This window comes from Leptodactylus fuscus, chromosome 1 (genome assembly GCF_031893055.1).
Source record: "Leptodactylus fuscus isolate aLepFus1 chromosome 1, aLepFus1.hap2, whole genome shotgun sequence".
Lineage (NCBI taxonomy): Eukaryota > Metazoa > Chordata > Amphibia > Anura > Leptodactylidae > Leptodactylus > Leptodactylus fuscus.
Genome location: NC_134265.1, coordinates 191,066,605 through 191,138,693, shown reverse-complemented (window position 1 = coordinate 191,138,693; position 72,089 = coordinate 191,066,605). Strand labels below are relative to the sequence as shown.

General features: G+C 41.5%; 2 protein-coding genes across 2 annotated transcripts in view; both read left to right on the top strand.

The window, feature by feature from the left end:
- Window positions 1-20,549, top strand: part of LOC142212506 (uncharacterized) — a 34,075-nt gene extending 13,526 nt beyond the window's left edge. The window contains exons 4-5 of the mRNA XM_075280469.1: window positions 17,567-17,615; window positions 20,068-20,549. Coding sequence (XP_075136570.1) covers window positions 17,567-17,608 — 42 coding nt within the window. The 3' untranslated portion in view covers window positions 17,609-17,615; window positions 20,068-20,549. The remainder of the gene's footprint in view (window positions 1-17,566; window positions 17,616-20,067) is intronic.
- A 12,524-nt stretch (window positions 20,550-33,073) lies between these two features.
- On the top strand, window positions 33,074-62,123 carry LOC142212492 (uncharacterized). The gene is made up of 5 exons (XM_075280461.1): window positions 33,074-33,525; window positions 42,932-42,998; window positions 45,354-45,937; window positions 61,082-61,129; window positions 61,670-62,123. Exons 1-4 carry the CDS (start codon window positions 33,139-33,141, stop codon window positions 61,121-61,123), a joined length of 1,080 nt encoding a protein of 359 aa, XP_075136562.1. The 5' UTR covers window positions 33,074-33,138; the 3' UTR covers window positions 61,124-61,129; window positions 61,670-62,123.
- Window positions 62,124-72,089: the final 9,966 nt, after the last annotated feature.

Genomic DNA, 72,089 nt, shown 5'->3' with positions numbered 1-72,089 from the left:
AAATTTTCAAATTTGATTTTATTTTGCTAATATTTTCGTTTAGCCCTAGAATTTGCACATTCTCAAGGGGTTAAAGGAGAAAATGCATCCCACGATTTGTTATGCAAGTTCTCCTGACCACCATAGTACCCCACTTGTGGGGTTAAACTAATATATGGACGCACAGTGAGACGCAGAAGGGAAGGCGCGCCAAGGAGCTTTTAGAGGGCAGATCTGGCTCTGATCAGTTTCAGGAACCATGTCGCATTTACAAAGCCCTTGAGGTGTCAAAACAGTGGAAACCTATAGAAAGTGACCCCATTTTGAAAACCGCACCCCTCAAAGAATTTATCAAGTGATGTAGTGAGCATTAGTAACCCAGAAGTGAATATGTAAGCTGTGCGGAGTAAATTGGGCACACCAAATCCCATTCTATTTTCCCACTAGCTCCTATGACACGGACGGGGAAGAGGGGCATTCTGGGGGATCAGCGCTGGTGTATTATCTCTCATAAGCTCTAAATATGGGGTGTCCCGTGAAAACACTCGCACAGCTTATACATTTCCTTTTAGTCGCAACCACTTATGTCCTAATGATTTGGCGACTTTTGGGGTTTTTGTCTTCACATTGTACAAGCTAAATTTTTATTTTTATTTTCTGGCAATGTGGCCATATGAGGGCTTGGTGTTTGCGGTATTAGATGTGCTTTTCAATGTCACCATTTTGGGGCCTGTAACTTATTGACTACATTTTATTAACTCTTTCTGGGTGGGATGTAAAAGGAAACATCAATTCTGGCATTGCTTTTTAGCATTTATTATTTTTCCCAAAAACATAAGTTTTGAGATTGTTTTCTCATAACACATTATACTTCAAGTTAGTGGTAAACACTAATCAATATTTTTGTATTTATTTATAAAAAGAATATGACATTTGATGGAAATTTGGAAAAAATTGCAATTTTCAAAATGTGAAATTCTCTGCTTTTCAGACAGATAGTCATACCACTCAAATACATGAATACATATTATCTACCGTATCTTTGTTTTATATTGGCCTCATCTTTTGATTGTCTTGTAATTTATTTTGAATGTTACAAAGCTTACAAGTGTAACAGTGATTTTCCAGAAAATTCCTCCAAATAATTTTTTAGGAACCACTACAGTTCTAAAAGGAATTATAAAGGCCTATATAATAGAAACCCACAAAAATCAAACCATTTTCAAAATTGCATCCCTCAAATAATTCAAAACAGCATTTGGGATTTTTGTTAACCCTTTAAGCATTTCATAAGAAAAAAAAATAATATGGAGGTGAAATTTAGACATTTTATTTCTTTAACTAATACATTCATTTAGACCTAAAATTAACACATTCACAAAGGGTTAAAGGAGAAAATTAATCTGGCAGTTTATCGTGCAATTTCTCCCAGGCACAGAAATACCCCACATGTGGGTGTAAACTGATGTCTGGGAACACAGCAGCGCATGGAAGGGAAGGAGCGACACTGGGCGTTTGAACAGCAGATTTTTCTGAAATAGTTTTCAGGTACCATGTCTCATTTGCAGAGACCCTAGCAGGGCCGCACCTCTAATGAGGCGAGGTGAAGCGACGGCTTCAGGTGGCACTTTGGAGGGGGCAGCAGCCAGGGCAATTTGATTTTTTTTTTCTAAACTAGAGCAGGAGAGGGCTGCCCCGAAAACAAACCGAGCAGCCCTCTGCGTGCTAGTTTAAACCTCTGCGGCTCTCCTGACCGGTCTCTGCAGTCACAGCCGTCTTCTCTGCCTTCTGATGAGAGGCTCCAGTTCTGTTACCTCTCTGCTTCTCCTGTTCCATACTCAGGACTAGCTCAACAGCAGATAAATCATTGGTACATGCAGGGGCTGCAGATCGCTGCTTGTTGCTTGTAAAAGTTTCCTGCTCTGAGCAGCTTCCTGTGCCGCCCCTCCCCCTCAGCATCGGAGTGTGAGGGGAGACATCCTCTGCGATTAGCTGCTTTACCACTGCCAGACAGAGCTGCAGATGAGCCTTCTTCCATGTCCTGGGCACCCAGCAAGTCACCCAAATGTGAGTATATATTCTTGTGTAAAATATGTATAGATGTTTATATTTGTGTACATTATGTGTTTTATATACTCTGTGTGTGTGTGTGTGTGTGTGTGTATGTGTGTGTGTATATGTTGTATATGAATGTATTTATGTGTGTGAATGGATGTGTATATGTGTAAGTATATACAGCATATCAATGTCTGTCTATCTATCTACCTATCGCCTATCTATCTATCTATCTCCTATCTATCTATCTATCTATCTATCTATCTATCTCATCTATCATCTATCTATCTATCTATCTATTATCTATCTATCTATCTATCTATCTATCTATCTATCTATCTATCTCCTATCTATCTGTCTATCTATCTATCTATCTATCTATCTATCTATCCATCCATCTATCTATCTATCTCCTATCTATCTATCTATCTATCTATCTATCTATCTATCTCCTATCTATCTATCTATCTATCTATCTATCCATCCATCTATCTATCTATCTCCTATCTATCTATCTCCTATCTATCTATCTATCTATCTATCTATCTCCTATCTATCTATCTATCTCCTATCTATCTATCTATCTATCTATCTATCCATCTATCTATCTATCTATCTATCTATCTCCTATCTATCTATCTCCTATCTATCTATCTATCTATCTATCCATCTATCCATCTCCTATCTATCTATCTATCTATCTATCTATCTCATATCTATCTATCTATCTATCTCCTATCTATCTATCTATCTATCTATCTATCTATCCATCTATCTATCTATCTATCTATCTATCTCCTATCTATCTATCTATCTATCTATCCATCTATCTCCTATCTATCTATCTATCTATCTATCTATCTATCTATCTCTATCTGTGTTTGCTTCCATACATGTCTACCATTATACGTACTATTATATAATGTGATGCTTAGGCCTGATTCCCATCTGCGTTTAGGTTTCCGTTCGTGGAGTCTGCTTGGGGACCCCCCAAACAGAAACCTATACGCATTAAAAAGCAGCAACCTTCAGGAAACCCACAGGCCCCATAGTTAATACTGGGGTCCATGTGGTTTCCACACAAATGTGGAGAGAAAAGTGCTGTTTACAGGAGCCACAAAGGGAAGTGACGGGAAATGTGGGAAGACGTCCTCCTGTAAGTATTACTGCACAACATACTACTGCATTGTATTCACGGTATAGTGAGCATTTTGATACTGCAGCTGTTTCACAGATTTTACTAACATTGGGATGTGTAAATGAAAAATGACTAAGATGTCACTTTACCCCAAAGTTTTCATTTTCACAAGGGGTTAAAGGAGAAAAAAAAAACACAGTTTGTTGAACAATTTTTCCTAAAACTAAACTATACCCTATATGTGGTCATAATCTGCTGTATGGGTACATGGTGGGGCTCAGAATGCAAAGAGCGCTATTTGGCTTTTGGAGGGTGTATTTTGCTGGAAATTTTTCAGGTCCCATGTCGCATCTGCTGAGCCCCTAGAATACCAATACAGTGGAAACTCCTTAAAAGTGACCCCATTTTGGAAACTACACCTCTCATAAAATTTATCTAGGGGTAGAGTGAGCATTTTGACCTCACAGCTGTTTCACAGATTTAATTAAAATTGGGACGTAAAAATGAAAAATAACTTTTTTTACAATAAATCGTCCATTTAGCGCCATATTTTAAATTTTTGCTAGTAGTTAAAGAATTAAAAGCCCACCACAGTTTGTTACACAATTTCTCCTGAACAGGGCAATACCCCATTTGTGGTCATAATCTTCTAATTGGGAACATGGCAGGGCTCAGAATGGGAAGAGCGCTATTTGGCTTTTGGAGAGCAGATGTTGCTGGAATAGTTTTTAGGTGCCATGTCTCATTTGCTGAGCCCTTAAAGTATCAATACAATGGAAACCCCTCAAAAGTGACCCCATTTTAGAAACTACACCCATCAAGGAATGTATCAAGGGGTATTATCATTTTAAGACTAAAAATGCTTCCCAAAAATTAATGTACAAAATGAAAATTTTAATTTTTAAAGAAATATGTCATTTCGGTGCCCAATATGTTGCACCCACTTTGTGTTGTCAGAGACCTGCACTCCTAAAACTATTAAGTGGGCCATCCCAAGGGGCAAGAAATTATTTATGTATGTGTAAACTAATGCTTGGGCACACAGCAAGGCTCAGAAGGGAAAGAGCACTGCACCTTTTAGCTTTTGGGGTACAGATTTAGAGGGACTTTCTGGGCGCCATGTTGTTTGTGCAGAGCCCTGGAGGTGCAGTAAACTGGAATTCCCCAAGAAGTGACCCCATTTTGTAGGGGGCAAAGTGTCAAGGCATCCAAAAACCAAACTGTTAAGTCTGTGTTCCAAAAACCAAATATCCCTTCTTCCCTTCTGTGTCTGGCTGTGCCCTAATATCAGTTTATACCCACATATGACATTACATACGTTATCCTGGGTACACCAGTGTCATACATGTGCCCTAATATCAGTTTCTAGCCACATATGACATTACATACGTTATCCCGGGCACACCAGTGTCATACATGTGGCATAAACTGCAGTTTGGGCACACAGCAGGGCGCTGAAAGGAAGGAGCGCTATGCAGCTTTTGGAGCACAGATTCAGATGTTTAGTATGTGGACGCCATGTCATGTTTGTAGAGCCTGTAAGGTACCAGAAAAGTGGATTCCCCAAAGGAGGGACCTCATTTTGAAAACTGCACCCCTCAAAGAATTTCTCAGGGGGTGTACTGAGTATTAGTATCCCAGACGTGAATGCACAGCAGATTGTGAAGAGGGAATATGGAAGCTGTGCGGAGGACATTGCAAACACCAAATTCCCTACTATGTCCCAGTAGCTCCTATAATTGGGAGAGTCACTTTGGGGGTCACTTTAGGTGTCTTTTCCCTCAGAAGCTCTAACACTGGGGTGTCCATTGATATACGCTCACACAGCTTATATATTAAACAGCCAGTTGTGTTCTAATAATTTGGCGATTTTGGGGTTTTGTCTTCACATTGCTAGATGCTATACAGTCCTATGAAAAAGTTTGGGCACCCCTATTAATCTTAATCATTTTTAGTTCTAAATATTTTGGTGTTTGCAACAGCCATTTCAGTTTGATATATCTAATAACTGATGGACACAGTAATATTTCAGGATTGAAATGAGGTTTATTGTACTAACAGAAAATGTGCAATATGCATTAAACCAAAATTTGACCGGTGCAAAAATATGGGCACCTCAACAGAAAAGTGACATTAATATTTAGTACATCCTCCTTTTGCAAAGATAACAGCCTCTAGTCGCTTCCTGTAGCTTTTAATCAGTTCCTGGATCCTGGATGAAGGTATTTTGGACCATTTCTTTCTACAAAACAATTCAAGTTCAGTTAAGTTTGATGGTCGCCGAACATGGACAGCCCGCTCTCAAATGATCTGAAAACAAAGATTGTTCAACATAGTTGTTCAGGGGAAGGATACAAAACGTTGTCTCAGAGATTTAACCTGTCAGTTTCCACTGTGAGGAACATAGTAAGGAAATGGAAGACCACAGGGACAGTTCTTGTTAAGCCCAGAAGTGGCAGGCCAAGAAAAATATCAGAAAGGCAGAGAAGAAGAATGGTGAGAACAGTCAAGGACAATCCACAGACCACCTCCAAAGAGCTGCAGCATCATCTTGCTGCAGATGGTGTCACTGTGCAGCGCACTTTGCACAAATAGAAGCTGTATGGGAGAGTGATGAGAAAGAAGCCGTTTCTGCACGTACGCCACAAATAGAGTTGCCTGAGGTATGAAAAAGCACATTTGGACAAGGCAGCTTCATTTTGGAAACAAAAATTGAGTTGTTTGGTTATAAAAAAAAGGCGTTATGCATGGCGTCCAAAAAGAAACAGCATTCCAAGAAAAACACATGCTACCCACTGTAAAATTTGGTGGAGGTTCCATCATGCTTTGGGGCTGTGTGGCCAATGCCGGCATCGGGAATCTTGTTAAAGTTGAGAGTCGCATGGATTCCACTCAGTATCAGCAGATTCTTGAGAATAATGTTCAAGAATCAGTGACGAAGTTGAAGTTACGCCGGGGATGGATATTTCAGCAAGACAATGATCCAAAACACCGCTCCAAATCCTCAGGCATTCATGCAGAGGAACAATTACAATGTTCTGGAATGGCCATCCCAGTCCCCAGACCTGAATATCATTGAACATCTGTGGGATGATTTGAAGCGGGCTGTCCATGCTCGGCGACCATCTAACTTGACTGAACTTGAATTGTTTGTCCAAAATACCTTTATCCAGGATCCAGGAACTGATTAAAAGCTACAGGAAGCGACTAGAGGCTGTTATCTTTGCAAAAGGAGGATCTACTAAATATTAATGTCACTTTTCTGTTGAGGTGCCCATACTTTTGCACCGGTCAAATTTTGGTTTAATGCATATTGCACATTTTCTGTTAGTACAATAAACCTCATTTCAATCCTGAAATATTACTGTGTCCATCAGTTATTAGATATATCAAACTGAAATGGCTGTTGCAAATACCAAAATATTTAGAACTAAAAATGATTAAGATTAATAGGGGTGCCCAAACTTTTTCATAGGACTGTATTTTCTTTATTTTCTGGTGATGTGGCTATATACGGGCTTATTGTTTGCGGGATGAGATGCATTTTGTAATGACACCATTTTTGGGTGCCTACATTTTATTAACTCTTTTTTGCTGGATTGAAAAAAGAAAAATCAATTCTGGTATTGCGTTTTAACTTTTAAATTTTTCACCATTCAGCATACAATATAAGTAACATGTGACCTTTATTCTACGGGTCAGTACGATTATGGCGATACCTCATTTATATTATTTTTTTATGCAATGCTATTTCTGCAGAACAAAAACACATTTGAGGACATAAATTGGTGTTTTTTGCATCACCACCTTCTGAGAGGCATAACATTTTTATTTTTAGTTGACAGTGTTGGTTGAGGGCTTATTTTTTATGGGACAATCTGTGCTATTTATTGGTATTGTTGTGGGGTAAATATGACTTTTTGATAATTTTTATAGCATATTTTTTAAGGTGAGATGGCAAAAAATCACTACTTCCAGCGGGTTTTTTTCCATACTTTTTTTTCCGACGTTCACCATGTACATTAAATATTATTTCAGGTTTTTTTTACAGGTTGTTACGGACACGGCGATACCAAATATGCATTGTTTTTATTACTTTTTAGTGTTTTTTTATATAATTCATTTTCTATAGAAAAAAAAGGGATTTTTAGGGCTTTATAACTTTTTTTTTTTTTTCATACACTTTTTTTTTCACTTCTTTTTAAATTTGTCATGTGTCCCTTTAGGACACTTGAATCAGGTGATGCTTTGATGAAAGCATCAACTTATTCTCTATTATAGATTACAAGACACGAGACTGCTTGTGTCAAACAGATACTGGGGGCACCAGTAAGCTTGGGTCACTGGCCAGACCCCAGGCTGCATCTTACTGATACTGGCACCCCCCAATGTCGCCGCAAGGGGTGCCAAGGGGCAGCATCCAAGGGGTTAAAACGTCCGGTGGGAGCTCAGCACCGATTGGTTGTTATCGAGGTGGTTGTTTGCTGTTAGTAACAGCTAACACCCTCTCCCATTCCCCGTCAAGGGGGTCTCTGAAGATCGGCCGTATTTTTACAATTGGCCATTCTTCAGAGACCAGGGCTGCTGGTTGTAATTTTACAGCCGGCAGTCCTCAATCAGTTAAGGTCTGGAGACTGGCTAGGCCACTCAATGATCTTAATGTGCTTCTTTTTGTGCTTTCTTTTTGGCTTTATGTTTTGGGTCATTGTCCTGCTGGAAGACCCAGCCACGACCCATTTTTAATGAATTAAGGAGGTTGTCACTCAGGATTACATGGAGTACATGGCTCCATCCATTCTCCCATTGATGCGGTGAAGTAGTCCTGTGCCCTTAGAAGAGAAACACCCCCAAAACATAATGATTCCACCTCCATGCTTGATAGTGGGGACAATGTTCTATGGGTCATAGGCAGCATTTCTCTTCTCCTCCTCCAACACAATTGCTCAATATATGGTCTTTAATGGAGAAACACCTTTAGGGGTTCCACATATACAGTATATCATATATATAAATTTTTGAGTTGAGTTAATGCCAAAGAGTTAAATTTTTGTCTCATCTGACCAATCTGGATGACTCTGATAGTGATTGGGAGAAGGCGCTGTGGTCAAATGAGACAGAAATTGAGCTCTTTAGCATTAACTCAATTCAACAATTTACTGTATATTAGTATATATATAAAAAAAATGTGAAGCCACTAAAGGTGTTTCTCCATCAAAGACCATATATTGAGCAATCCCCCAGGTACTCCCCACTGGTCAGCGTAGTTAGGATTCAATTCATACCTATTGTCTCGACCCCCCCCCCCCCCACACACTCAGGAGTACAATAGAGATGAGCGAACAGTGTTCTATCGAACTCATGTTCGATCGGATATTAGGCTGTTCGGCATGTTCGAATCGAATCGAACACCGCGTGGTAAAGTGCGCCATTACTCGATTCCCCTCCCACCTTCCCTGGCGCCTTTTTTGCTCCAATAACAGCGCAGGGTAGGTGGGACAGGAACTACGACACCGGTGACGTTGAAAAAAGTAGGCAAAACCCATTGGCTGCCGAAAACATGTGACCTCTAATTTAAAAGAACAGCGCCGCCCAGGTTCGCGTCATTCTGAGCTTGCAATTCACCGAGGACGGAGGTTTCCGTCCATTTAGCTAGGGCTTAGATTCTGGGTAGGCAGGGACAGGCTAGGATAGGAAGGAGAAGACAACCAACAGCTCTTATAAGAGCTAAATTCCAGGGAGAAGCTTGTCAGTGTAACGTGGCACTGACGGGCTCAATCGCCGCAACCCAGCTTTCCCAGGATCCTGAATGGAATACACTGTCAGTGTATTCCCGTATACCCGATATATACCCCGATACCCGTTCCAACGGTGTGCCCCCCCACCTTCACCCCAGAAATACCCTGCAAGTCCCCTAGCAATAGAATTGGGGCTATATACACCCACAATTTTTACTACTGGTATACAGTGCCATTGTCTGACTGGGAATTCAAAGAATATATTGGGAATACAAATACCCTCATTTCTTGCTACTGCCATATAGTGCCAGTGTCTGACTGGGAATTCAAAGAATATATTGGGGTTACGTGCACCCACAATTTTTACTACTGGTATACAGTGCCATTGTCTGACTGGGAATTCAAAGAATATATTGGGAATACAAATACCCTCATTTCTTGCTACTGCCATATAGTGCCAGTGTCTGACTGGGAATTCAAAGAATATATTGGGGTTACGTGCACCCACAATTTTTACTACTGGTATACAGTGCCATTGTCTGACTGGGAATTCAAAGAATATATTGGGAATACAAATACCCTCATTTCTTGCTACTGCCATATAGTGCCAGTGTCTGACTGGGAATTCAAAGAATATATTGGGGTTACGTGCACCCACAATTTTTACTACTGGTATACAGTGCCATTGTCTGACTGGGAATTCAAAGAATATATTGGGAATACAAATACCCTCATTTCTTGCTACTGCCATATAGTGCCAGTGTCTGACTGGGAATTCAAAGAATATATTGGGGTTACGTGCACCCACAATTTTTACTACTGGTATACAGTGCCATTGTCTGACTGGGAATTCAAAGAATATATTGGGAATACAAATACCCTCATTTCTTGCTACTGCCATATAGTGCCAGTGTCTGACTGGGAATTCAAAGAATATATTGGGGTTACGTGCACCCACAATTTTTACTACTGGTATACAGTGCCATTGTCTGACTGGGAATTCAAAGAATATATTGGGAATACAAATACCCTCATTTCTTGCTACTGCCATATAGTGCCAGTGTCTGACTGGGAATTCAAAGAATATATTGGGGTTACGTGCACCCACAATTTTTACTACTGGTATACAGTGCCATTGTCTGACTGGGAATTCAAAGAATATATTGGGAATACAAATACCCTCATTTCTTGCTACTGCCATATAGTGCCAGTGTCTGACTGGGAATTCAAAGAATATATTGGGGTTACGTGCACCCACAATTTTTACTACTGGTATACAGTGCCATTGTCTGACTGGGAATTCAAAGAATATATTGGGAATACAAATACCCTCATTTCTTGCTACTGCCATATAGTGCCAGTGTCTGACTGGGAATTCAAAGAATATATTGGGAATACAAATACCCTCATTTCTTGCTACTGCCATATAGTGCCAGTGTCTGACTGGGAATTCAAAGAATATATTGGGGTTACGTGCACCCACAATTTTTACTACTGGTATACAGTGCCATTGTCTGACTGGGAATTCAAAGAATATATTGGGAATACAAATACCCTCATTTCTTGCTACTGCCATATAGTGCCAGTGTCTGACTGGGAATTCAAAGAATATATTGGGGTTACGTGCACCCACAATTTTTACTACTGGTATACAGTGCCATTGTCTGACTGGGAATTCAAAGAATATATTGGGGTTACGTGCACCCACAATTTTTACTACTGGTATACAGTGCCAATTTCTAACTAGGAATTCAAAATGCGCAAGGCTCCCGGAAAGGGACGTGGACGAGGCCGTGGGCGAGGTCGGGGGAATGGTTCTGGGGAGCAAGGTAGCAGTGAAGCCACAGGGCGTCCCGTGCCTACTCCTGTGGGGCAGCAAGCATTGCGCCACTCCACAGTGCCAGGGTTGCTTGCCACATTAACTAAACTGCAGGGTACAAACCTTAGTAGGCCCGAGAACCAGGAACAGGTCTTGCAATGGCTGTCAGAGAACGCTTACAGCACATTGTCCAGCAGCCAGTCAGACTCTGCCTCCTCTCCTCCTATTACCCAACAGTCTTGTCTTCCTTCCTCCCAAAATTCCGAAGCTTTACAGAACAATAACCCAAACTGTCCCTGCTCCCCAGAGCTGTTCTCCGCTCCTTTCATTGTCCCTCAACCTGCCTCTCCACGTCACGATTCCACGAACCTAACAGAGGAGCATCTGTGTCCAGATGCTCAAACACTAGAGTCTCCTCCATCTCCGTTCGATTTGGTGGTGGATGACCAGCAACCCACCCTCATCGACGATGATGTGACGCAGTTGCCGTCAGGGCATCCAGTTGACCGGCGCATTGTGCGGGAGGAGGAGATGAGACAGGAGTTGGAAGAGGAAGTGGTGGATGATGAGGACACTGACCCGACCTGGACAGGGGGGATGTCAAGCGGGGAAAGTAGTGTGGATGTTGAGGCAGGTGCAGCACCAAAAAGGGTAGCTAGAGGCAGAGGCAGAGGTCAGCAGCTTAGGCGAAGCCAGGCCACACCCGGAATCTCCCAAGATGTTCCAGTTCGTACCCAGCCCCGAAAAACTCCCACCTCGAGGGCACGTTTCTCGAAGGTGTGGAGTTTTTTCAAGGAATGCGCCGAGGACAGATATAGTGTTGTCTGCACAATTTGCCTCTCGAAATTGATTAGGGGCTCTGAGAAGAGCAACCTGTCCACCACTTCAATGCGCCGTCATTTGGAATCCAAGCACTGGAATCAGTGGCAGGCAGCAACGGCAGGACAAAGGCCGCCTGCCGTTCACGCCACTGCCACTGCCTCTGCCACTGCCTCTGCCACTGCCACTGCTGACTGTGCTGGCGATGCACTCCAGAGGACGAGCCAGGACACCACTTCATCTGCCTCCGCCACTTTGTTGACTTCTACCTCATCCTCCCCTGGTCCTGTCTTATCTCCTTCTCCTGCACCATCAAAGGCACCATCAGGCGTTTCTTTACAACAACCCACCATCTCTCAGACATTGGAGCGGCGGCAGAAATACACTGCTAACCACCCACACGCGCAAGCCTTGAACGCCAACATCGCTAAACTGCTGGCCCAGGAGATGTTGGCGTTCCGGCTTGTTGAAACTCCCGCCTTCCTGGACCTGATGGCAACTGCGGCACCTCGCTATGCCGTCCCTAGCCGTCACTACTTCTCCCCGTGTGCCGTCCCCGCCTTGCACCAGCACGTGTCACTCAACATCAGGCGGGCCCTTAGTTCCGCGCTTTGCACAAAGGTCCACTTGACCACCGACGCGTGGACAAGTGCATGCGGACAGGGACGCTACATTTCACTGACGGCACACTGGGTGAATGTAGTTGAGGCTGGGACTGCTTCCCAAACTGGCCCGGTGTACCTCGTCTCCCCGCCTAACATTCCTGGCAGGGACACGAGAAGAACACCCCCCTCCTCCTCCTCCTCTACCGCCTCCTCCTCCGCCACCGCCTCCTCCTCCGCCACCGCCTCCTCCTCCGCTGTTAGATTGACCCCAGCTACGAGTTGGAAACGTTGCAGCACTGGCGTTGGTAGACGTCAGCAGGCTGTGCTGAAGCTGATCAGCTTGGGGGACAGACAGCACACTGCCTCCGAGGTGAGGGATGCCCTCCTCGATGAGACGGCAATATGGTTTGAGCCGCTGCACCTGGGCCCAGGCATGGTCGTTTGTGATAACGGCCGGAACCTGGTAGCAGCTCTGGAGCTTGCCGGACTCCAACATGTTCCATGCCTGGCCCACGTCTTCAACCTAGTGGTGCAACGTTTCCTAAAGAGCTACCCCAATGTTCCAGAGCTACTGGTGAAAGTGCGGCGCATGTGCGCCCACTTTCGCAAGTCGACAGTAGCCGCTGCTAGCTTAAAATCTCTCCAGCAACGCCTGCATGTGCCACAACACCGGCTTTTGTGCGACGTCCCCACACGCTGGAACTCAACGTTTCAGATGTTGAATAGAGTGGTTGAGCAGCAGAGACCTTTGATGGAATACCAGCTACAAAACCCTAGGGTGCCACAAAGTCAGCTGCCTCAGTTTCACATCCATGAGTGGCCATGGATGAGAGACCTTTGTGACATCCTACGGGTCTTTGAGGAGTCCACAAGGAGGGTGAGCTCTGAGGATGCGATGGTGAGCCTTACAATCCCGCTCTTGTGTGTTCTGAGAGAATCCCTGATTGACATCAGGGATAACTCAGATCACACAGAGGAGTTAGGGATAGCATCCGATCCGTCACAGCTGGAGAGTAGGTCCACACATCTGTCCGCTTCACTGTGTTTAATGGAGGAGGAGGAGGAGGAGGAGGAGGAAGAAGAGTTGTCCGATGATGTGATGGTGATACAGGAGGCTTCCGGGCAACTTCGAATCGTCCCATTGTTGCAGCGCGGATGGGTAGACATGGAGGATGAGGAGGAAATGGAGATTGAACTTTCCGGTGGGGCCAGAGGAGTCATGCCAACTAACACTGTGGCAGACATGGCTGAGTTCATGTTGGGGTGCTTTACAACCGACAAGCGTATTGTCAAAATCATGGAGGACAACCAGTACTGGATCTTTGCTATCCTTGACCCCCGGTATAAAAACAACATCTCGTCTTTTATTCCGGTAGAGGGGAGGGCCAATCGCATCAATGCTTGCCACAGGCAATTGGTGCAGAATATGATGGAGATGTTTCCAGCATGTGACGTTGGCGGCAGGGAGGGCAGTTCCTCCAGTAGGCAACCAAGTTCTCACCGGTCCACACAAACGAGGGGCACACTGTCTAAGGTCTGGGACACCTTGATGGCACCCCCTCGCCAAAGTGCCGCCACGGAGGGTCCTAGTGTCACCAGGCGTGAGAAGTATAGGCGCATGTTGCGGGAATACCTTTCCGACCACAGCCCTGTCCTCTCCGACCCCTCTGCGCCCTACACGTATTGGGTGTCGAAGTTGGACCTGTGGCTTGAACTTGCCCTATATGCCTTGGAGGTGCTGTCCTGTCCTGCCGCCAGCGTCCTATCTGAGAGGGTGTTCAGTGCAGCCGGTGGCATCATCACTGACAAGCGCACCCGTCTGTCAGCTGAGAGTGCCGACCGGCTCACTTTGATAAAAATGAACCACCACTGGATAGAGCCTTCATTTTTGTGCCCACCTGTGTAAAGCACCCCAACATGAAACTCCATGTCTGTACTCAACCTCTCCAATTCCTCCGCATCCTCATACTCATCCACCATAAGCGTTGCACAATTCTGCTAATACTAGGCTCCCTCCAACATGATTTCCCCCAACTCTGCTGGTTAGAGGCTCCCTCCACCCTGATTTCCACCAACTCTGCTGGTTAGAGGCTCCCTCCACCCTGCTTTCCCACAACTCTGCTGGTTAGAGGCTCCCTCCACCATGAATTTGCCCAAACTGGGCTGTTTAGAGGCTCCCTCCACCATGAATTGGTCCAAACTGGGGTTTTTAGAGGCTCCCTCCACCATGAATTGGTCCAAACTTGGCTGTTTAGAGGCTCCCTCCACCATGAATTGGTCCAAACTGGGGTGGTTAGAGGCTCCCTCCACCATTAATTGGTCCAAACTGGGCTGGTTAGAGGCTCCCTCCACCATTAATTGGTCCAAACTGGGCTGGTTAGAGGCTCCCTCCACCATGAATTGGTCCAAACTGGGGTTTTTAGAGGCTCCCTCCACCATGAATTGGTCCAAACTTGGCTGTTTAGAGGCTCCCTCCACCATTAATTGGTCCAAACTGGGCTGGTTAGAGGCTCCCTGCACCATGAATTGGTCCAAACTGGGTTTTTTAGAGGCTCCCTCCACCATGAATTGGTCCAAACTGGGGTTTTTAGAGGCTCCCTCCACCATGAATTGGTCCAAACTGGGCTGTTTAGCGGCTCCCTCCACCATTAATTGGTCCAAACTGGGCTGGTTAGAGGCTCCCTCCACCATGAATTTGCCCAAACTGGGCTGTTTAGAGGCTCCCTCCACCATGAATTTGCCCAAACTGGGCTGGTTAGAGGCTCCCTCCACCATGAATTGGTCCAAACTGGGGTTTTTAGAGGCTCCCTCCACCATGAATTGGTCCAAACTTGGCTGTTTAGAGGCTCCCTCCACCATTAATTGGTCCAAACTGGGCTGGTTAGAGGCTCCCTCCACCATGAATTGGTCCAAACTGGGTTTTTTAGAGGCTCCCTCCACCATGAATTTGCCCAAACTGGGCTGTTTAGAGGCTCCCTCCACCATGAATTGGTCCAAACTGGGCTGGTTAGAGGCTCCCTCCACCATGAATTTCCCAAAACTTGGCTGTTTAGAGGCTCCCTCCACCATGAATTGGTCCAAACTGGGGTGGTTAGAGGCTCCCTCCACCATTAATTGGTCCAAACTGGGCTGGTTAGAGGCTCCCTCCACCATTAATTGGTCCAAACTGGGCTGGTTAGAGGCTCCCTCCACCATTAATTGGTCCAAACTGGGCTGGTTAGAGGCTCCCTCCACCATTAATTGGTCCAAACTGGGCTGGTTAGAGGCTCCCTCCACCATGAATTGGTCCAAACTGGGCTGTTTAGAGGCTCCCTCCACCATGAATTTGCCCAAACTGGGCTGGTTAGAGGCTCCCTCCACCATGAATTGGTCCAAACTGGGGTTTTTAGAGGCTCCCTCCACCATGAATTGGTCCAAATTTGGCTGTTTAGAGGCTCCCTCCACCATGAATTGGTCCAAACTGGGGTGGTTAGAGGCTCCCTCCACCATTAATTGGTCCAAACTGGGCTGGTTAGAGGCTCCCTCCACCATTAATTGGTCCAAACTGGGCTGGTTAGAGGCTCCCTCCACCATGAATTTGCCCAAACTGGGCTGGTTAGAGGCTCCCTCCACCATGAATTGGTCCAAACTGGGTTTTTTAGAGGCTCCCTCCACCATGAATTTGCCCAAACTGGGCTGGTTAGAGGCTCCCTCCACCATGAATTGGTCCAAACTGGGGTTTTTAGAGGCTCCCTCCACCATGAATTTGCCCAAACTGGGGTGTTTAGAGGCTCCCTCCACCATGAATTTGCCCAAACTCTGCTGGTTAGAGGCTCAATCCACCCTGATTTTCAAAACAAATGTTGGTGCCAACCTCAACTTACTACAAGGGCCAAATTCACTGCTGGTGACAAGCTCTCCTCACTGCAAGTGCCAAATACACATGTTTCAAGGTGTTTTCCTACTGTCAGAGAGGTGGTATTGAGTGTGTAAAGTGTGTAGTTGTTAGGCTGTGATGTTGGGGTAATAGAGGGTCTTTGGTGTGTTAGATGCCCCCAGACATGCTTCCCCTGCTGTCCCAGTGTCATTCCAGAGGTGTTGGCATCATTTCCTGGGTTGTCTTAGTGGACTTGGTGACCCTCCAGACACGGATTTGGGTTTCCCCCTTAACGAGTATCTGTTCCCCATAGACTATAATGGGGTTCGAAACCCGTTCGAACACACGAACATTGAGCGGCTGTTCGAATCGAATTTCGAACCTCGAACATTTTAGTGTTCGCTCATCTCTAGAGTACAACTAGTTTATTCCCTGGTGAGATCACTTATAAAAACCATTCTGTCAATGCCGGCTACCTGCGTATCCACCTAGCCTATCATAAGATAAGTCGTTGCTCATATAGGAATAAGGCAGCAAAAAACACCACCCATTTACGGAATAGGAAATCACTGTACCATAATTACCAGCCCTATCCCCCGACACTCCAGCCCCACAAACACACTTCACCGGGGCAGACAAAAGCTACAAGGAGAAGCAGGCTAATGACTTAAACAGTGCTAATATTTTAGCGGAAACCATTCATTCTGTACTGTTGCTACAACTTACGGATAAACTGACCAACAACCCCTCACATTGCCTAGGGATGTCTATCACTATTGCAGCGTTGCTGCATATGCAGAGCTGTCCTATCTCTTACTATTCCTACGCATTTCAACTTAGGTCTTAGAGCTTCATCAAGCTAAGGGCCCGTTCACACAAAGTAAACGCGCGTCTATTTTGGCAAAATACACGTTTAAAAAAGACGTGTAAAAATAAGACTCCTATTGACTTAAATGACATTTTACGGGTCCATTCACATGGAGTAACGTGCCGCATGATGTGGCACGTATACGGCGTGTTAGACTTTGCGCGCTATAAAAGCTACCATTGATTTCAATGGGAGCCTGGATCGTATACGCCGCATTATTTTGCGGCTGTGATTAGGCTAATACCGTGCTAGAGCGGTCTCCATCTAGTGCACCTAATCCATTCCACCCTGCAGCTCGGCACTGAGTGTTGTTTTTTTTTTTCAGTTTATATGGGGCAAGAACAAACATTCTTGCAATGAGAAACAATCCTCATTCCACAAGTGATCGGTTATTTGAAAAGTGTTATTTTTTGTGACAATTGATATTTTTGTTCTTTTTTGAGATACAGCAGTGTGAATGCTTTTGGCTTAAATGTACATTATGACATGTATAATATTTACCTAAGAGCCATGTTGATGTTTTTTTGTACATTGTAATTCAAAATCTATTCCACATTTTTTAATATTTTTCCACTGAATAAGCCTATATGAAATTTCTTAAAACCTTAAGTTCATATAACTCATTGTAAATATCAATGTGGAATAATAATGTTTACTACTGTTTTTTTTTTTTTTCATTTTTCTTTCCTTAGAACTTAGGGCGAATGCCTGTTGGCCCATTTTCACGGAATTAAAAAATAGGTAAGAAAATGTGAAGATGGCAGAATGATCAAACCATAACCAGTTATGTTAGAATAATGTTAGAATGTTTATTCTGTGGGTTTACACAAGAGTATGTGTTGGACAAATGGTTCACTCAGAGGTTTAGTTTGGACTGCACAGGTCTGAAATTTCTATTATACTCCCGTCGGGCCGTAATATTAGGGCGACTCGCTGCTACTTGTACAGAAAGGCGCTCGGTCTCGCTGGACCAAATATGTTCAGCCGTGACCCGGAGCTCACATTTAACATTTATCAGACATTATAGGCTAGATTGGCGCTCCACGGAAGCTGTAGCTTTCGAGCACTCTGTATTATCGTCAGTATGCCAGGAGGTCCCTCCCTGGGGGGGGGGGATTACTTGCTACCTCCCCATACGTTGTGCTGCTGTTTGGTGCGGGGGAATGGAAGATTATGTAGATAATCTGTTTTCCCATAGTCCAAACAACAGCACAAGGCTCCCTGCCTTTTCTCTCTGCAAGGTCCTGCGGAGTAGATACTTTAGGACTAACACAATGAGGGGAGGTCCTCTGTCCTTCTTATAGGGGGAAGGCTGATGTAATTAAAATTTCCACCTGTCCTAAATTGCTCACAGGGGGCAGGAATACCCCATACATTGTGTTACTGTTTGGACTATGGGAAAACAGATTATCTACATAATCTTCCATTATGTTTAATCACCTCCTTTGGGCCTCTGCTCATTATACTCGGGGGTCATTGTGAGACATTGTACTGTGTGCACTATGGTACATTATTCTTAAAGAGGTGTAACATTAACCCTTTCCTGACATCTGCTATACTAGTACGGCGGATGCCAGATGTTTATAGATAGCAGCCTATTGGGAGTCATTTTATACAGCAGACACCGGGCGCTAATGCCCATGATCAGTGCTCTTACTGATCATGGGCATTAACCCTTGGGGCACCTTGGTCAAAGCTGACTGAAGTGCCATTTTACCAGCGGCGCTGGGCGCTGGCAGCAAGAGCAAGCACCAGGGCCGCGCATTCCATGGCAGCTGGGAACCTTGAGAAGACTCCTAGGCCTGTAATTCAATACTTTCTATTTCAAGATGCATAATGTAGCCTGCAATAGAAAGTATTGCAGGCTACTCTATGTAGAAATGCTGGATTTTTTTCCAAGGTCACTTTCAGGTCCCAATCTGACCCTGCATAATTAACATGCATGTATGTATGTAGGACATGAATGATATGTGCTGTATGTATCTAATATGACTTGAGGAATATGTGTGATGTATTCATCTAATATGAGAGTGGTATGTGTGATGCATGCAACTTCATATATTAAACACACAGGGGGGGGGGGGAATTTAATAAAACTGGTGTTATCTGAAATGTTCTTGCTTGTGATGCACCCTAAATATTAATAACTCATCTTGGAGTTCCAGAATTGAAGTCGACAACAGTCAACATTTCAGCTATAGACCACACCAGTTTTCTGACATTAGTATGAAATCTGAAGCATCCCTTTCTTTGGTCCACATGTTTGTACAGCCTATATATGAGATGTTACACATGTTTGTGAATAGAGTTGGCTTGCAACTCAAGAATGCCATGATACCACAAAAAAAGTCTATCAATGTTTGACTTTTCTTGCTACTACAAGTTGTGGCACCCTCAAGGTTGCAATTGATTCAAAGAATCAGAAGGCAACATGGCAATCTTCGATCACGGCAAAAGTCACAATGTAATTCTAGCTTTATTATGCTGTAGTGATGACACGTAAGACTACTCACATGGACTATGTAATGGGCTCTAATAATCTTATGCAATTTTCTCTATTGTGTTCAATTTTTGATTATCTCAGGAAAGTCTTTTAATACAAATTGGAAAAAAAAAATGTTCTGTGCTTTTCAATTATGATTAAGTTGCAGGACCCCAAAACATCCAGGCCAAGTGTACAGGCCAAGTGTATACCAAAAGGACCTTTTAGGCCAGGGCCCCATGTTACAAAATGTGGAAAATACTGCTGAAATAACACAGCAAAAAACGCTGCGTTTTACATTAGCTGCAAACAGGATGGGATTTTGGGTTAATCCTATCCACACTTTGCAGAAAAAAAAAATCCACAGCGGAAGTGGTTCAAAAAGGCTCATTTACACTTACAGAAATGCTGGCGTTTTCCATATAGCTATAATAGAGGCAGTTTTAATACATGGCATGTGCTATCTATTTATCCATTTATTATTAATTCTTAACATTATTATTTTTCAATACATTATTATTATTATTATTATTACTTTTTCTTAATGTTACTACTTTGAATGTACGTTTTTAATAGAATTTTCAGTTGTTATCTTTTATATCTGGACTTTTATATATGATTTTTTTAAATACGATCTTGTTGTTTATTCAATTATTTTTTATTGTACATTCACTATATGTATTCTATGTGTTTATTGTGTATTTTATGCAGTTGGCCTGATGAAGACACCAGTGTGGGTATCGAAACGTGTTGCCATTTAATCTAATAAAGGATTTCAAGCTTTCAGCAGCACAATATTCTTCTCTGCATTATTGCATTTTCTGTGCTCATATTACTACCAACAACTACTTGTTGTATCTTCCCCGGATTGTGCAGCAGCTGATTTTAGCCATACTATGGCCACCATATTGTATATCTGAGGCGCTATTTTTTACTTCATTATTTATATAAGTAAAGTTGGTTTCTTATAAAGTTACTGTATGTATATCTGACTTATAGAAATGATAGCATACACTGACAGCAGGGATCTAGAAAACTACAATTTGTGTACAGTGCCACAGATTATGATGCTGTTATACATGCAATGACAAATAACTAGTGGACTATAGTGTTCAGCAAGACCACATAAATCTACTAATATAATTAATTGCTAATATTAAAAATATCCTATCATTGCATTAGTTTGTTTTTTTTCCACAGAAGCTTGAAAGATGTGAAGAAATATGTAATGTTACTTAAAAGTAAAACTAGAGAACATTCTAAATACATATAAACCAATTATACTTTACTAATGCATCACTGAAAAGGAACGTATCCTGTATAGTATGTTGTATATAACATTAACATAGTCAGATGACTTGCCTGTATTAGAGGATGACCTCCAAACATTATCTCATGTCTTTCTGTATTCTTATAAAATATTCCAATATAGACTGAAAGAACTTACTGAAATATGCCTAGAGTTTATTAAATAGCAGTTTTGTCTAAAATAAACAATTTTAAAAAAAAAATAAAAAATCAGATTTGTCCTTTTTTGTCTTAAAATTACACTCTCTATTCACATGTGCATTGAAGGCTTGTTGTAGATCTTGTAATATTTATTGGTAATAAAACAGCACTCCATGTAGAGTCAAATCACCTGAATGAACCCAAAATAAAATATCTTAACAACACAAAGGTTGGTAAAACTATATAAAAAAGTATTACTCACCTATCCATTCCTGCACCCCCAGTTTGTTTACCAGGTCAATGGCAAGTGACCGCTAGACTAGAGTAGATCGGTGCCATTCGCATGACTGAGAGTCGGAGCAGCACTTAGGGACTGCTCATATATTAGCAATAAAGTTTATCCAGTGCAGGGAATACACCGATAAGATTTTTTTTTTCCTGGATAAAACCTTTACGCTTCCACAATGCACTGCTCTGATTCTTTGTACAGATTGTATGGGCAATCAACTACTGTTATTGGGCGTTATTGCTGGGAACCCCCTTTCTTTGCACTCCAAAAAGTGGATTATCTCCTCTTGGACTGTCTTGTACATACAATAAAGATGTGATGCAGAGTGAAACTGCAACCATTGGGAATTAAAAACATCTAATATTTCTCCATTTTTTTCTTTTAAAACCTGCATCAAAAGTTCATTATGTGAGAAAGGCCTTATCTACAAGTTACACATATAATGACCTTCTCTTCAAAATATACACAGCATACCATGTTAGAGATAAGATAATCCTTTAACCCCTTAGAGACACAGCCCAAAAGTGACTTAAGGACCAGGCCTCTTTTTTCAAAACTGACATGTGTCACTTTAAATGGCAATAGCTTTGAGACGCTTTAACTTACACAAGTGATTCTGAGATTGTTTTTTTGTGACATATAGTACTTCATGTCAGTAGAAAATTTTTGTCAATATTTTTTGCCTTTGATTATGAAAAAATAGGAAATTTGATGAAAATTTGGAAAAAAGTGCAGTTTTCAAACTTTGAAATTGCAAGCCTTTCAAATGGAAAGCCATACTACCCAAATTTTTTGATAAATATAATTAACCATGTCTCTGATTTATGTAGAAGTCAAATTTTAATCACCCTTTCATTTTTTCAGATATTATAAGGCTTACAAGTCAAGCAGTGATTTTCCAAATTTTCAAGAAAATTTCCAAAACACATTTTTCAAGGGACCAGTTCAGTTTTGAAGGGAACTTGAGAGGCCTCTCTTGTAAAACCCCCCATAAGTCACCCCATTCTAAAAACTGCACTCCTGAAAGAATCCAAAACAGCAGTTAGAAAGTTTCTTAACCCTTTCAGCATTTCACAGCAATTAAAACAAAATGGAGGTCAAATTTACATTTTTCAATTTCTATCACTAATATATTCATTTAGCCCTAGAATTTACACATTTACTAAGGGTTAAAGGAGAAATTGCACCTCACATTTTGTTACGCAATTTCTCCCGAACACGGCAATACCCCATATGTGCTGGTACCCTAATGTACGGGCACACGGTCGCTCTCAGAACGGATGGAGCGCTAATTGGATTTTGTAGGCCAGATTTTGCTAAAATAGATTGCAGGCACCATGTTCCTTTTGCAGAGCCCCCAAGGTGCCAAAACAGTGGAAACCCCCAAAATGTGACCCCATTTTGGAAACTAGACCCCTCAAGGAATTTATCAAGGGGTATAGTGAGCACTTTGACCCTACAGGAGTGTAACAGAATTGGCCCAACAAAAGGAAAAGTGACATTTTTTGCTATAAAATGTAGCTTTAACCCCAAATTATGCATTTCCACAAGGGGTTAAAAGAGAAAATGCACCCCACAAGTTGTCAAGCATTTTCTCCCAAAAACAGGAATGCCCCACATGTGGATGTAAAGTGATCTATGGGCACGCTGTAAGGTCCAGAGCGGAAGGAGCGCTATTGGGATTTTGGAGGGCAAATTTAGCTTGAGTTTGTACAAGGCACCATGTTGCATTTGGAGAGCCCCTGAAGTGCCAGAACAGTAGAAACCCCCCCAAAATGACCCCATTTTGGAAACTAGACCCCTCAAGGAATTTATCAAGGGGTATAGTGAGCACTTGGACCCTACAGGTGCTTCACAGATTTTTTTACCATTGAGAAGTGAAAATGAAAAATTACTTTTTTTATAATAAAATGTCACTGTAGCCCCAGATTTTTCATCTTCACGAGGGGTTAAAGGAGAAATTGCACCCCACATTTTGTTACGCAATTTCTCCCGAACACGGCAATACCCCATATGTGCTGGTACCCTAATGTACGGGCACACGGTCGCTCTCAGAACGGATGGAGCGCTAATTGGATTTTGTAGGCCAGATTTTGCTAAAATAGATTGCAGGCACCATGTTCCTTTTGCAGAGCCCCCAAGGTGCCAAAACAGTGGAAACCCCCAAAATGTCACCCCATTTTGGAAACTAGACCCCTCAAGGAATTTATCAAGGGGTATAGTGAGCACTTTGACCCTACAGGAGTGTAACAGAATTGGCCCAACAAAAGGAAAAGTGACATTTTTTGCTATAAAATGTAGCTTTAACCCCAAATTATGCATTTCCACAAGGGGTTAAAAGAGAACATGCACCCCACAAATTGTCAAGCATTTTCTCCCAACTACAGAAATGCCCCACATGTGGACGTAAAGTGATGTATGGTCACACAGTGGGATAGAACAATAGTTGGAGGGTAGATTTGGCTGAAATTGGTTTTAGTTACCATGTCACATTTGTAGAGGCCTTGAAGTGCCAAAACAGTGGAAACCCCCAAAATGTGACCCCATTTTGGAAACTAGACCCCTTGACTTCAGTGACGTTAGTGTTAAATTACACCTCTTAAAAAATTTACCAAGAAGTATAGCAAACATTTGGATGCAGCTTGTATGGCAATAATTTATTATCCAGAAATTACTGCATAACCGGATGAAAGTAATTGTGTGCAGAGTACGTGATGGTATAAGGAGGCGATATTCCATGGAAAATAAATTCTAAAATTAATATTCCATGGAAGTGTGGTACAATCTAAAGCACTCCTTCATGCACAGGCCAGGTTTATCAGGGCAGGTGTCACACTGATAAATGGTGTCTCTCCTTATTCCTCTTTTGTAACACACTCTGCATCTTTTTTGGCTTTTCCCTTTCTTTGCAGTTTGGGGGATTTCACCGGGAAAATGTTGCCCTGGTACAATACGGTAACCATGAGTTTCAGAAGTACTGGGGCCTGGCACTTCTAGGTCCCCAAATATCAGGGACTTGATAATTGCCTCCTGAAACTCAAGGAAAGTTCCTGTGTGGCCTGCACATCGTGATAGCACGTAAGAGTTATACAATGCCATCTGAACCATGTGCACGGCCAGCTTTTTGTACCACACTCTTGTTTTTCGCATGGCACTGTAGGGCTTTAGGACTTGATCAGATAGATCAACCCCTCCCATGTACTTATTGTATGCCAGGATGCAGTCTGGCTTGGAGACAGTGGTACTGGTGCCACGCAGAGGGACAGAGGTGCTGCCGCTGCCATTAGCTGTGGTCAGTACAAGGACATCCCTCTTGTTCCTATACTTGACCAGCAGCATATTCTCATTGCAGACGGCACTACTCTCACCCTTTCTGAGGCGCTGCTCAATATGTGCCCTAGGGAGGCCTCTTTGATTTCTGCGCACAGTCCCACAAGCTGCAGTTCCTCTAGAACTCAGGGACCTAAAGAGTGGGATGCTGGTGTAAAAGTTATCCACATAGAGGTGATAACCCTTGTCCAGCAGTGGGTGCATCAAATCCCACACAATTTTCCCACTAACTCCTAGGATTGGGGGGCAGTCTGGGGGCTCAATCCTTGTGTCCCTTCCTTCATACACCCTAAATTTATAAGTGTATCCTGAACTGCTCTCACATAGCTTATACATTTTAATGCCATACCGTGCCCGCTTACTGGGCAAGTATTGGCGGAATTTTAGCCTCCCTTTGAAACTGATCAGAGACTCATCAATTGCAATGTTCTGATCAGGGATGTAGGATTCTGCAAATTTGGAACTAAAGTGGTCAATGACTGGCCTAACTTTGTATAAGCGGTCAAAATTTGGGGCATCTTGGGGCGGGCACTGGGAATTATCATTATAATGAATGAACTTTAGGATACTTTCAAACCGCTTCCTGGACATAGCCATTCGATAGATTGGAGTGTTGTGCAAGACGTCTGTACTCCAATACTGACGAATTTTAGGTTTTTTCACTATGCCCATATGCAGAATAAGACCCCAGAAAATCTTCATTTCTGCTGCATTTACTGGGGTCCAGTTCTGTGGCCTGGCATAGGAAGAGGTGGCATTTTGTTCCAAAAATTGTTCAGCGTACAAATTCGTTTGGGCCACCATAAGATCTACAAACTTATCAGAGAAAAAGATTTTGAAAAAGTAATTTTCTCTGAAGCCCTCAGTCTCAATTTGTATTCCTGACCGGGCAACAAAGTCAGGAAGCTGAGGCTCATAATTTTCTGGGGGTGGGGTCCACATGGGCTCTACAGGTGGGGCAACTAACTCAGCAATTGTTCTGGGGCGCCTCCTTTGGGGTTGCTCATCACTGGATGAGGAGGAGGAGGAGGAAGAAGAGGAAAAATAAAGGAATGGGGCATTTTCCTCTTCTCCCTCGCTGGCGGTATCAGTGTCAGAGGCCAGTATGGCGTACGCCTCTTCTACTGAAAACCTTCTTTGGGATGATTGGGACATTTTTGTGTGTGTGTGTGGTGTTTTACTTGAGTATATAAAACTTTATTTCTTGAAACTTTATTTCTTGAAACTTTATTTCTTTGAAACTTTATTTCTTTGAAACTTTTTCAGTGTGGGGTGTGTGTTGTGCTTTAACACGTGTATTTTATGTAAAAAAAAAAAAAAAACCTTCCCTTCTATCAAAAATGGAGCTATATATAGATTGAAAAAAAACTGAGCCAAAAATCACAAATGTGACCAATAACGTATATTTTATTACTGGTCAATTTGCGGTGGCGAGTTTTACAAAAAAAAAAGCTTGTGCACAAACAAAATTCTCTTTTCTACCTACTAGAAAAAAAAACTGAGCCAAAAATCACAAATGTGACCAATAACGTATATTTTATTACTGGTCAATTTGCGGTGGCGAGTTTTACAAAAAAAAAAAAGCTTGTGCACAAACAAAATTCTCTTTTCTACCTACTAGAAAAAAAACTGCCCCCAAAATCACAAATGTGACCAGTAACGTATATTTTATTACTGGTCAATTTGCGGTGGCGAGTTTTACAAAAAAAAAAGCTTGTGCACAAACAAAATTCTCTTTTCTACCTACTAGAAAAAAAAACTGAGCCAAAAATCACAAATGTGACCAATAACGTATATTTTATTACTGGTCAATTTGCGGTGGCGAGTTTTACAAAAAAAAAAGCTTGTGCACAAACAAAATTCTCTTTTCTACCTACTAGAAAAAAAACTGAGCCAAAAATCACAAATGTGACCAATAACGTATATTTTATTACTGGTCAATTTGCGGTGGCGAGTTTTACAAAAAAAAAAGCTTGTGCACAAACAAAATTCTCTTTTCTACCTACTAGAAAAAAAAACTGAGCCAAAAATCACAAATGTGACCAATAACGTATATTTTATTACTGGTCAATTTGCGGTGGCGAGTTTTACAAAAAAAAAAGCTTGTGCACAAACAAAATTCTCTTTTCTACCTACTAGAAAAAAAAACTGCCCCCAAAATCACAAATGTGACCAGTAACGTATATTTTATTACTGGTCAATTTGCGGTGGCGAGTTTTACAAAAAAAAAAGCTTGTGCACAAACAAAATTCTCTTTTCTACCTACTAGAAAAAAAAACTGAGCCAAAAATCACAAATGTGACCAATAACGTATATTTTATTACTGGTCAATTTGCGGTGGCGAGTTTTACAAAAAAAAAAGCTTGTGCACAAACAAAATTCTCTTTTCTACCTACTAGAAAAAAAAACTGAGCCAAAAATCACAAATGTGACCAATAACGTATATTTTATTACTGGTCAATTTGCGGTGGCGAGTTTTACAAAAAAAAAAGCTTGTGCACAAACAAAATTCTCTTTTCTACCTACTAGAAATAAAAACTGAGCCAAAAATCACAAATGTGACCAATAACGTATATTTTATTACTGGTCAATTTGCGGTGGCGAGTTTTACAAAAAAAAAAAAGCTTGTGCACAAACAAACAAAAAGAAAAGGAAAAAAAAAATGCAAAAATGCAAAAAAAACCTAACAAAAAAAATAAATAAAATTTGGAGAAATGCCAAAAAGGGCTTTCTCAAAAAGGGGAGGGAGGTGAGTCTCTTTTCTGCACAGAATGCAGAGTTTAGGACCCAGAAGCTGGAGGAGCCAGACAGTCTCAGATGCCTCGGTCAGGAAAGGGTGGAGAGGAGATGGGAGGGGGGACGGGAGACGGCAGAGGGGAGAGATGGGCAGTAGAGGGCTGGCTGGGAGAGGACCTAGGACGTCTGGCAGAATCTGATCGAGGTATGACGCAGCGGTAACGCAGCAATCTCACGCACAGGGCTCACAGGGCAGCACGGGTTCTGCTCTGCTCGCAATTCCCAGAGGGAGTGATGTAAGCAGAGCAGTGCCCGAAGTTTACACTGCCCTGCACGCCATTGATTGGTCAATCTGCCATGATGCTGGCAGATTGACCAATTAAAACATCTGGAGGGGGTCGCACCACTGTACGCCCCCCAAACACTCGACAGGGATTGGTGCAAGGTGTAGCTCCAATCACTGTCACTTTTGTACCGATCTGTCGGCACAGATCATTGGATCTGTGCCGGCAAGCTGCAATTGGACATTGCGAAGCAATCGTCCAATTGCAGCGATCCACGTGGCAGGGAGGGGGTTAAATCTTCCGATTCCTGTAAAGAAAGTTGTCTGCTGTCATGGACAGCAGCAACCTTCTTACAGTTTCCGTGTCTTGAGACACGGAGGCTGTTTATAACCATGACGTATTATTACTTCATGGTGCGCGAAGTACCTCGCGTCCATGACGTAATAGTACGTCAAAGGTCGCTAAGGGGTTAATAGACCCACCATGGGGAAATTCAGTGTGCTACAGCATAATTCAAGAAAGAACACATACAAACTCATAGCAGATAGAAAATATACTAGTCATAGCAACTAGGAAGAAAAGAAGAAAGGCTTAGGATCATTTAGTTCTCTGTGCAAAGTGATCTCCAGTTAGCCTGATGTTGATTATACAGCCTGAGCGCGGTTGGGAGGAAGGACCTCCAATAAAGCTTTTTCTCACAGTTTCGGTGAAGCAGTCGGTCACTGTCAGTACTGCGCAGTGCTATCATGGACTCATACATAGGATGGGAGTTATTTTCCAGCATGGAGCACACCATGGACAGTGTCCTCCTGTCACTCACCACCTGTACTGGGTCCAGGGGGCTCCCCAGGACAGAGCTGGCCCTTCTAATCAGCCTGTTAAGTCTATTTCTATCCCTGGCTGGTATGCTACTCCCCCAACAGGCTACTCCGAAGAAAATGACTGATGCTACCACAGAATTGAAAAAGGCCCTAAAAAGTGCCCCCTGGCTTCAAAAGGCCCTCAGCCTCCTAAGCAGATAGAGCCTGCTGTGGCCCTTTCTGTGCAGTGCATCCAGGTGATCAACCCAGTCCAGCTTATTATTGTGGAGTATCTCCAGATACTTATAGGTCTTAACTATTTTAATGCCCATCCCTCGGCTGTCCACTGGTTTTGGTGCATATCTAAGCTTACTAAAGTCCACCACCATCTCCTTGGTCTTCCCAGCATTAATCCTAAGGTGGTTCCGCTGACACCATTCCACAAAGTCCCGGTTTAAGTTCCCTGTCGTCTCCACCTGTGATGAGGCCTACAATTGCAGAGTCATCAGAGTACTTTCGCATGTAACAGCTAGATGAGTTGCACCTAAAGTTAGCAGTGTACAGTGTGAAGAGAAATGGGGTAAGAACTGTATCTTGTGATGCCCCCATACTACACAGTGTCAGACACAGCCCCGGGCTCTCACATACGGTTTATGAGGTAGTCTAGGATCCAATTGGAGAGGTGATGGTCAATTCCATCAAGGTCCAGTTTGTCTTTCAGTAGCCCTGGCTGAATGGTGTTAAAAGCACTGGAGAAATCAAAAAACATTATTTTCACAATGTTCCCTGGTTTCTCCAAATGAGAAAGAGCTCTGTGATGAAGGTGGATGATGGCATTATCCACCCCAATGCCTGGCCAATAGGCGAACTGGAGGGGGTCTATGGCAGGGCTCAACAGAGACCGGAGATATGCCAGGACCAGTCTCTCTAGGACCTTCATCAAGTGGGATTTCAGTGGTACAGGTCTGTAGCTGTTGAGGTCCTTCGAATTAGGTTTCTTTGGAACTGGTACAACACAAGATGTTTTCCACAGTTGTGGTACCACTCCCAGCTTCAGGCTCATATTGTACATGTGTGTAATAGTGCCACATAGCTGGTCACTGCATGTTTTAAGGACTTATCCCATCCGGTCCTCCAGCTTTATCTGCTTTTATTTTCCTGATTTCCTTACACACTTGAGACTCTGTGAAGATCAGATTGTAGCCAAATGGAAGCTGGGTGCAAAGGGTACTGGTTTGGTTTGAGCAAGCAGGTGAGGCTGCCTTCCGCTATTTCGTGCTCCATTTTACTCCTCTAATTGGCTTTTCCCTCCCTAATTTGCCACCTCAGACCTATTACAACTTCACAGTGATTACAATCATTGACAAAATAAAATAATAAACCAACAAGTTGTTGGAATTCAATAAAACTTTATATGTGTGAATGCAATTACGATATATGTAAGTGATAATTAGAATTAGAACAATATTGAAGCAAAATGATACATTTATTGAGGAAAACTGTACAATTGAAAGGAAGGTCTAGAGTGTGGAGGCCTTGAGTGTGGAGACAAGATGCAACTGGGCATGAAGTCATACAGGCTTTGTATAGTATCTAGCAGCACATTTGCCACAGATGTTGCAGATTAGCTTGTAGATCCTGTACACTTGTAGGTTGCTGAAGCTGGTGTCACAAATGATCCAAAAAAATGTTGCTATTTTGCAGAATAATTTCTGGGAAAACCATGCTGTGTTTGGGCTAGCATTATAATGCTGACAAATACCAGTTGGAAACCCTGCCATGAGAAGCAACACCGAAGATCCCTCATATCTCTATTAGTGGTGACTTACGTTTGTATGCAATGACTCTCCATATCATCATATGAATAGCAAAGAGAAGTTCAACACAAGGCCTCAGCATTCAAACCAAACTGTCACTACAAGAACCAGGATCACTAAAAACAATACGGCTCCATTCTGTAGTAGTACAGGTACCTTATTCCAGACCCCACTACAAACAGAGATGATGGTGGCTGGCTGTTGACACTAAATGGCTGCCGTGACATTGAATTTCTTTTTGTTAAGTGCCTAGAAATGATCCAGGCAGTGACAGGGGTGTGTAATGAAGGTGTCATCTGTATCAGAAAACCACAATAATTCTTCACATCAAATATAACATTATTACAAAATACTATTAAAGCAAAAATAAAAATACAATGTGTCAGCATATAATACAGAGAATAATATGTGAATAAGGACAGTAGGCTTTCGTCAGTGGCAGATCCAGGGTTTGCAGGGCCCTGGGCAATTGACTTTGGCGGGGCCCTACTTACTGGGGGGTCTCGCACTTCTAACCTGTACCTCCCAACTGTTGAAGATTAGAAAGAGGGAATAAAACGTGCGACACGTCCACTTTTATGTTGACTCCGCCCATTCTCATTCATTTTTCATGTGATTCCACACAGTATAATCCTCCTACAGTCACCCGTAAATTATGTCCCCCCTCCATCTCTCCCCCATTTTCATATACACCATTCATCTACCCCTAGTTTCATGTCCCCCCCTCTATCTCTGTCCCCAGTTTCATGCCATTCTCCCCCTTTATCTGCCCACAGTTTCATGTCCCCCCCGTCTCTGCCCCAGTGTCATGCCGATCTCCCCCCTTTATCTGTCCTAGTGTCATGCCGTTTTCCCCCCCTTCATCTATCCCAATGTCATGCCATTCCCCCCCCCCCTTCATCTGCCCCAGTGTCATGCCATTCTCCCCCCTTCATCTGCCCCAGTATCATGCCATTCTCCCCCCTTCATCTGCCCCAGTATCATGCCGTTCTCCCCCCTTCATCTGCCCCAGTATCATGCCGTTCTCCCCCCTTCATCTGCCTCAGTGTAATGCCGTTCTTCCCCCCTTCATTTGCTCCAGTGTCATGCTGTTCTCTCCCCCTTCATCTGCCCCAGTGTCATGCTGTTCTCCTCCCCTTCATCTGCCCCAGTGTCATGCTGTTCTCCCCCCTCCATCTGCCCCAGTGTCATGCCGTTCTCCCTCCGTTCATCTGCCCCAGCGTCATATTGTTCTCTCCCCCTTCATCTGCCCCAGTGTCATGCCGTTCTCCCCCCCCCCCCTCTTCCCCCAGTTTCATGGGCCCCCTACATTATTTTCCACCTAAATGTTTAACACAAAAAAAAAAAAAAAAACACACTCACCTTCCCTCGCTCCCCCGCAGCTCCGCCCCTGGCTTTCGTTCTACCTTGTCAGAAAGTTCCCTTTGTATAATACTCTTTATGTATGCTCCAAGTTCCGCTCACGTGACTGATCATTCACGTGACTCCAAGTCACATGATACAACATAAATGACAGATTGAAATCTAGCTCACTCCAGAACCCAGTCAGGTGATAAGGAACTCGGTGTTTAACCCTCAATAAATAGAAATCATAATCCATATAAATTGGAAAAACACCATATCCGACTCTCAAGCTCCCAGAGCTGAGATGTGATAAATACTAGCAGTTTAGTGAAGTTTTTGGATTTTATGAAAGACATGATCTATGTAAGTGGCATTTGTTGCGTGTCTAATAATTTGCAGTGTCAAATTTGTGTGCTTTGCTTGTATGATCTGCGATGACTGTGATGCAGTTTTCTGATGTGTATGTCAAATTTAGGCTGTTATATCTGCTTCATTCATTTGGATACATCAGTGGCGTATGCACCGTAGCGGCTGCCATGGAGCCAGCAACCTTAGGGGGCCCGGTGTTTTGTTTTTTTTTTAATAAGCCATTACCTGCTGAGTAATCCCAGCAGATAATGGGTCCTATTTATTTACTGATCCCTGGTCCTGCTCACAAGCATCTCTGCTCCCCCTTCTGCCCCCAGGGCGCCCTGTGCATCCTTCCTGGGGCCCCCTGGAGGGAAGAAGGGGAGGTGGCCGTGAGCAGGAGTGGAGGTCTGTAAGAAAGGCCATGGGCCTGCGGCAAGAGTAGGTATAATTGGTATGCTGCAATTTACAAAAAGGCAATGTTTTTTGAAATCGGAGCATTTCTGCTGCAGATATTTTTTTGCAATGTGTGAATAGAATTAGCCAGAATCCCATCCACTTTGCAGCAACTGTAGAGTGCCACAGTTTATGCTACGTGAAGCCCCAACCTAAAAGTTGATTTTTCTTACTACCAAAACTGCACTGGCTTAGAATGGATCTTTTCCTTTCTCTGAAATCACCTTCCCTCTGCTGCCAAGAACTTTCCTGGATATTTCTTAGAATCCTCGCTTAATGCTCTCATTATTACAGGAAATCACTTCTTCTGGCCTTCGTGAGCTGATGCTGCTGTTGTTTTAACAGGCAATATAAACACATATACATTGTTCTTTTTGTAAATATGTCTTGGCTTTTGTATTTATATAGCATTTTGTACTATAATAAATAGTATTTAGTATTAATATTTAGTAAAAGATGGCTAGACCATTGTACCAAATAAGCCCCTTTAAGCTCTTGTGAGCCTTCATTCCTATTGTTTGATATGTTCATTCCTTTGTCTGCAGAATATGTTGGCACTAAATAAAGTTATTTTCAATATTATTAAGGGTTGAGCTATGATTGATGCCACATTGCTTACTTGCTAGTCTGCGTGCTGTCCTTCACACCAGTTATAATAAGTCAAGTCTGTTAACAGGTCTGACTGTTATGACAAATCTGAGGAAGCTGGATGCATCCTGAGGAGCAGGATGGAGCCAGGCTTGGGAATTAAAAAAACAAACAAACATTAAGTCCAAAAACGTAACGCGGCTGACCCCGCCCTGTCCTACAACCTTCCTCTAGATAAAGTGCAAAGACTGCTTAATGCATAAAGTCTCCTGTGAAAAAGGGTCATAGTTTACAGATTGCTATCCGTGGTCTGAGAGTGAGGGATTAATTGAGAACCAGCCATGGACCCAAACTATGCTATGGCGAAGTTTGGATTGGAGTCCAAGAATATGCTCAAATCTAAGCACAGAGGCTGTTGGTATTATACCAAATATTTCTTCTTTTTTTTATCTATAATTCAGTTCCTCATCATCCTTGGTCTGGTCCTGTTCATGTTGTATGGAAATGCCCACTATGGCACAGAACAAAGACTGTTAAGTGTGGAAAATCGCTTAAAAAACCAATCGATCGATTACCTCGCTCTGACCTCCAATTACTCTAATCTGAGAAGTAAGTGCACCATCACAGAGAAGCAAAACGCAAACTGCACAGCAATGTTAGGTACAACAATGAGACAACTGCAAATAATGCAAAACAGAACCTTGCCTGGAAGAAATATCATGCCCCTGGTGAGTACCAGAGTGTTATGTCTATTCAAGTAGTATTAGTTCTCATAGTTACTTTTCTGTCATGATTAGCTGAATCACTTTCAGACATTCCTAGACTAAAAGAAAACATAAAGGCTCTAAAGTGCATATAGAATATCTAACATACAGTATGAGTGCACCCCTTGTGAAGATTGTTACATAGATGCCTATGCCTGTTTGTTTGCGGTACTGTAAGTTCTATTTTGTTGACACAATATTTGAAGTTAGTACTAGGTCTGGTTCTGTTTTATGGGCAGTATTGACAGCAACATCAGAATCAAGTAAAATTGTAGATTTGGTGGCTTGATCCCTGACATTATACTTGTATCATTTTACGATACCAGTTGGAAGTTCTGAATGGGCCATTGACTAAAAGGGAAAGGACAAACAATATGCTATGTTCTGTGTACTAATATACTTTACAGATATCAATCATTTTTATAATAACCTGTCTACTAAAGCTTCTAATTCTTAACACAGCAAGTAATACTTTTACATCAGCAGCTAAAACAGATCTTAACAAATCACAACTTATAAGGGGCTTTGTCAAATTTCTATGTCTTGTTAGCAGCAGAAATAGCCCTGTACATTACATTTTTTTTCCAATAAAAAATGTAACCCAAAGGAATACAAAACAATAATTATGTAAACAAAGCTTAAGACAGACCTAAAATAAAGAAAAAAAGTCCATAGTTTTCCTTGGCAGTTTTCTTTTTGCAAAATTATTTTATTAAAGCTTTTTTAGTAAGCGCTTTTCTCTCCACATTTTTTGGGCAGAAACACAAAGGACCCTGGGTAAACGCTTTTTAAGTGGATTGGGTTTTCGTTTTGCATCCCCAAGCAGATCTAGTGTAAAGGACTTCTTCACAATAAGAGAAGTGAGACACTGGAGCTCACTTCAACAAGAAGAGGTTATGGCTGATGACTTAGGACTGGTACAAGTTCAAGAGGGGACTATTTGGAGTTGGGAAGGATTTTTTTTTTCCTCTCATGGGGCAATTGGTATCAATCTCATAGGGAGTTTTGCCTTCTTTTGGATCAACTTGATAGGTTGGATTTGATTGACTTGTGTGAACCTTATTTACTATATTACTATGCTATTATGGTACTATATACAAAAAAATTAAAAACTCTGTATGTAGTAAACTAGAATTTTGTAAAGCTAGGCCAATCTACTAAAATAGTGAGATCCCACCAAAATTCAGCCTTAAAGTATGTTAGATACTCAAACTGCATAATACTTAATGTACATAAATACATAAGACTTAACGTGATCATCTCTCTTAATTTTTGTCTGAGTCACGTTTCTCATTTAAAAATGTATGTATTTTGTGCTGGACTTTTGTTGTCTCATCTAAGTTACATATACATACATTATACATAGTTTTTGTGGTGTTTTTATTCATTTTGTCTAGTAAAAAATTATATGATTTTCATGTTTTTTTGGTGGCCTTTTCTTTTTTTATGTTATGGCCCCACATAGCAGGTCACAGCGAAAAAGTGGTGAGCGAAAAAGCTCTGTGCGAAAAAACATGTATTGCATTGTTTCCTGCTACGCTTTTCACAGAAAGTCCACAAAGTTTTCTTCTGTGGACTTTCCGCTTCAATTATACCTAGAGCGACGGTTTTAGAAATCATAGCGTTTTGCCTACACTTATTTTTATTGCAATGTTGATGGGATTCACTTTGCAGGGACTGTAAAACGCTGAAGTGTTTACACCGCCGGAGGCCTCAGTCTTATAGGCATTTTAGCAATGTTTCACCTAGAACCGGATGTATGTAGTGCATTTTGATTTACTAAGGGTGGGTTCACATCTGCGCCCATGCACGCTTTAACCAATCCTTCTGGGTTTCCGTCTTCTGCGCCGAGAAAATGGACAGGGGACGGAAACTCGGCAGTCAGTTTTCAAACCCATTCAAGTGTATGGGTTTGAAAAGTGAGTGTCCGTGAGCATTTGTAACTGTCCAGGGCAAAAACGTTTTTTTTTAACCGTTCATGCAGGGTTTTGTGTCCAGTTAAAAAAAAAAAACGGTTTTGATGTGGACAGATACAAAACGCAGGCGCTCACTTTTCAAACCCATTCACTTAAATGGGTTTGAAAACTGACTGCCAAGTTTCCGTCCCCTGTCCATTTTCTCGGCGCAGAAGACGGAAACCCTGCAAGATTGCTTAAAGCATGCATGGGCGCAGATGTGAACCCGCCCTAACCTGCAGCTACCAGCTAGCTGCACTATAAGGCCTATTTGTAATTAATTCAGAGTTTTGTTTCATTTTCTACAATTTGTATGTCTCTGTGTCTGTAAAAAAAAAAAAAAAAAAAAAAAAATGAATGACACACAGACGTCATCCGTTTCTTTTCATGCACTCATACATTTTTATGGGTGTGATGCTTCAGCATTAGTGACAGAAAAAAAATAGAGCTGTTTGGTCAGATTTGTAAGAATTTTATTTCTTTACAGCTGCTGATAAGGGAAGATTTTAGTTACAATTTTTTTTTTTTTTTTCAAAAGAACTGGGTCTGCAGTATCAGGGAGTATAATACTGGGGTTTATCACCTCACATAACACTGGTGTGACCACATTAGATGGCACTACTAGTGTAGTATCACCAACTATACTGTATATCAGGGGTAGGGAACGTACGGCTCTCCAGCTGTTGCAAAACTACAATTCCCAGCATGCATACTTGCTCTGCTGTTCTTGGAACTCCCATGGAAGTGAATGGAGCATGTTGGGAGTTGTAGTTTCACAGCAGCTGGAGAGCCGAAGGTTCCCTACCCCTGCTGTATATGATGCAGTATTACCTCAGAATATATATAGTCACAGAGTCCGCTCATGATTTACCACACACTGCAGACATGGCTGATATATATATATATATATATATATATATATATATATATATATATATATATATATATATACTGCAGTGTTACCTCAGGATATATACAGCCACAGAGTTCCCTCATGTATTTACCACACACACTGCAAACATGGCAGATATGTGAGTTTGTGTGTTTGGTTGTTTGGATGTTTGTTACTCAATCACGCAAAACGCGCTCGACCGATTTGGCTGAAAGTTTCCACAAACATAGTTAATACACCCGATTGCGCAATAGACTACTTTTCGTCACAATAGCGCACATATGTTTGTGCCAGGACCCCCACAAAACCCAAACTCACACCACCATCTCTGCAATCTCACACACTTTGGACCATAGCAAGCCACAAAATTCATATTGCCTTCTGCAGCCTCGCCCCTAACCCCACACAATCACATATACATATACTTTACCACTTTGCCCCTCACCTTACTGATACTCCAGGAGGCTCTCTTTAACGCTCCGGAGCAGCCATGTTTGCCGACCCCCACCACTCTGACAATCCGCGACACCGCCCACCCATGTCAATACCCCTAGGAGGTCTAATAAATGCAAAAAAAAAAGTTTAAAAAAAGTAAAAAAAAAAATAAAAACAAATAAAAAGGATTAAAAATTCAAATCACCCCCCTTTCCCTAGAACACATATAAAAGTAGTTAAAAACTGTGAAACACATACATGTTAGGTATCCCCGCGTCCGAAATCGCCCGCTCTACAAAGCTATAAAAATATTTTTCCTGTTCGGTAAACTCCGTAGCGGGAAAAATGGTCAAAAGTGCCAAACCGCCGTTTTTTTCACTGTTTTGATTCTGATAAAAATTTGAATAAAAAGTGATCAAAGCAATAACATTTCCCGAAAATGGTAGAACTAAAAAGTACACCCGACCCCGCAAAAAAAAGACGCCCTATACATCCCCGTACACGGACGTATAAAAAAGTTACGGCTGTCGGAATATGACGACTTTTCAAAAAAAAATTTTTTAACACAGTTTTGGATTTTTTTAAGGGGTCAAAATTTTAAAAAAACTATATAAATTTGGTATCCCCAGCATCATAACGAAACACAGAATACAGGGGACATGTCATTTTGGTTGCACAGTAAACGCTGTAAAACCAAAGCCCGTAAGAAAGTCGCAGAAATGCATTTTTTCGTCAAATCCACCGCATTCAGAATTTTTTCCCTGCTTCCCAGTACATTATATAGAATAAACAATGGTGGCATCATGAAGAAAAATTTGTCCCAGGAAAAATTAAGACCTCATATGACTCTGGGAGCGGAGAAATAAAAAAGTTATGGGGTTTAGAAGGAGGGGAGTCAAAAACGAAAAACGAAAATCAAAAAATGCCATTGGCAGGAAAGGGTTAACTTCAAATACCTCTGTCCCAAAGTCACTATGTAAAGTTTCTCACAACACCGTATAGCAGCTCAAATACAAATTAACTTCAACACAAAAGTCTCACGTATTCTCTGAATTACAGCAAAAACAAGATACAAACTTACATTTCATATCCCATACCTTATACACACTACAAAAACCTTACCCGCGCCTGTATATACCCACTTCTACAATCACCGCAGACGAAGTCGCGGGTATCAGCTAGTACAGTATATACTACAACATTACCTCAGGATTTATGCAGCTATACAGTTCCCTCATGTATTTACCTCCCACAGTGCAGATATGGCTGATATCCTATCCTTATAAAGGTGAAAGTTTGTGAGTTTGGAAAGTTTGTGAGTTTGGATGTTTGTGAGTTTGGATGTTTGGATGTTTGTTCCTCAATCACACAAAACCCGCTCCACCGATTTGGCTGAAATTTTCCACAAACATAGTTACTACACTCGATTGCGCAATAGGCTACTTTTCGTCACAATAGCGCACATACGTTTTTCCCAGGACCCCCACAAAACCCAAACTGCAATCTCACACACTTTGGACCATAGCAAGCCACAAAATTCATATCACCCTCTACAGCAGAGGTCAGCAACCCCTGGCACACATGCCAAGAGTGGAACTCCTGCCATATTTCACTGGCACACCAGCAGCACAGGACCTGCAAGAGTTAAATGAAGTCCAAGCTTCCCTTCAGTGCTCTGCTAGAGCTGAGGCATAAGGACACTCCCCTTTGAGAGGGGTGCAGGAAACCCAGGGGGTGGAGCTTAATCGCTCAGTCTCTGCCTGCTATAGTGATAGCTCCTGCCCAAAGGCTGGCCGAGGAGGATAGGAAGCTGCTAGCAAAGTGAAACTGAAAAACACACAGGTACATAGGATTACTGTTCTCATTAATGTCAGGCATTTGGGGTTATTAGTTTAGTGTTAGTAACTCCATGTGCCTCACATTAATAGGAATAAACCCCATCATGTCCCTCATATTAACCCCTGTGTGCCCCATATAAAGGTTACTAATATGTGAGACATATGGAGGTACTAATAAAAGACCTCAATAATGAAGATACTTATGAAGATAATTATTACCTCCAAGTCTCTCCCATATCAGTAACTCTTACACAAGGGTTAATGTGAGGGACATGATGGGGTTAATTGCTATTACTAAGAGGTGCATGGAGTTACTAAACTGTCATGCACAGGGCCAGACTTTATGTTGCTTGCTCAAGAGTATCCTGTGCCCAAAACTTACATGTACTGGCGGAAAATAACAAATCATACAATGTCGTATATCCAAGTATATTCACTTGTAATACCTCTGTCCCAAAGACACTATGTACAGTTTATACCAACACCGTTTAGCAGCTGAAATACAAATTAACTTCAACATAAAAGTCTCACGTATTCTCAGAATTACAGCAAAAACAAGATACAAAGTTACATTTCATATCCCATACCTTATACGCAGTACGAAAACCTTACCCACGCCTGTATTTACCCACTTCCACAATCACCGCAGACGAAGTCGCGGGTACCAGCTAGTATTATATATACTGCAGTATTACCTCAGGATTTATGCAGTCATAGAGTCCCCTCATGCATTTACCTCACACAGTGTAGACATGTTTGATATATGATAGATTACTGCTGTATAATGTGTCTCGGGGACTGAGGAGTTCTCTAAGGTGGAGCTGGCAGGTCACATGTAATGGAGACACTGTGGTGAGAGAGGGACAGCATGTATTGTAATGTATACTGAGTCCTGTGAGGATATATGGCAGCCTTCAGTCACTTTATACATGCTGTCCTGCTGATGCCTATAAAATATCCGCTCTTACCTTATGTAGCTATTTCATCTTCCATCTATTACCTAAAATGGTGTATAATATAAGACTGTGTAGAGTACAGGCAGCCTTATCTAGCCTTCAGAAGAATATATTATATCTAGATCATATTTATAGCTCTGAAAGGTGTTCATGGAGGGATCAGCACATGGTGGGGATGTCGGTGGCCCAGGTGCACCTTGCTCTGTAGGATACACAGTTTTGTATAGTTTTATATCCATGTACATATGGTGATATACTGATTGCCATGTAGTAGTCTGACCTCTGAGTCTCCACCACATGTAGATAAATGTACCAGACAAATACTGCGCCAGATTATTGCATTTCTTTCTCTTCATGTGTAGCCAGTGACTGAGAGGCATTCACAGTCTGCATCTGGATAAGTATATGGATTACTATTATTATATGTTGCTATGGTATCATATAATTCAGCAGCTCCCATCCCTCACTATGACATATACTTCACTGTCTACCAATAAGTATTTGGACACCTGTAGTAGAATAGAAAAACAACATTTATTCATATCCAATAGTTGGTTAAAAATCCCAGCAGATGCTTCCTTACGTATGGTATTAATCGACAAAATACTCCCAGATGCCTGTTGAAACTCCTGGTGTATGTGAGCCATCGGTTGGGTGCGGTTTCTCTGGCCAGTACTCATCTGTCTCTATCTCCCAGTTTCAGGGCTCTGCCAACTCGGGACATTTTCCGACAATCACCGTTCACCTTTCACTTTGTAATCACATAGGCCACTGTCGATTTTGGGTAAAACAGTTCACTTGCTATGTCCCTTAAGGATCGGCGATTTCTATGGTACTCGACAATTACCTCTTTCTCAAAATTGGAGAACTCTGCACTTTGTGGCATCTTGCATACAACTAATGCCAATGCTGTTTCCTACACGATATTTAATGGCAGAAGGCGTGACACTGCAGATATCTTCAGTTGCATGGGTGTCCAATTACTTATTGGTAGAAAGTGTATGTGATGGGTTATTTCTCAGTGGTGTCCTATAATAAAACAATTTTGTACCCACTGACAGCTGCTGAAGTCTACATGGATCTGGATTATTCTGGAGCTGGTATAACTTAATACTATTGCTTATACAGTATTTAGGGTGAGACATCTAAATTATTATTTCTATTAGACCATCTTTAATTCCATGGTGCAGTATATATCTAACAAGGGTTTTCATAGGGTTTCAAGGGTTTCATTCATAGCTGGTCTAGTGATCTAGTACACGTGGAAAAGAGGACCCTGAATACTTGGGCCTCCAATCTTTAGGCCAGTTTTTTACTCTGTTATTGTCAGTGGCCTTGTCTTATTATGTAACCCCATAGGGCATGGTTGCTTAGGATTGGAACGTGTACACAATGTTCTAGTGCCTCCAAGATAGTGTGTAACTGCTGGTGGTTTAGGATACACTAACAACCTGTTTTGGCCATTTCTTGACTGAACCTGCTTAATAGAATGTAATATAATTATTTACTGAAGTGTTTTATTAATCCTTTAGTTTAAATATAACCCTACACTATAGCTATGGTTGAGCATTATAATTCACATTATTTATTGACACTCAGAGTGTCTTGTGCATTTATTCCATAGTCAATATTTACTGCAGTTTGGATAGTTTTAGGAAGGAGTGAGGGCCCATCCCATATCCAAAAGTCATGGATGGCATCCATGGGCATTTATCCTTGATGAGGAGGGGCATGACATGTACTGCAGGTTTAGAACCACTGCCTAGACCTTCCCTTTTCTTCCTCAGTTCCCCTATTTTTGTTATGCTTACTTATTCAGTTAAATAACAAAATCAGCATGATCCAGAAAAAAGGGGCATCATTGTGGGATTTGATACTACATATCAGACTATTACTTTACATCCATCATTAGGCTTACATAAATGCTTGGTCAGAGATATTTTATATTGTATTCTGGACTTTACAAATATCTGTATTCTCCATGTACATATAGTAGGTGCTGAACATGAACTCATCTTAGCAACAAAGGTGGAGACCTCACATACAATTTTTTTTTTTTTTTTTTTTTACTAAAAGGACTAAAATTTTTTACATTACAGAATATTAGGAAAATGTTTCACATGCATTTCCTTATGCATTATTATCTGAAACATGTAAACCAGTGTTCTCGAGAGGTGCACTGTATGGATTCTATATGATTGTGCTAATATGCTTATAGCCATGGATTGTAATGGTTTACTAATAAAATAATGGCCTTTTAACTAAATGCTAGGTCTCTGCTGTGCTTGGATTTTTTTTAAAAAAAAGTTAAAACAACAGTTATTTAGTTTTAGCTAGGCATAATTACTTGTCATACTCTTATCATCTGCTATATTGTCACTATAATAGAATCTAATGTTTAAAAGATCCATTTTACTGTCCAAATAAGCAGAACCTTAGATTCTCACATATCTTCTCCTCCTATTCTCTAAGTATGCATGTTTTTAGGATTGTTCAGACAACATCTCTGTCATATGGAGCAGTCAAATACAGGTCTTGGGAGACTTCCTGCTGTTTTGAAAAGCCTATATGTTGTAATATAGATCATGCGGATGACAGAATGTAAAACACATCTCATTATTTCCTAATGTACAAGCAGAGCTACCAACTTAACAAATGTTATTAGTAGAGATGAGCGAGTACTGTTCGGTGCGGAAGTACCAGGTGCATCCATTCATTTCTATGGAGTGTGCTGTTCGGATCGGCTGATCCGAACAGTACTCGCTCATCTCTAGTTATTAGCCTTTTTTTTTCTTTATTAGAAAATACTTGAAGAGAACCTTTCATGTCCTTGGGCACATGCTGTTTTATATACTGCTAGAAAGCTGAATTCAGCGCACTGTCAGCTTTTCTGTTATGTGACCCAGTGGAAGAGATATCGGTGCAGTTACTGATACCTCTTCACTGTCAGAAGGGTGTTCCTGACAGTCTAGCTGGGCTGTGAGGAATGCCTCTCCTGACAGTGGTGTCTGTAGCGCTGTAGTATCAGAGGTGGCATTGAGTGGTAAAGAACACCCCCTCTGACAGTACAGAGCTATGGACACTACTGTCAGGAGGGGCATTCCCAGCTAGACTATAACTGCACCGATATATCTTGCACCGGGAACATATCGGAAAAGCCAGCAGGGCACTGAATTCAGCGCACTGTCGACTTTCTAGCGGTATATAAAACCAGATGTGCCCGAGGACATGAAAGGTCCTCTTTAATTTAAATAATGCTTATCCATATATTTTAACTGCTTGTTTTCTTTTTAGCCACCATTTCAAGAAGTCTGTAGAAACTACCAAGTTGCTCTGGACAAGCTTAACACAACCTATATAAGTAAGTAATTGGTTCAGATTAAACAGACCTTTTTGATACCTGCAAATTTTATATACAGTAAAACCTCTCAAAATTGCATTGAAAAGTGATCTTCTAATGGGTAGTTTACTGAAACAAGATGGGCAGTAGGTATAATATGGAGGAAGTGAAATTCATGTCCTGAGAATAATAAATATCCCTTTACTTTTTTAACCCAAAATTCACACATTTATTCATTTCATAATCTGCCTTTACATAATTTGAAACGCTCTTTTGCTGATCCAGAGCACCAAATCATTAAAGGCGTTGTCCAAGATTAAATAAGTCAGCAATATCCGTAAAGGGGATCGACTCCCAACATCTCCACCATAACTCATAAACTGAACTCATAAACTGATACACAGAATGCATGAGAACTGCTTTGCTGTTCAGACACTACATACCAGAGCTGTGTAGTTCTGGAGCGCCCCAACCCTTTCAGTCAGCTGAGCAGTGGGGTTTCCAGGAGACAGACCAATCTAATAATATAAACAATAATGATAATTGTATTTATTTAGTACCAGTATATTCCGCAGCACTATACAAAACATAGTAAGAACAGACAATAACAATGTAATTATATAATATATAATAATATAATTATATATATATATATATATATATATATATATATATATATATATATATATATATGTTTAACATATCAAACAATAGGAGTAAAAGCTCTGCTTGCAGGAGTTTACAATCTGTGATAGGGTTAACCCAAGAGGCAAGAGGACATTTTAGTACAATGGTACAACCATCCTTTAATAAATAACTGAAGCTGTATCAGCCAGTATCTGTGAATATATGAATAGCTGTGAGCTTAGTGTAGAACAATGTGATTAGATCTTGTGATAAACCTGCCTAAAAAGATGAGTTTTTAGGGAATGTTTGAAGCTGCTGTAGTTTGGTATTAATCTAATTGTCCAGGGTAGTGCATTTCAGATCACTGATGTGGCTCAAGGAAAGTCTTGGAGATGGGAGAGGGATCTTCAGATGACACAAGTCTAAGATCAATGGCAGAACTGAGAGAATGGTTAGGGTGGTAGACAGAGAAGACAGAGGAAATGTAGGGAGATACAGCACTGAGGAGAGAGATTTGGGTGAGTGTAGTGATGAGCAAGTAGTATTTGATCGAATACCTCGCCGGCATAGGAATGCGTGTAATCGGCCGAACACCAAGGGGTTAAACGCTTCGAATATTCTGCAGATATCTCTCTGTCTAAGGAGCTATTGTACAGATTTGATGAGTGGCAGAATTTTTTGGAGCCAAACTTAGTAGTTGCTTCTGAAGGAATGGGAAATATTTAGGAAGCTCTTATGTTTCTCCCTTCTACTCAATCCACTCTTGGCTTTGGCTCAAAAAAAATGCAGCAAAATCTGCATCAAAAATAGAGGTTTCCGCAAGGTTGGGGCCTTAATCTAAATCAATTTGTCAAGAATGTGACCTAGCCGAAAACATCTCCTAGCTAATTCTTTGGTATGGGGTAGGGGAAATGTTGCCTATATGGGGTAAACAGGTGCTCTTTTTGTCTTCTAATACTGATCTAAAGAAAATTTAAATTTACAAGACTAAAGTATTAAAGCATAGAGAGAATTTGATGATATTACTTTCCATAGATTTTATCCATTTTTCACAAATTTCTTTTGAATACATTAGATGAATATATAAATTAAAAATTCAGGACTGCTGTCATACAGCACAGATTCAGCCTTAGCCCCTTACCACTATTAGCTGTGTATGGTGACTGTGCTTGAATGACTTTGCATTTATGTTATCACTATTTAATCACCCCTGTGATCACAAGTGATTGACCAGTGCCAAACCTGCCATGAGGCAACTGTCTTACCAGTTGGGGCCAGTAAAGGGGCAGTATAGTCTGGGGGTCAGTTAAGGGGGTGATAATACTGTATGGGGGTCAATAAAGGAGGTAATACACTGTGGGAGCCAGTAAAAGGGGTGTCATACTTTGAGGAGGCCAACTAAGGGAATTTTTGATCTGCAAATTGGAGGTTGTGACCTAAAATTTTAAAAATGGGGCCCCCATTACACCAAAGATGGTTGGTTGGGTATTTTGTTCTGGGGTTTGCCTCAGGCAGCAGAGAGGCTAGGTTAACCCATGATACAGACATGTATTCTAACGGCTTACTTGTGTGTGATAAGTTGTTCATTTGGAACCTTTACTAAAAATAGAATACAGCATAGGAAGCTGGGGAGACACCAATGGCCAGATAATATGATTATTTCAGCAATACTGATATTATCATTATTTATTTATTTATTTATTTATTGCAGTAATATCTGTTTTGTGCTCTTGTCATTTTTGTGGGCAGTTGAAACACTTCAATTAAGGTATGAAATATCAATGCTTCAGAGGAATTCTGAGAGGCTAAAAGAGAACTGCGACCAGGCAAATAACTCTATAGCCAAGAGAGTCAATGAGCTCGCTTCTGACAATGAAAAGCTTCAGAACACCAAGGAAGACTTGGAAAAACAAGTTAGCGCATTACAAACTCTTTGCACTGATATCGATAACAAGTTTGCCCAGGAGCTAGAACAGATGAGAATTCGCTTTGAAGGAATTATCAACAAAAATGAACCCTTCTATCACTCAAAATGCTGGACCATTAGTGGTGACATTAAAACCAATATAGACCAAGCAATAAACAGGATGAAACTTGACGTGAACATGGTCAGTTATGAGAACAGCCAACTGAAGACAGAAAATGCTCGAGTAAACGGAAATTTTCAGAAATGCACTAAAGAAAAGACAACTATTGCTTCAGAAAAGAATAATCTTTCCAAGGAGAAAGCAGTACTGGAAAAAGAGTTGTCTGAAAAGAAGGAAGAACTTAACAAATCTTATTCAAAATATATGAAAAAGGAGGAAGACCTAGAGAATTGTCGTAAGACTCAGGTAAGTGTCTCCATGTGCACACATTTTCATATGTTATGATATGTGTCTATTGCAATAGTGCTATAGCAAATCATGTTCTTAGAAATAATTCTTGGTTTATACATGTGTCTGAGTAAATCACACCAACAGAGGTAATTATACTGACATGTGTATAGAAAAACTGAAAATTACCCGAAAAATACTCCTACACACTCAATTAATACTAAAATATTAAATTTTATTAAATACTTATTAAAAGCATAAACAAAATAACAATACAATAATCACAATGAGATATTGGGGGATACAATACTCCATTAGTACTGGAGACCAGTTATAGTGTGAGGTGGTAGGGTAACACAATGTTCAGGCATAAGGAAAGATCAGTACATGGGGTTAATATAATTAAATACTTCAGAGCCACACCTAATGGAGACATACATTCTCCCAGGGAGTAAGCATTACATATCCAGAGTAAGAAACACCCATCATACTAAAAATGAATAAAGAATGCCATAGACTGCTACCCACACCTACCTGATCACACAAAGCGCCCGACGCGCGTTTCGCCCGCCTCACCGCAGGCTTCGTCAGGGGACGAAGAAGATCCAGGAACTGATTAAAAGCTACAGGAAGCGACTAGAGGCTGTTATCTTTGCAAAAGGAGGATCTACTAAATATTAATGTCACTTTTCTGTTGAGGTGCCCATACTTTTGCACCGGTCAAATTTTGGTTTAATGCATATTGCGCATTTTCTGTTAGTACAATAAACCTCATTTCAATCCTGAAATATTACTGTGTCCATCAGTTATTAGATAGATCAAACTGAAATGGCTGTTGCAAACACCAAAATATTTAGAACTAAAAATGATTAAGATTAATAGGGGTGCCCAAACTTTTTCATAGGACTGTATATATGTCAGGGGTGGACATAGACAGCTTAGGGGCCCTTGTGCAATAATAGTAATTGGCCCCCTGTTTTCCATTAGCTTGATATAGAAAACCCCTGTATGTCTCTCTAACAATCCATCCGTAATCGTTAGGCATAACGTTCATTAGCTTAGGCATTTACCTGCAGTCTAAAAGACAGTAGAAAGTTTTTGTTAAGGTGATAGGGCTCCAAAATCTACTGGTCCCCTGTGCAGTTGCACAGGTTATAGCAATGGTATCAGCATCAGGCTGACCTCCAGTGGACCCAGGCATGACCAGGGCCTGGCCACATTGTGTGATGCATGACATCAGCTACAGACCTGAAGAGGAAGCCAGCAGTGGAGAGGGAGTATAAGTGTGTTCTTGGGAGCATTTTTTACTGTGTAGGGCCACTGTCGAGCCTTTTACTGGGAGGTCCCTCTAAGGTGCATATTGTATAAGGCCTCTGTGGAGCATTATACTGGAGGGCACTCTGGGGAGTATATTATATTGTGTGTGGCCACTGAAACATATTATACTGGGGGGGGGCACTGAGGAGCATATTATATTGTGTGGGGCCACTGTGGAGCAAATTATATTAGGTGGAGTAAATTATACTGTGTGGAGATACTATGGAGCATTATACTGGGGGGGACCTCTCTGGGGAGTATATTATACTGTGTAGGGGCCACTGAGGAGCATTATACTATGTATGTAGGGACACTGTAGAGCATTATACTGTGGTAGGGTGGGCTCTGGGGAGCATATTATACTGTGTGGCACCATTATGTGGTATTACACTGTGCGGGAACATTGTGGAGCATTACACTGGGGGCCCCCTCTGAGGAGTGTGTTATACTATGTGTAACTTCTGGGGAGTATATTATACTCTGTGGGGCCACTTTTGAACATTATACTATGGGGAGGCACTGTGGGGAGCCTATTATACGAGAAGGAGGCACTGTGGAGAACCTATTATACTGTGTGGGGCTACTATGGAGTATTATACTGCGTGGGACCACTTTGGAGCATATTATATTGTTCAGGACTTCTCAGGAGCATATAATATTGTGGTGCATTATATTGGCGGGGCAATGTGGGGAGTGTATTATATTGTGTGGTCCACTCTGGAGCATTATAATGTTTGGGAACACCATGAAGCATTATGCTGGGAAAAGGGGACTGTGGGAAACCTATTATACTGTGTGAGGCTGCAGGGGAGTATATTATACTCTGTGAGGCAACTGTGGAGAATTGTACTGGTGGACGCACTGTGGGGAGCATTATACTGTATGGGGGCCCTGGGGAGCATTTTATACAGTGTTTAGCTACTGTAGGGTCATATACCATGTGCAGGCTCTAGGAGTCATATAATACTGTGTGAAGCATTAAATACTATGCTAGGCCAATATGGGGGTTCAGAGGATCATTTTATACTAAATGGGGCACTGGAGAGCATTATATACCATGAGGATCATTATACTGTAAGGGGGCCTTAAAATACCTAATGGCAGCCTTGTGTGCTATGCCTGCATCACAGCAACCTCACTAAAATCTTACACATGCATGGGGTACTCCATGGCTGTCATTTCACACACAGTACTGTGCATGTACTGGCCATGGAGCTATTGGAGCATGCACAATACTACTATGGATGACGAAACTGGGAAAATGTTCAGCAATGCTGGATAGTCAGCACAATGCAATGCAAGATTTCAGTGAAGGAGCTTGGGTGTAACCTATTAGCAGGAAGCTGTTGGGTGGACCCCCAGAACAAGTTCCCTTGGTGGTAGCCCTTCAGTCCGACGGTGTAGGCTATGTCCTCCCCTGATTTATATATAGATAAATATATACATTCTAGATATACTGTAGCTCCAAATCATCTGTGTGCATGTTATCTATACTGGTGTCATCTTCTTCTGCAGAGGCCTTTGGGCCTCCTCAGGCTCCACGGCCCAAAAGAAATTGCTACTTCACCAACACCTCTGATACCTATGCAACAATGTGGCAATAAAATAAAAGAAATTGCAGTAAGAACTTAGATGTTTTTAGTACGGTGCACAATTGACAATAAACATGCTACAATGGGGCAACACCAAGGCTCAGTGGTTAGCACTGTAGCCTTACAGCACTGGAGTCCTGGGTTCAAACCCCACCAGGAACAACACCTGCAAGGAGTTTGTATGTTCGCCTCGTGTTTGTGTGGATTTCCTCCCACTCTACAAAGACATACTGATAGGGAGAAAAAATATAAAAATAAACATGCTACAATAAGCAGTATCCCTGTGATTTTAATCTTCCCATTAAAATCAGTAGGAATAGCAGTAGCAATTTCAAAATTATTTTAAGCAGTGATGTTTGTTCACACGATGGGAGTCGCAGCCAAAGTTGCCGTGTTTCCCTAGCCTTAGGGTCTATCAATAGGGAATACTAGAGGTTATTGTGCCCTCAAGGGCAAGTGTATATACAATAACTTATAGTTACCCCAAACTTATCATAGGAGCTAATTGTTACTATTTCTAATGCGCTCTCCAGGCAAAACTGATATACTGTGCAGCCATGTTGTTAAATATTGGATAACCCCTTCCCTATGAGCACCATAATATGATGGAACTCATCAGATCTTTAAATATGCCATTTGTTCAGAAGCAGAGCAGACACTATAGCAACCAGGTCTCCACTGCTTTACACAGTGGAAAATTTGTGGCAATACATGTGATCAGTGACCACGCTGATTGTGGGCATTTAAGAGATACTGCAGATACTTTGATTAAAGGGGTTGTCAAGGAAATCAGTCGGTCGCCGGCATCAGTGCAGTCAAGTGCGGTCACTTTTATGTGTAAATTGGATACTAACCCATGTATCAATTCTAATTATCGTCCCCTGATGACTCTCTTTTGAGAAGAAACGCAGCGTTGGGCAGTATATAAGGCATACAGTCAGTTAACTAGTTACATGTCAAATACAAGATGAACAGCAGCATGGTTTGTGACTCCCGCTAAGCCTCTACGGACCTGCCAGATCCCGTTGGTGTGGCATTAGGCCAGTATCCTCGGGGGAGACGGGTGCTGTAGGGCTTGATACATATCCAGTGGGAAACGCAATTGTTATTCCTTGCTGCTTGTTTATCTGACATGCTTATGGTTGAGGGAGATAGACTTATAGTGTTGAGGGAAAGCATACTCCATTTATTTGCATCTAAGTCTACTCCTTCATATCTATGTTCATTTTTCTGGCTTGCTTAACTATTTCACTATGTGTAATGGCTCAAATATATGGGATTTTCCTGTAATTTGTGCAAATGACCACAAATAAGATCCGCTGGTGTTTGTGCAAGAAATATTTTTACAAACACATTTTCTTTTCTTTTTAAAAAAATATTTAATAAAAGTCAAGTTTTATATTTATATCTTCTAGCTAGTTCAGTCAGTGAATCGGGTTGTCAAGGATAAATTCATATTATAAGGACAAAGCCCCCATGACACTCCCACCTACAACTTTATAATGTACATGTTATAAAAATACTGTTTTGTTTTACTGTAATATATGTAAGTCACATTTTTTCCCCTTCAGTCTAATGGATATACCCCATAAAGCCATTGGAAAGAAGCCCACCCCCTAACCCCATTATACTCACCTTTTACTCCCGTGGATTTCCGGATGCTGGGACATCATCTCTGGAAGACGACCTCTTCATTGTGAGTGCTGGCCGCCCACACATGCACAATACAGAGTGTGGCTAGCACATATCACAAAGAGGAAGTGCTGGCCAGCGATGATGTCCCAGGCCCGGAGCTGCCAGGAAAAAAAAGTAAGTGTAATTGGGCTGGGGATGGATCCAAGAGGTGCACACACTACAAAGCAGATTTCCGCCAGTGGGAATCCTGTTGGCATGTAATGCAGTATAATATGGACTGTGTATGTGCAATCCATATTATACTGTGAGGGGGTCACTGTGGAGGATTATACTGTGCAGGTGCCACTCTGGAGAATATTATACTGTTAATGTACAGTACTGTATGTATGCTAAGTGTATTTGAGTGCAGTTATTAACCTATTAATAGCATTAACAGACTTTTTTTTTATGTATTTTTGCTAGGAAATGGCCTGTAGCCCCTTTCCAACATCCACCATAATGTACAGTGGAGAACTGGAGCTAATGCCCGTGATCAAAGTCCATTCTGATCATGATCATTGCAGGCCAGGATCCTCCAAACTCATACAGTCCTATGAAAAAGTTTGGGCACCCCTATTAATCTTAATCATTTTTTGTTCTAAATATTTTGGTGTTTGCAACAGCCATTTCAGTTTGATATATCTAATAACTGATGGACACAGTAATATTTCAGGATTGAAATGAGGTTTATTGTACTAACAGAAAATGTGCAATATGCATTAAACCAAAATTTGACCGGTGCAAAAGTATGGGCACCCTTATCATTTTATTGATTTGAATTCCCCTAACTACTTTTTACTGACTTACTGAAGCACAAAATTGGTTTTGTAACCTCAGTGAGCTTTGAACTTCATAGCCAGATGTATCCAATCATAAGAAAAGGTATTTAAGGTGGCCAATTGCAAGTTGATCTCCTATTTGAATCTCCTCTGAAGAGTGGCATCATGGGCTACTCAAAACAACTCTCAAATGATCTGAAAACAAAGATTGTTCAACATAGTTGTTCAGGGGAAGGATACAAAAAGTTGTCTCAGAGATTTAACCTGTCAGTTTCCACTGTGAGGAACATAGTAAGGAAATGGAAGACCACAGGGACAGTTCTTGTTAAGCCCAGAAGTGGCAGGCCAAGAAAAATATCAGAAAGGCAGAGAAGAAGAATGGTGAGAACAGTCAAGGACAATCCACAGACCACCTCCAAAGAGCTGCAGCATCATCTTGCTGCAGATGGTGTCACTGTGCATCGGTCAACTATACAGCGCACTTTGCACAAGGAGAAGCTGTATGGGAGAGTGATGAGAAAGAAGCCGTTTCTGCACGTACGCCACAAATAGAGTTGCCTGAGGTATGAAAAAGCACATTTGGACAAGGCAGCTTCATTTTGGAAACAAAGATTGAGTTGTTTGGTTATAAAAAAAGGCGTTATGCATGGCGTCCAAAAAGAAACAGCATTCCAAGAAAAACACATGCTACCCACTGTAAAATTTGGTGGAGGTTCCATCATGCTTTGGGGCTGTGTGGCCAATGCCGGCATCGGGAATCTTGTTAAAGTTGAGGGTCGCATGGATTCCACTCAGTATCAGCAGATTCTTGAGAATAATGTTCAAGAATCAGTGACGAAGTTGAAGTTACGCCGGGGATGGATATTTCAGCAAGACAATGATCCAAAACACCGCTCCAAATCCTCAGGCATTCATGCAGAGGAACAATTACAATGTTCTGGAATGGCCATCCCAGTCCCCAGACCTGAATATCATTGAACATCTGTGGGATGATTTGAAGCGGGCTGTCCATGCTCGGCAACCATCTAACTTAACTGAACTTGAATTGTTTGTCCAAAATACCTTTATCCAGGATCCAGGAACTGATTAAAAGCTACAGGAAGCGACTAGAGGCTGTTATCTTTGCAAAAGGAGGATCTACTAAATATTAATGTCACTTTTCTGTTGAGGTGCCCATACTTTTGCACCGGTCAAATTTTGGTTTAATGCATATTGCACATTTTCTGTTAGTACAATAAACCTCATTTCAATCCTGAAATATTACTGTGTCCATCAGTTATTAGATATATCAAACTGAAATGGCTGTTATAAACACCAAAATATTTAGAACTAAAAATGATTAAGATTAATAGGGGTGCCCAAACTTTTTCATAGGACTGTATAAACGTACCTTTCTCATTGCAGGCCAGCTCCCGCGTGGTGATATCATGGGAGCCAAACTGTTCCCATGGCAGCTGGAAGCCTACTAGGGATATTACTATTGTGGCTGGTCCATGACAATTGCAGGTTCAAGCTAATAAAATAGTAATTAAAAAAGTTTAAAATAAATATGAAAAAATACAAAAAAAACCCCTAAAAGTTTAAATCTCCCCCCTTTCCCTAGAATACATATAAAATTAATATATTACTAGTGAAACACAGGTAAAAAATATGCAAATCTATTCTCCTGGATGGAATTAGGAGAACAGTGCACTCTGTACACCACCGTAAAGAGGGCAGCATCCTTAACATCATGAACGACTCAGTTATAAAGTCTTTTAATCATAATTTGGATTTAATTGGTAAATCAGTATTTCTGTCCCAAAAGGATAATCCCTAGCGGAGCAGGAATGACTTGTAAGTCTCCGTACTGCCTATGTAGGCACACACTCTCCCTAATGTGGACGAGTGCCCCCATACCCTAGTGAAACACATACACATTAGGCATCTCTGTGTCTGGTGCCCACTCTACAAACTTCTAAAAATAATTTTTCCGCAGGCTGAATGCTGTAGTGGAAAAAAAAATCAAATGTGCTAAACTGACGTTTTTTTTTTTTGCTATTTCACTTCTGATAAAAAGTTGAATAAAAAGTGATCAAAGCAATAAACATTCAGCAAAGTGGTATAACTGAAAATTACACCTGGCCCCACATCGCCATACATGAAAAATATTTTTAAAAAACTTACGGGTGTCGGAATTGGATTTTTGCTAAGTTTTAGATTTTTGTTAAGATGTTAAAAGGTAAATTAAATTATATAAATTTGATATCCCTGGAATCATACCAAAATATAAAATACAGGTAACTTCAGGTGTCATTTTGGCTGCAGAGTGCATGCCATAAAAACAAAACCCAAAAGAAAGTTGCAGAAATGCGCTTTGTCTTCAATTCTACCCCATTCTGATTTTTTTTTTCCAGCTTCTCAGTACATGATACAGAATAATAAATGCACAAGAACAATTTGACTGTTATATGGCTCTGTGAACTGAAAAATTAAAAAATTATGGGGTTTGGAAGGCAGGGAGATAAAAACAAAAATTTTAAAATTTCACAGATGGGAAGAGATTAAATGCAAAACTGTTATCTGAACACTCACTTTCACTTCTGTTCCACTGCACTCCTGCACAATGAGAGCCATTTGCTTACTATGCCAACTGAAAGCCTTCTGAAGGTTCTTAGGCTTTCCATGCGAACATTATTATTGACTAGCTGGTACCCGCGACTTCGTCTGGGTAACGTTTTCGTAGTGTGTATAAGGTATGGGATATGAAATGTAAGTTTGTATCTTGTTTTTTCTGTAATTCAGAGAATACGTGAGACTTTTGTGTTGAGGTTAATTTGTATTAGAGCTGCTATACAGTGTTCTGAGAAACTTTACATAGTGACTTTGGGACAGAAGTATTTGAAGTTAACCCTTTCCCGTCGATGGCATTTTTTGATTTTCGTTTTTCGTTTTTGACTCCCCTCCTTCTAAACCCCATAACTTTTTTATTTCTCCACTCCCAGAGCCATATGAGGTCTTAATTTTTCCTGGGACAAATTTTTCTTCATGATGCCACCATTATTTATTCTATATAATGTACTGGGAAGCAGGGAAAAAATTCAGAATGGGGTGGATTTGAAGGAAAAATGCATTTCTGCGACTTTCTTACGGGCTTTGGTTTTACGGCGTTCACTGTGCAACCAAAATGACATGTCCCCTGTATTCTGTGTTTCGTTACGATTCCGGGGATACCAAATTTATATGGTTTTATTTACATTTTGACCCCTTAAAAAAATCCAAAACTGTGTTAAAAAAATTTTTTTTGAAAAGTCGCCATATTCCGACAGCTGTAACTTTTTTATACGTGCGTGTACGGGGATGTATAGGGCGTCTTTTTTTGCAGGACTGGGTGTACTTTGTAGTTCTACCATTTTCGGGAAATGTTATTGCTTTGATCACTTTTTATTCAAATTTTTATCAGAATCAAAACAGTGAAAAAACGGCGGTTTGGCAATTTTGACCATTTTTCCCGCTACGGCGTTTACCGAACAGGAAAAATATTTGTATAGCTTTGTAGAGCGGACGATTTCGGACGCGGGGATACCTAACATGTATGTGTTTCACAGTTTTTAACTACTTTTATATGTGTTCTAGGGAAAGGGGGGTGATTTGAATTTTTAATCCTTTTTATTTGTTTTTATATTTTTTTTACTTTTTTTAAAAAAAATTTTTTTGCATTTATTAGACCTCCTAGGGGTATTGACATGGGTGGGCGGTGTCGCGGATTGTCAGAGCGGTGGGGGTCGGCAAACATGGCTGCTCCGGAGCGTTAAAGAGAGCCTCCTGGAGTATCGTTAAGGTGAGGGGCAAAGTGGTAAAGTATATGTATATGAGATTGTGTGGGGTTAGGGGCGAGGCTGTAGAGGGCAAAATGAATTTTGGGGCTTGCTATGGTCCAAAGTGTGTGAGATTGCAGAGATGGTGGTGTGAGTTTGGGTTTTTTGGGGGTCCTGGCACAAACGTATGTGCGCTATTGTGAGGAAAAGTAGCCTATTGCGCAATCGAGTGTATTAACTATGTTTGTGGAAAATTTCAGGCAAATTGGTCAAGCGGGTTTTGCGTGATTGACTAACAAACATCCGAACACACAAACCCACAAACATCCAAACTCACAAACTTTCACATTTATAATATTAATAGGATCTCTGCTTCTGTCAGGGCTCTGTAGTAATGTAGTGATTTTACCATTGACTGCAATACTGTAGTATTGTTGGCAATGGTATAAATGTTCTAATAGTTGCAGGTTTAGGCCTCCTAGGTCACCATTTTCCCCTTTTCACCTCCCCAAAAATTTGAACAGAAAGTAATCTGAACATCACACGTTACCCTAACTGGTATCAATAAAAATGAGATCTTAACTTATGGGACACATTCTGGGCAACCCAGCCTATATGACGCGGTTTCTCACTGCACTCTACCGGTCTTCCCTTATCCATGTTGTCTGTCTGTTTGATAAACTGTGCCAATTTGCTTATCGTGTTAACTAGAGATGAGCGAATACCGTTCGATCGAGTAGGTATTCGATCGAATATTAAGGTTTTCGACATATTCGATTTCGATTGAATACCACACAGTAAAAGCAGTAAAAATTTGTATCCCATCCCACCTTCCCAGGCGCTTTTTTTGCACCAATAACTGTACAGGGGAGGTGGGACAGGAAGCAGGAAAACGTAGGCATCGAAAAAATATTGGAAAAAGTCATTGGCTGGCTAAATCAGGTGACCTTGGATTTATAATAGTGTCAGCCATATTCGTGTCAGATGCGGTTTGGTGAGATAGGGAGAGACTTACCGCTGAGGGTCAGATAGTGATTTGCTTCTGCTAGGCAGGAGAACTGAAAACAGCTCTTTTCAGAGCTACACTACAGGAAGAGTGTATATACTGAACCGTATCTACACTCATCCTGCCAAAATTTCACCAAAGCCCTTCCTAGGGCTCATTTTCATTACACGTGGTATACATTCTAACTGTCCCATAGGGGTGAGAATAAAGCTGTATACTGTCGTCACCTGTACACATCTGAAAATGCATCAGGGTAGCACAAAGGGATGGGGACGTGGAATTCCAACTGGGGATCCAGGCCGCAGTCAAGCTACTGCGGATCCAATGGCTACTGGAGAGAGGCAGCCAGCAGTGCCCTCATCCACAACGTCAAGCAGGGTGCAGGGTACCCCGCAGACGAGGTCCGAGCACCAGGAACCGATGTTACAGTGGATAGCGGATATTGCTTCCAGTGGCATTTGTGGCTACTACCTCCAGGCGTGTAGTAACACAACAGTCTACTTCTCCTGGCGATGTAGTGGCTGTGGACCTGCAACCAGCATGTCCCATCCTCAGTGCTAATGACGAGACACAGTTTCATGTATCCGCGCCAGCTCGCAAGTTCCTCGTCCTCCTCCAACACCACACCATCACCTTTAAAAACTAATTAAAATAACCCCATTAAGGCTCACCCCCAGGGCCTTACAAATAATTTTTTAGCGCTCACCCCAAGGGCCTTACAAATAAGTGTTAGGGCTCACCACAAGGGCCTGAAAACTAATCTTTTAGGGCTCAACCCAAGGGCCTGAAAAATAATGTTTTAGGGCTCACCCTAAGGGCCTGAAAAATAATGTTTTAGGACTCACCCCAAGGGCCTGAAAAGTAATGTTTTAGGGCTCACCCCAAGAGCCTGAAAAATTATTTTTTAGAGTTCACCCCAAGGGCCAAAAACTAAAACTCTGTTGGTTAAAGGCTCAATTCACCCAAAGGGCCTAAAACACTGCTGGTTAAAGGCTCAACTCACCCCACAGGCCAAAAACACTGCTGGTACAAGGCTCAACTCACCCCAAGGGCCAAAATCTAAATAATTTCTGGTGCAAGGCTCAACTCACCCCAAGGGCAAAAAACACTGCTGGTATAAGGCTCAACTCACCCCAAGGGCCAAAAACTAAAACACTGCTGGTAAAAGGCTCAACTCACCCCAAGGGCCAAAACCACTGCTGGTACAAGGCTCAACTCACCCCAAGGACCAAAAGCACTGCTGGTGCAAGGCTCAACTCACCCAAAGGGCCAAAAACACTGCTGGTAAAAGGCTCAACTCACCCAAAGGGTCAAAAACACTGCTGGTAAAAGGCTCAACTCACCCAAAGGGCCAATAACTAAAATTATGCACCCAGGCATGCTTCCCCTGATGTCCCAGCTGCATTCCAGAGGTGTTGGCATCATTTCCTGGGGTGTCATTGTGGACTTGGTGACTCTCATTAGTCGAATAGTGGTTTCCCCTGAAAAAAGCATTTTTCTCCATAGACTATAATGGGATGCGATATTCGGTCGAATAGTCGAATATTGAGGCTCTACTCAAAACGAATAACGAATATTGAATATTTCACTACTCACTCATCTCTACTGTTTACATTGTAATTTTGATGGACTGTTCTTGTTGGTCCTCTCTTTTTGGAATGATGCTGGTTATCGAATCTGCTGTTATTTTTATTGTTAAACATTTCTTAAATAAACAATTAAAAAAAAAAAGATCTTGACCCACAATGGAAGCACTGTACACAAAAATATAGGTTTTCTTTTTACTTTTTAATGTATTAAAACATGAAAAACAATATAAATTTGGCAACAGTGATCTTACTGACCTTCAGAATATAAAGTTGTATGAACATGTCATTTGTACAGCACATGAAAATTAAACATGTAAGAGAAGGGTGCAATTGTAGGTTGTTTTTCAATCCTACTTCATTGTATGGAATATTAAGTGGTGTCATTTATGAAGTACAGTTTGTCCCACAAAAACTAAGCCCTGGTGGGGCCACACGGTTGCTCAGTGGTTAGCACTGCAGCGCTGGGGTCCTGGTGTTCAAATCCCACCAAGGGCAAAAAAAAAAAAACATCTGCAAGGAGTTTGTATGTTCTCCCTGTGTTTGCATCTCCCATATTCCAAAGACATACTGATAGGGAAAAATGTACATTGTGAGCTCTATATGGGGCTCACAATCTACATTAACAAAAAAACAAAAAAAACTAAGCCCTCACACAGAAAAGTATGTCATAGATTTTAGAAGGAAGAAAGTAGAAAACAAAAATGCAAAAATAAATAATGGCTGCGGCAGCAAGGGTTCAAGCAAATTTCCAGCTATAATTTAGATGAGTTTATGTTACTTAGAAGATTAGGCAAATATAATCTATTAATTTATTATGTAACATTTAACAGTACCTGCTAAGAAAGTGGCAATGGAAAATGGAATTAAAAATAGCAACCAATATGGCTGAAGTGCCTGTTGTTACTTTAAAAAAGATGGCTGCCATTACTGAATAGAAAAATCAGTAAAATACTTTTAAATTCTCATTTATTAATATAAGGCTATTATTATTTCGGATGAAAGTTTACTCTAAGGGAGCGTTCACACTAACGTCGGTGTCCGACAGGTAGTGTCCGCTGCTAATGTCCGTTCAAAATCTTGTGCGGACATTAGCAGCGGACACTAGCTGTGTCCATGACATTTTTCATCCATTTAAATGGAGATCAGGTGCGTTCTTTTACTGTCCGTGGGTGTCCTTAACTGTCCGTTCCTAAAGATGTCTGACCTTTCAAGTGGACAGCAAAAACCCGACATGTACGTTTTTGCTGTCCGCTTGAAAAGTCGGACATCTTTAGGAACGGACAGTTAAGGACACCCACAGACAGTAAAAGAACGCACCTGATCTCCATATAAATGAATGCAAAATGTCACAGACACAGCTAGTGTCCGCTGCTAATGTCCGCACAAGATTTTGAACAGACATTAGCAGCGGACACTACCTGTTGGACACCGACAGTAGTGTGAACGCTCCCTTATAAAGGTATAATATAAATGCTTTTAAAACTGCTTACAGCAGTGGAAGACAGACTGAAACTGTAGGCACTGGCGTCTACTCACAACTGCCACGACTTCAGCTATATGGCCGCTCTGCTGTGGCCAGCGGCGCACTCCTTTGTGGACATCATGTCTCTGTGCCTGACCTGGTTCCTTCCAGGCTGCTGTCCATACACCAATCTCTGCAGGTCACCCAAAGCCAGCCGCTAGTGATGAAGGACTGAGGTAGATGATGTTTATACATGGAATGTGAATATTCTGTTTTCAATATAGTTGACAGATGATGGGCTCAAAGTAATAGTTTGACCCACTGTGCAAGATTGCAGACCATAGCGATGAACAACACACTTTTTGTGTTACAGGGGATGCACTGAGAGAACCCGTTATGTTACCCACAAGTATCCTAATTTGTTTTGTTCATAGAACCAGATGACATCATTGTGGACAGTAAAAGACCTTTCCTTCTTAGCCTCTCTAAACTGTTATCAGAAACAGAACAGACAGTGAATCAGAAACTGCAGAAACACAGCCGAAAAAAACGTTGCGTTTTACAGTACCAGCAAAATGAATGAGATTCTGACTAATACTAGGCACACTGTCCCCAACCAGGAAAACTAACTCCAATATTTCATAGCTCCACTTGCTGTTGATCTACATGACCTGTGAAGCTCAGTCTATGTGAGTACCAGATTTCCTGGCCTGAGCAGTATGCTGGGTGAGGGACTCCATGCATAGAAGTTGTCTATGGTGCTAGGACTCCCTGCCTCCTAGTGATATACTGCACCATACTATAGTCACTAAGGGGCAGTATGAAGCTGGGAGGCAGGGACTCCTAACATCATAGATAACTAGGAGTTCCTCTCCCTTCATACAGTTCATAGTGAACTGTATGAAGGGAGAGGGAACATCATATAGTTCAAGTGTGACAAGCATGAAATGAACTGATCTGTGTTCCATGAAAATGTGGATGTTATATATCAGGAAATCTGGACATGTGAATAAGCTCTTTGGGTTGGAATATTTTCAGTAATCTTAAAGCCATTATCACATCTACCCATTCTAAAACTGCACTTATTTCCTGGTTGTGTGGTCACTCACAAGTGCAAAATGGGGGTTTTGATACATTTCAGTTAAGAGTCTAGAGTTATTAAACCCAGGTATTGGAAATCCTGGGAATTACTTTATATAAATCCTTTTCTCACTGCCACAGCTGTATGTTTACCATCTATCTATCTATCTAGATATAGATATATGTTTATTTTTATTGCTGTTTGGCGTCATAATCTCTGTACATGTCTATTGATATTACACCGGCCAATTCTGATGCAGTTCTGAATTTTATCATGCATACTTTCTGATAGAGGTGATTGTTGATGCTTTAACCAAAACCAGGGATGGATCCATCAAACTGTGCTGTATGAACCTGACTACAGGTTCTTTATTTTCAAGTCATTTTTGCAATTGGATCCATTGATGTGACAGTTCCATTATGTCGACCGCTTCTCTAGTTTACAAGGAGAAAAGTGCTGCAGAAACAATCAGCCAACAACCAAGCTTTTGTAAATACGGTATGTCAGCTGATGGCTGCCCAGTTTATATGGGGCATGAACAAGCATCCTTGCAATGATAAACAATCCTCATTCCACAATTGATTGGTATGGGGGGGGGGGGTGACAATTGATATTTTTTGCTCTTTTTTGAGATACAGCAGTGTGAATGCTTTTGATTAAATGTACATTATGACATGTATAATATTTACCTAAAAGCCATGCTGATGTTTTTTTGTACGTTGTAATTCAAAATCTATTCCACATTGTTTAATATTTCTCCATTTAATAAACCTGTAAGAAATTTATTAAAAGTTTACATAACTCATTGTAAATATCAATGTGGAATAATAATGTTTTCTACTTTGTTTCATTTTTCTTTCCTTAGAACTTAGGGCGAATGCCTGTTGGCCCATTTCCACGGAATTAAAAATAGGTAAGAAAATGTGAAGATGGCAGAATGATCAAACAATAACCAGTTATGTTAGAATAAAAAGTGACTAGCAGGTCAAAGGGACAACGTGGGGTATCTTGGGTGCAAGTTGGGACCATGTGCCAAAGACCTCACTTCTATACCGGTTTTCTGGCATACATTTCTTTTGGTAAATTTCCCCCACATGATGCACAAATACTTGCTCACTCACTGGGCACAATGTGTCACATGTTTGTGCAGCCTATATATGAGATGTTACACATGTTTGTGCAGCCTATATATGAGATGTTACACATTTGTGAATGGAGTCCATCAATGTTTGACTTCTCTTGCAACTACAAGTTGTGGCACCCTCAGGGTCAAAATGGAGTCAAAGAATCGCAAGGTAACATGGCAATCTTTGATCATGGCAAAAGTTGCAATGTAGCTCTAGCCTTATTATGCTGTAGTGATGACAAGACCACATAAATATACTAATATAGTTTATTGCTGATATTATATATATCCTATCATTGCATTAATGTTTGTTTGTTTTGTCCACAGAAGTATGAAAGATGTGAAGAAGTATGTAATGTTACTTAAAAGGAAAATGCTTGCAACCTTTGTTAGCTGTGTGTGAAACCGCACAAGATGGGGTTAATCTTCCTATATTTACTAGTAAATATGTAATAATAATGATGATATAGATTCTGATTGATTTACCTAGAAAAAGTTACATAAACTAAAATTGTGTTTCCGCGTATTCAAATATATTATTGTTATTGTCTTAGTAAAACTAGAGAACATTCTAGATACATATAAACCAATTATACTTTACTAATGCATCACTGAAAAGGAACGTATTCTGTATAGTATGCTGTATATAACATTAACATAGTCAGAAGACTTGCCTGTATTAGACTATGACCTCCAAACATTATCTCATGCCTTTCTGTATTCTTATAAAATGTTCCAATATAGACTGAAAGAATTTACTGAAATATGCCTAGAGTTTATTAAATAGCAGTTTCATCTAAAATAAAAATAAAAAAAAGTTAAAATCTGATTTGTCCTTTTTTGTAAGGTTCTTAAAATTACATCATAAGGCCCTATTCACATGTGCATTGAAGGCTTGCTGTAGATCTTGTGATATTTAACGGTAATAAAAAAACACTCCATGTAGAGTTAAATCACCCAGATGAACCCAACTGGAAGTCATGTGACACATCCAGAACTGAGGCATGGTTTCTGTTAAAATTGGAAACTTTGACCCAAGTTTTACCAGAAATTTTTCAGAAATGTTTGACTCCTGGGTCACATCTCCGTTTGGCTATTCTGTTCGTAATCAGTATTTGACATGTTCAAAAACTGATTTCAAACAGTCCAGGTGAAAACCCATTCATTTCAATGGGCTTTAAAAGTAATCAGTATGTAATCAGTGTGTGCCATTCCACCTGGTTTCAGTTTTTTGTGCGGAGAGAAAAGTAGAACTTGCAGAACTTTGTTTCCGTACTGAAAGTAAGGATTCCAGACCGACAGCAAGCAATCAGTTTTGTTTTAACATTGATCTCTATGGAAAACGAATTACATACTGATCACTTATGGATTACATACTGATCACTTACGGATTACATACTGATCACTTACGGATTACATACTGATAGCAATTAGTTTGTATCTGTTTTGCACATGTTCAGAATGAAGAAGGGGGAAGAAAAAGAAAAACTGATTAGTCAAAAACGGATTACCCTTGGTTCACATCTGTGTTTGGCAATCCGTTCAGGGGGTCCCCAATTGCATTTGCAACCCCATAGACTATAATGGGGTCCGTGTGCTTGCCGCGCGCTGCCCGCACGAATCATGTGGATAGGAAAGTAGATTGTGAAGTACTTTCCTGTCCACGTGTTCCCTGAGAAGATCTTGCGGCAAGCACACGGACCCCATTATAGTCTATGGGGTCCATGTGCTTTCACTGCACACCGCTTGCCAGCGCGTTTGGTATTCCGTTTGGGGTTTGTCCCCATGCGGACATGCCAAAGACAGATGTGAACCAGGCCTGACTGATTTTTAAAGGAGTTGTCTGGGTTTGAAGTTAAAATAAAATATCTTAACAACACAAAGGTTGGCTACAGCGGTCACTTTTGGGAATGGATAGGTGAGTAAAACTAACAAAAAAAGTATTACTCACCTATCCATTCCTGCACCACCAGTTTGTTTACCAGGTCGATGGCAAGTGACCACTAGAGTAGACTGGTGTCATTCGCATGACTGAGAGTCGGAGCAGCTCCTGGGGACTGCTCATATATATCAGCAATACAGTTTATCCAGTGCAAGGAATACACCGATAAGATTTTTTTTTCCCTGGATAACCCCTTTACGCTTCCACAATCCACTGCTCTGATTCTTTGTACAGATTGTATGGGCAATCAACTACTGGTATTGGGCGCAATTGCTGTGAACCCCCTTTCTTTGCACTCCAAGTGGATTATCTCCTTTTGGACTGTCTTGTACATATACAGTTAGGGCCAGAAATATTTGGACAGTGACACAATTTTCGCGAGTTGGGCTCTGCATGCCACCACATTGGTTTTGAAATGAAACCTCTACAACAGAATTCAAGTGCAGATTGTAACGTTTAATTTGAAGGGTTGAACAAAAATATCTGATAGAAAATGTAGGAATTGTACACATTTCTTTACAAACACTCCACATTTTAGGAGCTCAAAAGTAATTGGACAAATAAACATAACCCAAACACAATATTTTTATTTTCAATATTTTGTTGCGAATCCTTTGGAGGCAATCACTGCCTTAAGTCTGGAACGCATGGACATCACCAAACGCTGGGTTTCCTCCTTCTTAATGCTTTGCCAGGCCTTTACAGCCGCAGCCTTCAGGTCTTGTTTGTTTGTGGGTCTTTCCGCCTTAAGTCTGGATTTGAGCAAGTGAAATGCATGCTCAATTGGGTTAAGATCTGGTGATTGACTTGGCCATTGCAGAATGTTCCACTTTTTTGCACTCATGAACTCCTGGGTAGCTTTGGCTGTATGCTTGGGGTCATTGTCCATCTGTACTATGAAGCGCCGTCCGATCAACTTGGCAGCATTTGGCTGAATCTGGGCTGAAAGTATATCCCGGCACACTTCAGAATTCATCCGGCTACTCTTGTCTGCTGTTATGTCATCAATAAACACAAGTGACCCAGTGCCATTGAAAGCCATGCGTGCCCATGCCATCACGTTGCCTCCACCATGTTTTACAGAGGATGTGGTGTGCCTTGGATCATGTGCTGTTCCCTTTCTTCTCCAAACTTTTTTCTTCCCATCATTCTGGTACAGGTTGATCTTTGTCTCATCTGTCCATAGAATACTTTTCCAGAACTGAGCTGGCTTCTTGAGGTGTTTTTCAGCAAATTTAACTCTGGCCTGTCTATTTTTGGAATTGATGAATGGTTTGCATCTAGATGTGAACCCTTTGTATTTACTTTCATGGAGTCTTCTCTTTACTGTTGACTTAGAGACATATACACCTACTTCACTGAGAGTGTTCTGGACTTCAGTTGATGTTGTGAACGGGTTCTTCTTGACCAAAGAAAGTATGCGGCGATCATCCACCACTGTTGTCATCCGTGGACGCCCAGGCCTTTTTGAGTTCCCAAGCTCACCAGTCAATTCCTTTTTTCTTAGAATCTACCCGACTGTTGATTTTGCTACTCCAAGCATGTCTGCTATCTCTCTGATGGATTTTTTCTTTTTTTTCAGCCTCAGGATGTTCTGCTTCACCTCAATTGAGAGTTCCTTTGACCGCATGTTGTCTGGTCACAGCAACAGCTTCCAAATGCAAAACCACACACCTGGAATCAACCCCAGACCTTTTAACTACTTCATTGATTACAGGTTTATGAGGGAGACGCCTTCAGAGTTAATTGCAGCCCTTAGAGTCCATTGTCCAATTACTTTTGGTCCCTTGAAAAAGAGGAGGCTATGCATTACAGAGCTATGATTCCTAAACCCTTTCTCCGATTTGGATGTGGAAACTCTCATATTGCAGCTGGGAGTGTGCACTTTCAGCCCATATTATATATATAATTGTATTTCTGAACATGTTTTAGTAAACAGATAAAATAACAAAACTTGTGTCACTGTCCAAATATTTCTGGCCCTAACTGTAATAAAGATATGATGCAGAGTGAAACTGCAACCATTGGGAATTAAAATCATCTAAGGGCTAGTTCACATGTAAAAACCACCTGGCTTATTTTGGTCCTGAAAAAAACCGCTTCCTAATTAGGAAGTGGTTTTTTGACCTTGAGGCATTTTTTTGGTGCGTTTGCTGGAGCAGTTTTTGGTAAAAACTGCTTCAGAAAACACCAGGCGGCTTTCCCCTCCCCTAAAGTGAATGAACTGCAAAAAAAAGCGCTAGGTGTTTTCGGTCGCGGTTTTTTAAACGCTAGGCATTTTTCGCCTCCCATTCACTTCTATTGCTTTCCTCAGGCGGAATCCGCCTGAAGAAAGGTCATGTCGCTTTTTTTTCTGCTAGCAGTCTCCATAGACCACCATTGTGTGGAGGCAGATTTTGAGGCGAAATCCTCTGGCAAAATCTGCCTCATTGCCCCGTGTGAACTAACCCTAATATTTCTCTATTTTTTTTTTTTCTTTTAAATCCTGCATCAAAATTTCACTGTGTGAGAAAGGCCTTATCTGCAAGTTACACATGTCATGCACTTCTCTGTAAAATATACACAGTATACCACATTAAGGACAGACTTTTTGCAACTGCACAGTGACTATTGATAAAGTAAAATAGTACACTGACAAGTTGCAGGGTCAAATTTGAGTGCTTTGCTTGTATGATCTGTGATGACTGTGATGCAGTTTTCTGATGTGTATGTCAAATTTAGGCTGTTATATCTGCTTCACTCATTGGATGCATCAGTGGCATATGCACCGCCATAGCAGCTGCCACGGAGCCAGCAACCTTAGGAGGCCCGGTGGTTCCTTGCTGTTTTTTTTTTGTTTTTTTTCAATAAGCCATTACCTGCTGAGTATTCCCAGCAGATAATGGGTCCTATTTATTTACCGATCCCTGGTCCTGCTCATGGACGTCTCTGTTTCCCCTTCTGCCCTAAGGCCGCCCTGTGCATCCCATATCACAACGCTGGGGCCCCCTGGAGGGAAGAAGGGGAGGTGGCCATGAGCAGGAGTGGAGGTCTGTAAGAAATGCCGTGGACCTGCAGCAAGAGTATTTGTTGAGCGAACCTTGCTATTATTACACTCACCTTTTTTCCCCGCAGTGCTTTTCAAAGAAAGTCCACAGATTTTTCTTTGCAGACTATCTTCTTCTTTTATACCTATACGGAAAACTCCATGTATAATTGGTATGCTGCGATTTACAAAAAGGCAACATTTATTGAAATCGGAGCATTTCTGCTGCGGATATTTTTCTGCAATGTGTGAATAGAATTATCCAGAATCCCATCCACTTTACAGCGACTGTAGAGTGCCACAGTTTACGCTAAAAGTTGATTTTTCTTGGTACCAAAACTGCACAGCATATAAGTGGCTTAGAATGGATCATAAAGCTACAGATGAGCTTTTTGCTTTCTCTGTAATCACCTTCCCTCTGCTGCCAAGAACTTTCCTGGATATTTCTTAGAATCCTCGCTTAATGCTCTCATTATTACAGGAAATCACTTCTTCTGGCCTTCGTGAGCTGATCGTGTTGTTGTTTTAACAGGCAACATAAACACACGTACATTGTTCTTTTTGTAAATATGTCTTTGCTTTTTGCGGATATGGAGAATAAATTTTCAAGTGTTCAAGTTATTGCTGTCATTCCTTATTGTCATGAGTTAATGACTTGGGGAAGGCCAGAAATAAAAGCAACCAAAAAGGGTGGGAGCGAGGTCACAAGGGAAGAAGCTGAAAAAGCTGTACACAATATATTTCTGAAGTAAACCCCTTTTGACAACACATTTGACAAAAATATACACTTTCTTATGGTTAGGTTCATGTATAGAGTGCAACAACATATTTTATTGCAGTTTTTCCTGTGTTATATTTGAGATAATATACTGCAACCAGACAGTAGTTTAGAGTCTATACTGTCACTGTTTGTGACATTTTACTTCACAGATCGGCTGACAGTTGTTGATTTCAGAACGATGAAATTACTAAAATATAACTTTTATTGATATGCCCAAGAGGCTAAAACATCCTACCTTAAATATAATATTAAAGTGTATGTACAAAAGTAACTGATCAGGACTGCAAGTAAAACACTTCCATCCCTCAGAACACTTGTAAAGGAAATCCCCATAAACCTACATCAGACCCCAATACTAAGTGTTTACTATGCAAACAATCTAGACACAAACAACGTTAGGGCTGAAGATAAACTAATATCTCATGTAGGGGCATATTAATAAAAGGTATATTTTAGTAATTTCATCGCTCTGATATCAACAACTGTCAGCCGATCTGTGAAGTATTGTTCCGAATTAGTGGTTGATTATACCCTCTGTGAAGTGGTTTGTGACATTTTAGAGGCAATTTTGGGGTCAGTGATATTTTTATCAACAGTATGTTCTAGGTATGTCATTTTACATATTTTCTCCATGGGAATATTTATATAACTTTCGTCCCTTAATAACATCGTTATTAGAATCCTTTTTTTTTTTACAAAGACCAAGTCGGAGTAGCCTTTAGAAAGGCTACTCTTCTCCTACCTTTGTTATTCTGATCCGCACCACTGTTCCTGAAAAATGTCTTATTTCTTCATTAAGTAACTAGTCTTCAGAAAGCACAGGGACCATTCCTGTTGTGCTAAGAAAGCTTCCTGAAGACTCTTCAATAACGCCTTTGTCTCATTCCGCGCCACATCATCACAAGCGTCATCAGCAGGCAGAGCCTGCACATGTCAGTTCGGTCATTTTCGAGACACTCCTGTAAGAGGCCACAGGAAAATGGCCAAACGGAAATGGAAATGCGCAGTCGGCTCTGCTGATGATGCGTATGATGACGTGGCGGCGGAACAAGACATATACTCACTCCAGGACACAGATGCCGCTGCTGCCTTCTATAATACCACCATTACCTCAGCCCTTGACTCTGTAGCCCCCTACACAAACACCAGAACCTGACCGATCAATAGGCAACCCTGCCACACCACCTGATTAAAAAACTGAGACGTGCCTCGTGGGTTGCATAATGCCTCTGGGAGAAAAGCCACTCCCAGGAAGACTTCCTCAGTTACAAAAAGGCAGTTCTCACATTTAAGAACACACTCACCTCCACAAAGCAGGTCTACTATGCCACAGTCATATCTGCACTCTCTCGTAATCCCAAACAGCTATTCACCACCTTCAACTCCCTCCTCCATCCTCCTGCCCCCCTCCGACATCACTTATCTCAGATGACGACTTTACTTCAAAACTAAAATTGACACCATCAGAGACAGTCTCACTCTACACCCCCGGCAACCCCTCTACCCAACTGCTCAATGCTCATCATCCTTGACCTGTTTCTCCACAATCACTGATGAAAAACTCTCCACCCTAATCTCCAAATCCCACCTCATCTCCTGCGCGCTTGCCCCGATCCAGTCACATCTCATCCCTAAACTCACAGAAGTCATTAATCCGGCCCTAACCCATCTCTTCAACCTATCCCTAGCCAATGGATTTTTCCCCTCTGCCTTCAAACACGCCACAGTCACACCTATACTTAAGAAGCCGTCACTCGACCATCCTCTCCAGCCAACTATTGTCCCATCTCACTGCTGCTGTACGCCTCAAAACTGCTTGAGCAACACGTCCACTCAGAACTCTCCTCCTATCTCTCATCCAACCTGCTCTTTGACAGACTACAATCAGGCTTCAGACCCTGTCAGTCCAGTGAAACTGCCCTAACAGAAGTCACTAATGACCTTCTAACCGCCAAAGCCAAGCGCCATTACTCTGTCCTCCTCCTCCTTGACCTCTCCTCTGCCTTTGATACAGTTGACCACTCCCTCTTACTAGAAACTCTCTCATCCCTTGGTATCTCTGACCTGGCCCATTCCTGGATCTCCTCATACCTCTCCAACCGCACATTCAGCGTCTCCCACTCACACACCACCTCCTCACCACGCTCTCTCTCTGTAGGTGTCCCCCAAGGCTCCGTCCTAAGACCCATCCTGTTCTCCATCTACACCCTTGGCCTGGGCCAACTCATAGAATCTCATGGTTTTCAATACCATTGCTATGCTAATGACACCCAAATATACATCTTTGGACCAGATATTACCTCCCTGCTGGCCAGAGTTCCAAATTGTTTAGCGGCCATAGCCTCCTTCCTCTCCTCCCACTTTCTCAAACTCAACATGGAGAAAATGGAGTTCATCATCTTCACCCAACCCCGTATGGCCCCTCCATCTGACCCATCTTTCAAAGTTAACAGAACCTCACTTACCCCTGTCCCACGGGCCCAATGCCTTGGGGTAACCCTGGACTCCAACCTATCCTTCAAGTCACACGTTCGAACCCTCAACACTTCTTGCCGCTTCCAACTCAAGAACATCCATCGAATCCGCTCCTTCCTCACCCCTGAAACTACTAAGATGCTCGTCCATGCCCTCATAATCTCCTGCTTAGACTACTGCAACACCCTTCTCCATGGACTCCCAGCAAACACTCTCGCGCCCCTCCTTAAACTGCGCTGCTCGTTTAATTCACCTCACCCCCCCATCTTCATTGGCTGCTCCCCTCTGCCAGTCCCTCCACTGGCTACCCATAGCCCAGCGAATTGAGTTCAAGCTACTAACGTTAACATACAAAGCCATCCACAACCTGTCCCCTCCATATATCTCTGAACTAATCTTCCGCTACCGGCCTACACGTAACCTCAGATCCTCCAATGACCTCCTACTCCGCTCTGCTCTCATCCGCTCCTCACACAACTGTCTCCAAGATTTCTCCCGTGCATCCCCCATACTCTGGAACCCCTTACCAAGACACATAAGACTGACCCCACAATCACAGGCTTCAAGAAGACCCTGAAGACTCACCTATTCAGGAAGGTCTACAACCTCCAATAACACTATCACCGCACTGCCATCTGAACAGTCTCCCCCACTCTCCTTCTGTCTCTATATCCTTTCCTTCATAGATTGTAAGCCCTCGTGGGCAGGACCCTCTACCCCACTGTGCCAGTCGGTCATTGTTAGTATTATATCTACCTGTATATTTTGTGTATTGTATTTAAACCCCCAAATGTAAAGCACCATGGAATTAATGGTGCTATATAAATAAACAATAATAATAATGCAGGTACAATGTGTTATTTTATCCAACTGCAAGGCAGCCACAATGTCTGTGCCATTGTAACCTGAAAGTGGGAGTGGAATCCACATTCTGCTCTGTTGTTGGGGACAGGAAGATATCAATTGAGGAGGAAGTGGTAGAGGAGGACAAGGGCCATCTGATGTTGGAAGACCCACACAAAGGTAGAGGTGCATATAACACCTGGTTTTGTTTCAGTGGTACAATGTTTCTGCTGAAAACATTGACCAAATGCTGGGTGCATATTTGTTATTTCCTAGCCACGCATTCAATGACTTATTTTGGAACTGAGGAGGAGGAGACAGAATAGCAGAAACACTGTGTCTTATCTTATCTTATGGTAGAGTTGGAAGGGACCTCAAGGGCCATCGGGTCCAACCCCCTGTGAGTGCAGGTTTTCCTAAATCAGCCCAGCTATATGTTTATCCAGATTCCGCTTGAAGATTTCCATTGATGGAGCGCCCACCACCTCCCGTGGCAGCCTATTCCACTCTCTCACTACCCTCACTGTCAGAAAGTTTTTCCTAATGTCTAATCTGTATCTCTTTCCCTTTAGTTTCATCCCATTGCTTCTTGTACTTCCTTGTGCTAATGAGAATAGGGTAGATCCCTCTGCACTGTGACTACCTTTCAGATATTTGTAGACTGCTATTAAATCTCCCCTCAGCCTTCTCTTCTCCAAACTAAACAATCCCAGTTCTTTTAGCCGCTCCTCATAGGACATGGTTTGCAGACCTTCCACCATTTTGGTTGCTCTTCTCTGGACTTGCTCCAATATATCGATGTCTTTCTTGAATTGAGGCGCCCAGAACTGTGCACAGTATTCCAGGTGTGGTCTGACCAGGGTAGAGTACAGCGGAATAATGACCTCTCTTGATCTAGATTCAATGCTTGTCTTAATACATCCCAGAATTTTATTAGCCTTTTTTGCAGCAGCACCGCACTGTTGGCTCATGTTGAATTTGTGATCTACTATTATGCCCAAGTCCTTTTCCCCTATGCTATCACTTAGTTCTATTCCTCCCATACTATATATGTTTTTTACATTTCTGTTACCCAGATGTAGAACTTTGCATTTGTCCCTGTTAAATACCATTTTGTTCGCCTCAGCCCATTGTTCCAGTGTGTCTAAGTCCTTTTGAATACACTCTCTCTCCTCTCTAGTGTTGGCTAGTGTTGTGTGATGAAGATAACAATGGATCGATGCCTGATGTTGGAACTGAGGAGGAGGAGTCAGACCAGGGGAAGCACAGTGTGATGCTAATGTTGATGATGATGACGACAACAGCCATATTCAAGAAGTGGATGTGGCCTGGCTATAAGAATGATCATGAGTAGTCTCATTCACTGTCAAATTGCTTGCTATGCCCACACCCACGCCCACAGCCAAATCACTTTTCCAATATGAAATTGAGATGCTGAAATATGTACTGAAGGGAAGTCATAGTTCCTCCATGTGTCTGCATAAACGCAGCTTATTTTCCGCCAACAAATCTTGTGCAGTGTTATGGATTTGTCATTTGTCAATGTAAAGAATAATTTTTACACAGAAGATGCCCACACATGGTCACCATCAAAAATTCTTGAAACATGTTGTCTGTCACCACCTCTACCAATACCACCTGAACTTGCCGTTGGAGAACTGCCTCTGGCTCTGGCAGGTTT

Coding starts and splice junctions, on each gene's coding strand:
- LOC142212492 (XM_075280461.1), top strand. CDS start 33,139: ATGGACCCAAACTATGCTATGGCGAAGTTTGGATTGGAGTCCAAGAAT. Junction 33,526..42,931: donor GAAGAAATATCATGCCCCTG/GTGAGTACCAGA, acceptor TTTTCTTTTTAG/CCACCATTTCAAGAAGTCTG. Junction 45,938..61,081: donor AGAATTGTCGTAAGACTCAG/GTAAGTGTCTCC, acceptor TTCTTTCCTTAG/AACTTAGGGCGAATGCCTGT.